This window comes from Idiotropiscis lumnitzeri, chromosome 16 (assembly GCF_059441095.1).
Source record: "Idiotropiscis lumnitzeri isolate Australia: NSW breed Sydney's pygmy pipehorse chromosome 16, RoL_Ilum_1.0, whole genome shotgun sequence".
Taxonomy (NCBI): domain Eukaryota; kingdom Metazoa; phylum Chordata; class Actinopteri; order Syngnathiformes; family Syngnathidae; genus Idiotropiscis; species Idiotropiscis lumnitzeri.
This window is the reverse complement of record NC_142406.1, coordinates 12,400,736-12,471,322: the sequence shown is the minus strand read 5'-3', so window position 1 is coordinate 12,471,322 and position 70,587 is coordinate 12,400,736. Positions and strand designations below refer to the sequence as shown.

Sequence of the window (70,587 nt, the reverse complement as noted above, 5' to 3'; positions counted from 1 at the left end):
TGGATTCAAGGATTACTGTTGTTGATGAAAACGTCTACGCACAAGTTTTGCGACTCAAAGACGATTGTGAAAAAAAAAAAAAAAAAAAAGGCAGCTCAGCTTCAGTACATTAACAATACATCTTAGCTTTTTGTGACGATAAACTCATTATTATAGATAGTTTTGATATAATTGCAGTGGGTATGAAAAGTCTACACACCCCTGTGGATTGAATTACAATCGTGCCTAATGAAGTGGCCAAAGAGTACGCTGCAAAATCGGCTCATAACAGAAATAAAAATTTGGGCAGGAAAAAAAAAAAAAAACGGGGAATCCTCAGGTTCGGAGAAGCGTTTCGAGGCGATGGATGGGCGAGCGAGGTGATGAACACGAGGTGAGGAGAGGAGAGGAAGCGCGGCAACAATTCGTCAGCTGACCAGTGACAGGCGGGAAAAGTGGATCACCTCACACGCAGTGCAACAAACTGCACCCAGCTTGTGCCATTCATAAAACACTCAGCGCCTCCTCTGATATATATTTTTTTTCTTTCTCGACCATCAGGCTGTTACCGTGACTGCTACAGCTGGAGGCCTTTGCACACCGGTTTTGACGATGAATCCACAAAATTATCGTCAAACTTTGATGTGGGTTCTCCACCCACGTCAGATGGCATCTTCGCCCATCTGTCTAAGATACCTGAGTCTGATTGGGGCTCGTTGGGAGGAATTCCCTCGTGGGAGATCATCAAAGTATGCACAAAATGGCTGCTTCAAACCAAATTGGCGGACTTCCTCTTCAGTTTCCGTCAATGTATTTCATGCTGAGGGTCGCGGTTGAGCTTAGGGCACCAGTGTGCTGAAATTATCTAATACCTATTTCGACAAAAAAAAAAATAATAATAATAATTTCAGATTTTTTTTTCCTATGCCAACCACAAATAAGACTCAATAAAATTAAACGCTCTTCCATTAAATGACGAAAAGTACATAATGACGAAATGGTGCAGTCCATCTCTCCAATGCAATCATACTTAACGTAAGAAGTCACATTGCGAAGCTTGCCCGCTCCTCCACGCTCTCGTAACAAGGAAAACAAACCAAAGGTGGAGCCGTTTTACCGGCATCGTTATTAAACCCGTAATCCAAGCTATCGGACGCATTGCTTGACGTAATGACACCTAATTACGTGGCCGGGCTTCTCCGAGGTCAGCTTGTTGCGCCGAGAACGCCTTTGTTTCATTGGCGCGCCACCATACAAAAGCTAATTATTAGTTCGAGAGTCTCTCATTAGAAATGTTCCGTATCAGAGCGCCACAGAGAGAGCAGCAACCAAATCTAATTACTGGCCTTTTTCTCACCCGCCGCCCTCCGCGACATCAATACTCCATTATAGTTGCTTGTCTCCGGGGCGAAGGCCAGCTCGGACTCGGACTCGCGCGGTGTGGAGATTTACATGTAAACCGACAGCCATGAGACGCGAAGCCATTAAATGATGCGTTCTGGAAAAATTCATTATGTGGAACTTTTGTCGCCCTTTGACCTGCTTTTTCCTATTGTCAATAATATACCATCACTTTTCTAAATTATGAGAATAATTGCAAAAATTTCACACAATTGAGTCTCGATTTTCCCTTATTTTTTTTTTTTTTTGCAGTTGTTCAAAAAGAAAGCAAGAGGTCACTCCGAGAGGACTCTTGCTGCCAAGTGCAAAGAGAAACTTCAATCTTTGCCAAGCACTTTTTTTTTTTTTTTTTTTTGTCGCCTGACGGAGAAGTCGCAAATGACAAGTCGAGGGCGAATACTGTGGGAGGCATCAGAAGTTGGGCTGGCATCTCGGCACCGCTCCCACTCACGACTCGAGTGGAGAGACGGCAGGTGGGCGTTTTCCCGGGAAGGGCGGCAAGACTCAGTGAGGCAGGTAGAAAAAAAAAAAAAAGAAAGAAATCAAGAGAATGAGGGGAAAGGTGCGAGTTATAAATTCAACGCGGGAGACGGCAGGCAAAAGAGGGAAGGTCTCGGCGTGGGATGGATTTATAACCTCCACTTCCATCAGCGAGTGTAATGACGCTGAAAGGCGGCGTCCCGCCGCTGGGGGCCCCGATGGAGGTGGGAGTTAAATTAAACAGCCCGTCAGCCATTGTTCGCCATCAAGAACCGCTTGTAAAAGGCGGGATGGGCCCGCCTTCTTTCGGTGTCGCAGTTCCGTATGAAAAGGCACCGACACGGAATGGCTGGTGCAAAGTCAACATGTCGATGACGCGCATCGCCTCGTAATGTTCACGGGAAATGAACTTTTTCGCATTTGTTTTTGCCACCCATTAAAATGCAAAGCGTCACACCCGGATAAATCTATTAGAAACGGTGCAAGTTAATCTTTGATGTTGGGCGCGATACACACAATACATTTGTTTCCCTAACCCCCAAAAAAAGTAATGCAAGCAAGGGTTTGTTGTTGCGGAACTCGATTATTTACTGTTGTTTTCAGAACCTTATTCACCGATAAGACCTTCGGGCTGGCTGCAAAATGGGCCCCGTGTGAATTATGCAAGCCGCCAGCCATTGAGATCAATAGCGGTGCTGTAAGTCCAGCCTGCTCTACATATCGAATCGCTTGGCCGTGTTGTTGGCGCCGCCATTCTTTGTGCTACAAGCAGCCATATATTAGATATGTGCATCTTAAACACCTCGCTCCACTTCAAGCCAGTGTTTATCGCTTTGGGAGCAAACAATCCGCTATGCCACGCTGGTTGACTTGCAAGTTGTCATGTTGAAATATTTCTTGCCGAGGGAAGTTAGTGTGAGGTTCAAGTTTTGGTTTTAACTCGACAAAGTTTGACTGAAGTTCATGACTTAGCAAATTGGAAGATGACAAAACAAGACATCGCATGAAACGCGACCACGTGATTATGAAACGCGCCGTTGCCTCGCAGTCGTCTTACCTGGTGTTGTTAGCCAATCGGATCCTTGTGTGCAGCCACTTTGCTCCTCCCTTCAAGCAACTGCAAAAAAAAATAAAAATAAGACTTTTAGTAAATATTTATATCTATTCTTATCACTCATGATGCACATGAAGGAAATATTCCGATGTCATGGCGCGGCGTGGCTCCTCTTTGTTTCCCCGGCACCGTTTTAGAACGTTGGATGGTTCAAACTTTGTCTCTTTTTCTTTTATATAGCCTTTTAAAATGTGCTCATGTGTGCTCGGCTTTTTATTTTATTTCATGGGCAGCCTCGGGGCAGGGCACCGCCGACGAGGTCGAGTGCGGTGACGCGGAAGACCTCCAAATTCGAGAGAGGAGCTTTCACCGACGGAATGGAATGAAGTGACTGCTGGTTTGCTTAAAAGGCGGCTTTTTTTTTTTTTTTTTTTACTTGAACGGTGAATCATGTGACTCGTGTGCGCACGTATGCCGACCCAAGAAAAAGTCTCGAATCCAAATGACAGTGACACTGGTAGAATTTTGTTTCACTCGTCTGCCCCGACAACTCTGACCGTCCCCATGCTTGCGTTACAAACATTTGTGCCTCGACTTGTGACTTGAATTCGAGAATGACTTTTCGCCATTGAAATAAAAACTAATTCGACTCGTTCCAGCCACTTTTAAGTGCTTTTAACAATAACAATCAAATGTGCTGTCATGAATTCGTAAAGTAGCTCCTTCTGGTGTGCACACCTTGGCCACCAGGGGGCGGTATACAACATGCACACAAAGAAGGCGCCACAATCGCTCAGGAAACAATTTGTCCTCAGACTTATTTTTTGGTGACTATAAATGTTCTATGATGGGCCTGGGGCGAAAAAGAGTTCAACACCCCATGTGTGAGAGCTATTTTTAGCTATGCTCTGTTTTCTACGTACAAGCAAGCTAGGAGAGAGCAACTTTTGCCACTAATTGCTTCCTCCTTGCCAGACGTCCGCACTGTCTGAGTGCTTTTGTTTCCTATTAGGTCCATGCGAGTCGAGGTGAGAGGTAGTAAAAGATGACAAGTGGTTGCTTGCGATGTTCGGCTTAAGTTGTGAAGATGGGCCGACGCACAGATGAGCGAGCAACCGAGAAGAGAAGGAGCTTCTTATTTGAAATGAGACCATCGTGGATTCCATTCTAATTTCCTTCTCTTCCCCTCCTTCCATTTTATCCCAGTTTGTGCCGAGTGAAGCCTAATGATGTCCCCGGTGACCAGCCGGCCGCCACTCGTGGCTGCGCAGTCGACGCCCAGCAGCTGGTCGCTTTGGCCAGCAGAGCCCGACTGACTTGAAGGGCACACGCGGGGCAGATTGCGGCGGAGGAAGCGACAATGCGGAATCTCTTCATCTACAATGCGGCTTCTCTACCTTTTGTTGCGGCTTTCTACTCTCGCTGCCGCCATCTCCAGAAGACGAGAGGCTCCGGGCGGCTTCTTTATCTGCTCTGCTGCAGATTTGTCGGAGGGAAGCGTCAGAGCTTTGGCGAGGCCGCCACGCCCCGTCAGTGCACGTCGTAAGACGACATCTGCGACAAAAAGACGGCAAATTCAACACCACCGTGTTCTATTCATTCAAACTCGAGTGTCAACGCGTGTCGCACAAAACACAATAATGTCGAATCTACATCCTGAATGTTGAGACAATTTCACAAATGTTATCCAATCTTAACCCTTCAGGAGTCAGACAAACTCGGAAACGGCAGACGATTCCATTTGAATTGTGTACACGCTGCTCTGAGAACAGGCCATGAATGCACTTGGGATGTTTATTGCTTGACTGTAAGATACAACTACAATGACAAAGAATATTAAAAAAAATAAAATAAAAACTCTCACTATCATGGAACTTATTTCGTTTCTATACATCGTGCTAAGATTTTAGATCAGGGGTGAGCAAACTTTTTGATTGGTGGGCCACAACGGGTTCTAAAATTTGACAGAGGTGCTGGACCAGGAGCCAATGGATGCAGTGTTTTGGTCATCTTTCCACATCAGAGAAGAAAAATACATTTAATTTTAAATGAAAATGAACAAAAGCTTTACAACAAAATATCTGTGTTTGACACACCACAGTATTTAGAAAATAAAACATTAACGAGGTTTTTTTTCTAGTTTGCCGGGCCGGATTAAAACGTTTAACGGACCGCAAGTGGCCCCCGGGCCATAGTTTGCCCACACCTGTTTTAGATCAATTGAGCAAGAATTGCCATGTCAAAAAAAAAAAAATATCCAAGTTTTCACACTTTAAGTAAACCCACCTGCAGTCAAACACACCATTCTAACGTCTTCTCTCTGCCGCACACACCTGGAAGCTCCATCGTCATGGTCATCCCGATGTACGTCTTCAACTCGAGTCGCCTTGATGAGAAGAAAAAAAAAAAAGAATCACACAGAGTCATGTCAGGTGAGCAGGAAGGTGGCTCCAGCATGGCGATGTTCTTCTTGGCCAGGAACTGTCAGATGCTCAAAAGCATTGTGAGCACTGAACAAAGTCGTAGGCTTTCTTTGTAGAAATGATTTGACGCTGTCAATTGATGATCATTTGTAGATCTAATTGGATCGCGAATGTGACAAGCACCTGATACAAATATGACACGAGTGCATCCTAATGAGTGCCGCGTACATCTGCGCGTGAGAGTATAAATAAAAAGTTCAACTAGCGTCCCAGTTACTGAGAATAACTCAAAAGAGCACAAGTGCTCTCACAGGAGCCACTTTCTTCTAAAAATTGCCAAGTCGTCAAGGTTGCGCGCTCCAGAGGGTCTCGTGGTAATGTTGTGATGTGCCTTTAAATGCTGATTAGTTCATTATCGGTGTTGGCATGCGAACGACGTCAAATGAACACCATTAGATTATGATGAGCGTTGCTGTCACAGGCGGCATGCTGGGCTGTATAGAAACATTTGTTTATGATTGCAAAAAAATAAAAAATAAACCTCAATGGAAATATTGGAAATTAATTGGTTATGTGGAATCATAAAAACTTTAATTGCATTGGCATGGGTTGAAGTAACTGCAATAAGAGTAAAACTAGTTTGCTTGAATACCAAAAAAATAAATAAAATAAAATACTGGAAAATGAAACAATTTTTGCCTACAAGCTCACTTGAGTTGCGTTCAAAGCTGTTATTTTTGACAAAAAACATCTAAGATTGGTCTCGAAATAGGCGTCTGAACGACAACGCTTCATGACAACTTGATGACGAAGTGACAGGAACTTTGATGGTGATCTTCAGGATCAAGGATTTGAGTACTTCCGAAGGAGCACGGAGTGAAAATGTAGATTGATACTTTAGAAAAAAAAAAAAATTGAATGACATGGATTGATTTTATTCTTGTAATATTCAGATTTTAATTCCTTAATTATTTTTTTCGATGACTTCAAAACCATGATTGTTGAAAATTTCATTCTTGCAATATGTCATCTTAACTTTTAGAAATAGATATCAAATATAAACAACTTCATTCTTGAGGAAAAAACAATTTGAATTTTAATGTAGTTTTATTCTTCTTTTTTACCATGGCTCGAATATTCCTTCGCAATAATCCCTTTTTATGCCCCGTTAAAGAGTTTTTTGTGTTGAAAGTGTACACTTGGATGACAATTCGGAATTTTCAAATGTTATTCAAAACACCGCCTGCAGAGTAAAAAAAATATAACTATTTTATGATGGTGAATTATTATTTTGGAAAAAAATATTCTTGATCACAATTGGGAATTTCCTTTCCAATTCCAAATAAATCAACAAATTTGTTTGACTGGTTGGCGTGGGAGGTTGCACCGATTTGCTCGTGGAGATTTGCAGAAACACGCAAACGCTAGCTTGTCACAACTCTTTTTAGCTCTCATCTGGAACGAGAACACGCCCTGGGCCGTGGTGGGAGAAGGGAAAAGAGGAGAAGGCCAGCGTCAAACAAAATGAAAGAGAAAAGCCAAAGGGGGGAGCGGGAAAAGGCCAAGTTAGGAGACAAGGTGGGGGATGGGTCGCAGAATCGGCCTGGATGGTCAATCACGTGAAAAACAACCACGGTCTCTCCGTGAAGTCCACCTCTACCTCGCAGGCTTCCATTTAACATGAAAATTGATTTCAACACAAGCATCTGCACGGGGACCCGGGGACAGGTGCCCGCAGTCAGCTGGGAGAGAGGCTAATGAGAGGTGAGGGACCTGAGCGGAGCTAACAAGGGAAGAAGAAGAAAAGCTGGAGTGAGACTGCTGAGCAAAAGTCCAAATGTATTTTTTTTTTTTTTCGCGAGAAACTAAATGAGGTTCTGTGTGGGCGTCGAGCTGTAGTCTGGGGGTCTCGCCGTGGTCAGGCGCACGCAGAAACAAAATTTGAGCACGCCAATTGTTTCAAAGTGAACTTTAAATCTTGGCTTTAACTGCTTATCTGGGAAGGAACCACATTTGGTAACCTTGGCAACAGTTCAAAATGAAGGCAAGAGGGTGGCCAGTTTAAGACTCTGGTAAAGTTTCTCAAAGTTAACCAAAACCAGTTATTGTTTCGGGGAAATACCAGTCTGGATTTAAGATATCGGCTGTTCGTGGAGGCTGCCGCCAAAAAGAAAGAGTTTGACCAAAATGTCATTGTTTTAAATTTAATGTTATCAAAAATACTACAAGCATCCATACTCAGTCGTACATGAACTGATATCGGACTGGAAAAAAGTGGAACTGAACATCCCTGGACGACAACATTGAATTTGACGTCCATTACTTTTGAATCTAGATTATCCTTCAAATTAAATATTAAACCTAAAGGAGACATTTAAAACTGAGACCGAAGGCTGCCAAATTTAAATTGGGTAACAGAGCTAAGAGCCTGTAAGCGCTGTAAATAAGCCGTAAAATCTTAAAATCAATTCTAAAAAAAAAAATAAAAAATCAATAGCGTTATGCTAAATTCGGATGATGTCATGCATTTGATTCAGTGACTTGCATCTTGACTATTTCTTGACAAATTTTCATTTTTCCTCACTTTGGTTCGAATTTGGTGCGAATAAATGATGAACCGAGACTTTATGCCTCCCACTTGCATTGTTGCCAAACACCGCACTGTACATCACCGTTCCATTGACTACCAAATGCAGAAGTCAATTAGCACCGAAACAAAAGAATGTGTCCAACATTCCATTTGTTGCCTCTGCGAGCGTGACGTTCCGACGTCACAATATAAAAATACATAATAAATTAGATTAACAAAGCTTTTCACTTATCCTCTTTTGTTTTCTGTCTATTTCTATCCGTCCCCATTTGGTTCTGAAAATCAGCATTGCTTATTTCGACAAATGTGTAACATTGGCCAGACCAAGAACTGAATATTTCTGCAGGTTTAATCCACCCAAACGAACAATTCAGCCTCCGCGAGCTAATATTGTTTACAGACACAGTTATAAGCAACAAAATTCATAAAATTACCAATTGTTCCGGTCAGAATTTTGACATTCACTTTCCGGATTTAGTCCGACGAATTCAAAACCAACGAAGTAAACAGGGGTCCAATCAGGTCGGTGTCAGACGGCTCCTGTCGCGCGCAATGCATTCTGGGACTTGTAGGGAGTTGCTCAGCACCCTATCGTTCGTCAATGCACTGATAAATAAAGTAAAGTAAATATGAACATTAAGTACATATTTGAGTGATTAAAAATGTCACATAACTTAAATTACCCTAGTCATCGTCAAAGACTTTGAAATAATTCAATGAATAAAAAGTTAATTAGGAGACCTGTGGAAAACAATGTGACTAAAGCAACAACATGACCTCCTCAGACTTGTTGTCATAGTGAAACAACATTTTTTTTTTTTTACCAAATCAGTGTTGCCTGGTTTAAAGTTATTATAGAATTGCTTTTGGAAATCAGGTGTGCATAGAGTGAAGCCGACATTTGCGAGAGAACGTGAAGTGTCATCACATCTGCACGTACACGCGTGCGTGTGCATGCTCGCGATGAGACGGAAAATGCCACACCTGTCGTGCTCCCCAAATAACATTTATCAACCGGTGAGCGAGATCCCGCGTATGTGCGCGCGTGTTCTTCGCCAGCTTGAAAGCTCATAAGAAATAGACCTTTCACAAATCCCGTTGATATTTAAAAGCGTCTCCTCGGGCCCGCAGCGCACTCCCAACATGAGCTCGTGGTGAATTCTCCCAATCCCTGCACGATGAGCAGCGGTCGATGCCATCGACAAGCCTCGTTGAAGCCAAGCTTTTCTTTGAAGCAGGCTTAAGACTACAGAGCGGAGATGAAGAAGAAGGGTTGCGGAAAAACTGCCATCCTCGTGCTTCTTTGTCTCTTCTTATTGCTGTCAAATATAATGAAATAGCGTCCTCTGGTCTCAACTTGGCTCTGCTGGCTGTGATTTGTCCCCCCCCCCCATTGAGATTCCAACATGAGGAGACATACTCTCACAAGAAAATGTGTTATGTCCAGGCTCTAGGTTTCCTTTTTATCAATTAAAGATGCTCGATTACCGACACTGTATTGGAAAGGGCCGATACCAGCCACTGATACTCAACGCTATAAAAAAATCTGACCGAGTGAATCCTCCTCGGCAATAGATGGCGCTATACTGCAGCAATTTGACATCAGCAAATCATCATCCGGATTAAAAGAGATATCATACAAAACAACTTGGTTTTGGTCCTCGTATCGGTGAGAATTCAAAGAGTATCGAACATCCCTAATATCAATTTTGAGGTCCAAGTTGTGGAACTGCTCTCTCAGTAAACTTTTGGAAATTTATGCATACGCGTATGAAACTAATGCTGTGGTGGGAATTTTGGTGCAACTCACTAAAATGGTCTGAATTTGTTCGTAAAACACTTCTGGTTTGCGGGGATATTCCATCAACCTTACTAAAGATAAACATGGACAAATTTAAGATTTACAGAAACAAAAGGCTTCTTTCAAGTGCTTACCACAAGTTTGGCTAAAAACATTAGCGAGCACTTCTCCTTTGCCGAGATTTCAGTTTCTCCTCGAGGATCACGTCCACTCGGATCGTAGGAGGGGAGTCAGCTGGGCTCACGTCGTCATGGCAACCACCTCTCCACGCTCCGCCAGTGTTGCAACAAACGGCGGGATGTGATGTTCCTCTGATGGTGTGAACCCGTCAGGAGGAGATGCCATCCAGCTGTCCACCAGATCCGCATCTCCACGCTATCGCGTTTAGCACGTCCACCCCCACGCGCCCGACAAAGACGAGCCGGGCCTGCTGTCTCTCGCCTCTCCCATTCGCTGTCATGTGGACATTAGAAGGGGCACGCAAGGAAGTGGACAGGCCGAAGGCTCGCGTGCACTTTTATCGATCGTTCAAACAAGCAACATTTACTTTATTCTCCTCCCTCGTGCCGGACACTTGATCGATTCAGAAAAGGAGACTGCTTGAATCGCTTAGCCTTCATTACATTAGAGAAGAAGCTGGGATCATTATTTCACGCATAATGGCTCAGACGTGGGGGTGGGGGAGGTATAATGTGCTGCCAGTAGACAATTCATCTTAAGGCTTGCTTTATATCCTGTGAGTCACAATAAAGCATACCGGAAGGCGGAGTTTGAACAACATTAGCTTGGAGAATATTTTTCAAAACAACACTTGGCACTAGTTCACATCAACATCTGAGTAAAAAATATGAGTACTAGTGACAGCAAAAAGGTTAATTGTGAGGATAACCATAGAAGCAGCAATGGTCCAATTGAAGATTTTTGGTAATAGCAACCATTGAATCATAAATAGTCCAGTTTCAATTTGTTCATGTCGTTTTCCCCAGACATTAAACGATTCAGAAATGGTCCTTTTGGACATTCAATGCAAAGTTTAGGTTTTTGTTCCTTCCTCTTGCAGGATTTGCTCAATCTCTCCTGATACTAAACAGGCTTTGAAACTTGTTTTTACCCCCAACAAGTCACCCCTCCCATTTAGTTTATCATACACGTATCGAGTTATGTATCAAATCATCTTTATTGGAGAGATTCACATTTCTCATCACTACGACTCTTGATGATAAAAAAACAAGGCAGTCAAATCCCAAGTGACAGATGAATTGAGGCTCTTTTCTTTTCTCACATGCATCTTTCCATGGCGCAGCATTAGCATACTTGGACGGCCGACAGAAAACGGCGGCGATTTGCCATTTGCAGTGGGATGCTACTTGACATGCGGGTACATGCAAAGTGAGACGGCCATTAGCATGTGCCGTTCTCCGCGGGGTGGGCAAATTTTTTTTTTTGGGGGGGACAGCTTGTATCAAAATCGCGTGGAATTCAGACTGCGAGGCCCGACAGGAACGCAAAACAATTTCACGGCTCAACTATGAGAGAGAACAGTGCTTCGTTTGACACTAAATCAAAGTGGAACAAATGCATTAAGACGGCGGAGAGCTTCTCACTCAGCAAAAATAATGAAATCAGCAAAAATAATGAAATCAGCGCTCGGATACAGACTCTTGAAAAGGACGGGCTTATTAGTCTCTAGTGATTCTGAGTCGAGCCTGCTGAGGTCTTTGTCCCCTCCACAGTACGAGCTTGGATCCTCTCCCCGAGCCACGTCGTCTTGCTCCAGTCTCCACTTGGCGGCCGCTTTACAAGCGCCTCCTGCGTCACTGCGGAAAACCAAAGAGATGAGACGTCAGGGAAAGGCGTCAAAGCACGTGTCGAAGTGCTGAAATGTGCGCTGATTTGATAGCACGAAAAATGGCGATAGGGAGAAAAAAAATCCATTTGAAGCAGCACTTGCGTTCCCCCCGACCAAGCGGCAGCTTTCTGACGTTCGCCGAGACCAATTCACGACAAACGGATCAGTTTACGCATTCAATCAGCTTGAAAGTCACAGGTCGCCTTTTTTTAATCCGGCATACTCTGCTCAGAGGGAAAATGTGACTGAAAAACAATTCAAATAGTATGTGGCTGTGTTGCCATCACATGGAAAAATGACAGTTCAAGTTCCACTGAGGGCAAACCATCCGAATTGTGCATTTCCAACTGGAAAGCACAGGAAAGACGCGATAGAGCACGCAGAGCAAACTCGTAATCTCACTAACATGGTAGTAAAAATCATAATGGCTGTAAATATTTGTATGACGACCGGTCCCGTCTTTGTGGGACATACAAGTGTAGTGTGTGTACTGAAATCTTTTGCACGGCAGTTAAGTTGATTAAAGTGTGACCGAGCAGTGCTTCTCTCCAAACGTTCATTTAACTTTTTCCTGTCCTCCAGGCAGACACTATATTGTGAGTAATTCCTCAGACAGCGCTCTTCCTCCACCCCCCCCCGCTACGACTGTTTCCATTCCGGGAATCGCCAGAGTCCCTTTAGCTGCCGTTTCCTCTCTGTCGTAGGGGAGCCTCGAGCAACGGCTGCTCATTAGTCACTTTTGCCGAGACCGCGGTGACACTAGTGAGTCGCGCCCCCCCACAGCCGGTACCGCCCTCGGCGAGCGACGGCACACGCCAATTCGCACGCTTGTCAAGCGACGAGGAAATCATCAGAAGCCGTCCGAGCTTTTAGACGCTGGGAACATTCGTCAGCACGCTGCTGCATCTACACCACAGGGAAAAGAGCCCAAACATTTCCAGTCGAATAATCTCACAATCATGAGGCAAACCTTGCAGATTTAATCAATTTTAGGTCAAACTTTTACCACCGTAAAACCTTTATTCACTGCAAAGGCAACCTTTAAACATTTTTACACGGCAATAAAATTTTTATTAAGAGGTCAAACCGATAAAAGCGTATCAAAACCCAAGAATGGATTTTTTTTTTCGTTAAATGCCACTTACGTTGTGAAAATAAGTCAAGCATTGTTGTAATGTAACAACGCAACAGTGATTTTGATGACGAGAAACCACGAGCACAGCAGCTAACCTCAACCTGAAGAGGAATGTAGAAGCTGCTGAATTAAATATTAATGAGGGAATTTCCACCCAATGACTTGTGGACAAACGCCTCGATGCCAAGCATCTTAATGATGGTCGTTTTGCATTCCGGGAGAACGGGACCATTCATGGTTGGGGTGTGCCTCAGACTTGGTGCATAGTTTTGTTTTTTCACGGCAACGTAAGCTGTGGCGAGGCGGAACGAAAATCAAAGACAAACAGAACAGTCCAGTTCTCGTTGTGCTTGCAGGGCAAGTTAAAAAAATGATGGAGGGTGAATTTAAAAGTCATCAATCATGAACATTCAGCAAAATTCTTTTTTAAATATTACAAATTTTTGAACTAATTCGTAAAATTAATTTAAAAAAATAAATAAAATGTCCTCACAAAATTGACGCACGCACAAAAAAGAAAAAAAAAAGATCTACCCAGGGTAGGTTTCCATAGTGCTCTTGAAGTACTCCCTTTGATCTCAAGTGTTGGTCGGTGAGGTTATGAAAGCACTGCCTGATTAGAGGAAGATGCCGGTAATACACTCGAGTGCCGTAGCATCATGGGGGTGGTTTGTTAATGGAAAGTGAGGCGATGGAAGACCAACCTGGGGGGTCACATGGCCTCCCTCCAGCAGTGTGGCTCTCCTGGCACTCTGCGAGAGGCCTAGCCGGGCCTGGAGGAAGTAAAGAGCCCAAATCAATACCCGGTGGACAGAACACATGGAGACACTTGTGAGATGGAGCTCATGCAACGTGTCTACAAGAGAACATCTGCACATGCAACTCCGTTATTGGTAACTTTGTACAAGGTGGAACATTTTTTTTAAAAGAAATATTACAAAAAAAAAAAAAAAAAGCTGTTGACTTAGATTTGGCTTTGTTCATTTTAGCAAGAGTTGCATTAACACTAGCCTGATAACTGGTTAGTACACAGAACAATTATTTTAGTACATAGAATACATTGATGTTGATTTTTTTTTTCTCTTAACTTTTTGAGTCTTTTTTTTTCGTCTTGGGTTACTACTTTTAAAGCAAGTTTATGTCAAAGGATAAAAAAAAAAAAGCACACTACCAAATTAAACATTTAGGGTTAGGTTACCTTTACAGTGGAGTTGTCTAGGTTAAAAGCCTCCTCTCCATTGCACTGCCATTAGTGTGTCATTCATGACAACGAGGCCTAGATCCTGAATGGTGGTTTGAATTCAGTTAATTTGCAGCGGCGATGAAAGCAATTGTCATTAGCGGTTAAAACGAGACCACAGGTAAGAGGATTGAAAAAGTCTTATACATACCCAGGCATTCAATGCTTTACAACTCTATACACATTAGGAAGCTATCCGGCTTATTTTAGCGGCCTTACCTCGGGGTCCTTTTTAAAAAGTATAGAAAGAGAGAGAGAGAATAAGTCGAGCTCGTTTGGTAATCCATCAAGACATCATTTAAGGAGGGTTAAAGTCTGGCACACGTCAAAAGCAAAACTCATTTAGGATTTAAAATGCGCTTTTGAAAACAAAAAAGGCCATTTCAGATTGGACTGGGACAGGAAAACAAATCAACGTTTCATAGAAAACCCACTAAGCTTTATTGACAAACTGCTGCAAAACATCTTTTGGACAGATTTAGTAACCTATTTAGGCAAGCGTACACATGTAGCATAATGCATTTTATGGAGAGGGTACAGAGTAAGTACAGTTAGGAGGTTTTAAAATATGTACAAGAGTTGGGATTGAGCTGCAGGATCCCTTCTCTGCGGAGAGAGACGACCCATGTGGAGATTTGTGTCCCAATCCTTCGTGTTCTTCTCTTTTTGGGGCATGCAGTTTATGCAGAATCAGATCACAATCAGGAAGACCTGAAGTGTTTGCGAGCATAACAGGAGGCCATTTGGTGCACAGAGCCTGTTAGAATGTCGTTGGGGTTTTTTTTTTTTGTTTGTTTACATGTAAGTCAAATGGAGGATATGAGGACAGGCCATCTCAACAGTGTCTTATTAGGGCTATATTTCAAAACTCGAAAAGGACAATGACAAATATTGCAGCCTACAGTCTAAATAAAGAATGTTTTAGAACTATTTAAATCAAAACATCACAAAGAATGAACTGATTTGCATTACCTTTAATCTTTACTTGATTTTAGATTTCTTTTGGTTTCTACATTACAGGTTTACAAAAAAAAAAGGTCTTTTTATTGGGCTATATTAACAGAATTTTGAAATGTAGCCTAAATGGGAATCTGCAACTGAACCTTGACAGATTCTTTATTTAAGAAGCACAATTAAAATGTATCCTTTAAGACAGGTGGAGAATGAGCCATTAGTTCAACTGGAAATTACTATTACAAAACATTTTTTTTGTTTAAAAGAAGAAAAAAAAACAATGCCAAAAAAAGCCAGAGGGAGAGGGGATGGTCGGAGAAAAATAATACAGGAAAATAACCAAACTAAAGGATTTTTTTTTTTTAGAAATTGCTTTGGTTATTGTGTATGGTATGTGTATTGGGGGATGTGATGTGTAGCCAAATCTTAAAAAAAAAAAAATAATAATAAAAAAAAAATTATCAGATTTTCTGTCCCCAATGTTGTAAAAAGTCCAATTAAGAGGGGGGAAAAAAAAAACGAAACAAAAAGGAACCAAAGCCAAAATGGACAATTACTTGTGTCGGGCTGCTTAAAGCGAGAGCTGCCGTTGTCGACAGGCGCTCGTCATGGCAACCCTGTAAGGGGGAGGGCGGGTCTGCTTCAGTACTGTTGGTACGGGTGCTGCCTGTAGGCTGTCTTGGCACCTCCTCTGGCTGCCGGCGCCGCTTTACCCGGAGCTGCCCGCTGGGTGCCGTTCCAGTCGTCCTGGGCTGGGGAGCACACGTGCACATTACACATTAACGCCACTACAATTGAGAAACTAGTGCAAGAGCATTTGACGACCACAAAATCTCACAGGATGGCCCCAAGTATTTATATATACACTGACCAAAGTTTTCATATGACTCTGCAGACTCTCCGTGGCCGTAGTCGTAATATTCTGCCTCTCTGATGGGCGTACATAATAGGGAAGAGGAAAGGGGGAGTAAAAAAAAAAAAGAAGAAGAAAATCAATCTCAACCCAACATCAAGTACCAGCTGAGTGAAACGTGCCAATTTGGTTTGCATGAGAGATCAAAGCTCGAGCCAAGCAGCCAAGTGGCAACCGGTTGGACTGCTGCAGAACGCTTCAAAACATTTCGAGGCAATGTGGCAGGTGAGAAGCGAGAAACGTGTGAGTCACTCACGCCTGTGGCTGGCTGTAATAGCTGTCGTATGACTGGTAGGTGGTGTCGGCGTAGCTTTCGTCGTAGGCCTGGAAGGGGGGGCAGGAAAAGAGAGAAGGGAAGAGCCTTGTTAATGCACTGGACCGAGCATCGCAATTCTTGACCACACAGTGCATCAACGTGACTTACATATTCCTGATAGCTCTCGGCGACTGCGGCAGGAGTGTGCTGGTGGGGCAGCATTCTCTGGGGGGGTCCGCTAGCAGACAGCCTGGCACCACGGGGCGCTGCCGCTCCCCTGGCAGCAGCGGCGGCGCCAGCAGGTCCTCCGCGGGCTGCCGGGGCGCCCCTTCCTGCTCCGCGAGCTCCCCGAGCTGCGCCACGAGGGGGCATGCCCCTTCCCCTGGGACAAGAGAACATGCTCAATGAGAAAAGTCCACCAACATCGCCCTTGCGACATTTCCGCTTCTTACCTGTGCGCTCCTGGGGGGCCGCCGCGTCCCCGAATAGGCATGCCGCCTCGTCCTCGGGCACCGAGCTCCTGGCCGCCGTTGAGGTATCCCATCTCCATGAACTGCTCTTGGCAGATGTCGTCCGTCACATCCTGCATGCAGCGCAGAAAACACAGCAGGGACTAAGCCTAAAGCTGACTTTATACATATTTTGATTGCATGAAATTTTATTGATCATTGCAAACAAATCAAAACCAGCCACGAAGAAATGTGAGCAAGCAGACGGAGCAACACAGAATAAAAAAAACAACAACAACTTCAAAATACAAAGCTTCCTTGGCATTGGAAACCGCCCTTCACTATATTCCTTGATTGAGCCTGTTGTGACGGCATGATACTTTAATTCATAAAAAAGTTGCAGCGGATTAGCGGTCCGCCTGCCCAGACAACACAAATCCCACAACATAACCCTGCGTTTTCCTTCGGGGAGCAATTTAGATCGCCCCTTTGTGACCCAATCAATTTTTTTCATACAGCAGACCTGCATCAGAATGCACGCAGTCTCAAGACTTCAAAAAAGACAGAACGCGCTTGAATATAAAAGAGCAGATGGCAACTTTCAATTACTTAGAGCGACTGGCTAAAAGCAGGAGTGATTTGACTGATCGCGAATGAATCTATGGCGACGTGTCGCGTCACTGCCGCGGCATCTCGCGGACCGGATGCGCGACAGCCATTAAGACTTGAGGTGTTAGATGAAATCCCACTTTAGAAATGATCAAAAATGCAGTAACAGGGTCGCCAAAAGGAGCCACAGACATTTAACAGAGAAGGCGAGGTCCTGCCTTTTTGGGGAGGATTTCCATTTATCCACACGCATCAAAAGCCCCAGCATGAACCCGAGGACAAGTGCGGCTAATCAAGTGAAGGCACAGAGGAACCACTAAAGTCAAAGGGGCCAAAATTTAATGATTCGGAGCTTAACTGCAATGTTCTGGGAAAATCCGCTTCAAAGGAACAAGCTAAACTTTTGTTTGTAGTTCGGCCCAAGGTCATCAGGTCCTTCACATTTATTTTTAATGCAATGCCACCACCGAACATATGAGCTTCAATTACACACACGAACACATTTATATTTCCACATAGATGCCAACAATGGCTAGCATGAATCGTGACCCACCCCCACGTCATGCGTCCCCAAAAGGTTGAGTGGCATTACTTGCATGCCACTTATAACATTGTACATTTTTTCAGATGACGATCTGCTGTAAAAACCACCCCGTGGCACGCATTAAATCATGACCAGAATCCAAATGACAGCGATAAAAACCTGACAAATTACGGCCATCTGGCATCTTTTATTTTACACATCCCAGCAGGAACACCATCACGACAGGTTTAGCTCTTTCCTCTTCACAATGCTGCGGCCCAATTCAAAATACGAGGCCTTCCACAAACCCCAGAGTGGAGCACTGTTAGCGAGCACGTAACATTTGTTCCAACCAGATGGACGTAAGGTTCAACAACATCAGCGGAAAACAAAGCCGGGGTGCCCATGCAGCACGGCGTGGACTTAAACTCACAGCTGTCTGGACGTTAAACATCTCTAGAGGAGAGAGAGAAATAGACAAACCTGAAGAAGAGTGTCGCGGGTTTTTCATGCACTAACAGAGTCTCCATTATGCACGCTGCCACCCTCCTAAGAAAAGAGCACCCTGACTGAACGAGGGCGCTTTGTTCAAGCTGCCAGGAAGCCAGCGGCGCTGCAGCTACTTTTTTAATCAACATTTGTCGAAAAAAAGGAGACATGGACATAATGCATTTTAAACAGCAAGTGGATTACATCCCAGTATTGTCATCATGTCAACCACAAGTCAAACTCCTAATGTTTGACGGACTGAGACGATGACTCGGCTGCAAGTTAAAAGTGAATTTCCGGAGCTAAGGTAGAAAACAACATGTCAATCTTGGTGCGAGGAGAGGAGAGAGAAAAAAAAAACATTTCTCTCCATGTGTGTCACATTTTTGACAACCATTCATCCCATCCAATTCAAGCATGAAAAGTTCAGAGACACAAAAGTCAACACCGAGTGGTTTTGATGAGCCGGCATTGCAGAAATAGAAACGTGAGCGATGACAATGATGCTGTAATAAATCCAAGCTGTGCACAACTCACAGGAAACAGGAACTTCTTGACTTCCTCCATGGCGTGGGCCATGCGCAGGTAGGCCTCGGGCAGCGGGGCGAACACCTCGACAAACACGTGCAGCTCCATGGTCAGGTGGGAGTACTTTGGCTCGCCGCCGTTCCTCAGCTCTTCCTCCTTCAACGTGGAAAAGGAGACATTCACGTTTTGGGCATTCTCAAGTCGCTTAATAACAACCCAAATTGGCGCACGGCCAGTTTAAAAAGTCTATTCTTAAAAAGGAGCAAATGTGCAGCACGGTGATGCCACCTTTGGGTGCAGCCATCTGGGCACAATTTGAGGCTTGCACATGTGCCAGACGTGCAATGGCTTCGGGAAACCCGGTCGACAAGTGTGACATTCCAGATGTGGATGGGCTACAGTTTTAAAAGGGTGCAAATTCCAGGAATGTTTCATCGGAACTTCCACAAGAAGTGTGAGAAATCCCTGATTTATTCACTTTGCAGCTGTGTTCATACCTTCGCTTTGTCTCTCATGGAGCCCTTGCCCAACACGGAGATCTTGGCCCCGGTTTCCTCCTGCAGACGTTTGATGGTGTTTCCTTGGGGTCCCAGGATCTTGCCCACGAAATTGAACTGGAGAAGCAAAAGTCAAGCAGAAAAACTTGAGACTGCTGCAGAGTGGGGAGATAAAAAGGCAAGTTTTCAGTCAAGGCAAAATAACTGGTCAGGGTCCTTGAGGCAGCAGCTATGAGCCCATGAAAGTTGTCAGACAGTCACCACCAAAACGTCAGACGGCGAGCGGGGGGCCCTGATGCACAAGTGTGGTCGGACAGCTGGGTATTCGGACTTTTGATGTGAAAATAGTAAAACTAGACTGGGATCAGCACGAGAGGTTCCGCTGGGCTTTTACAATTAACATGCAAATGAAGGAGTAGCTGGCATGATTCTCTTAGTGCACACATAAAACCCGCCCATCTATTTCCCTCACAGCCACACGAGTTAAAACAACATAGCCGCGAGTCTGGGAGGCTTGTCGTAAATTACATTTATACGGCGGGGACGTTTGCACATTTAGTGAGTCCAAACAGAAGGAGGGGATGCAAAACAGCAGGGCAGAATGAAAATCAGAGCAGCCATGTTAGCATTTCGATCGCTTCAAGGCTATTCTATAACACTACATCGATATAAACTGTAATTACGCCACTGAGTTTTAAGATGAAGATTAAGACAAGTAATTTGAGACCCCGCGTAACCCTGCGGCTTTATGTAATTGAACCTCGACTGCAGCGGGATAAATTGAATCTCAACGGGGGCATGAGGAAGAGAGGGAAAAAAAGAAGCTTGCCTTGGGGTACTGTTTCACAGGTATGAGGATCCGTTCCTTGAGTTTGACAAACTTGTTTGTGAAAAGATCCAGGTAAGTCTCTGACTCCTTAGACTCGCCCTTCTCGATCCTCTCGATTTCTGCAAGGAGAGGGATTGGTTCAGCCTATGTAATCACGTAATGGTATTAGAATCAAAAGGCACATGAAGTCGAACAACCATGTAAACATTGATTAAAAGAGCGAAACATTATGAATGAAATATACAAGCGGAAAGAGTGTTGAAATTGCATCAGTGATATCAGCAAAGGCTTTAGCGCAAACTAAACTGTGTTATAGTAGCCGGTAGATCACGTGACATAGAGCAACAAGATGAAAGCTGTCCAGGTGAAGAACTGCCATCTCCTTCACATGAAACTAGAAATGACTTTGGATGCATTGCTCCAATTCAAGAGAAATACAGAAAACAGCTTGAAAGTTTTAGTTATACTGAGCAAGTAATCGTGATGCAATTTTGCACCAATCACTACACAAAATTTAAATTATGAAACAGTAAAAGAGGGCAGTTTCGAGGTCATGCATGCTGTTAAAGAATCTAGATTTTTTTTAACCACTCAGGGGGCAGTGTGCTGAGCACTATGCAGAGTTTGGGAACCAAGGGTCTAAACTGCATTAACGAGCAAAAAAAAAAGAAGTGCGGGAATTAAACTACCTTCTCACTTTCAGTCAGAATCCTGCATGTACACAAACTATCTTATGTGGACCACTGGAATGTACGCCACTGTCACAATTCTGCACAGTCACCACTTCATTTGTGTCGAGCTGAAAACTGAAAGTGTTTTATTACGCATGATGATGCGTGAATGTGCAAGGGGGAATTTAATGAGAACCAGTCCATGTGGTGACAAGTATAAGAAAAAGGAAGAAACACTTGTGAAACACTAGCGGCAGATCATTTAGCACATTAAATGAGAGGATCAACTGCTAAATATATTTAATTTCTTTTAAAAAAAAATTATAATAAAACCCATTTTTTTAAGTTTGTGAGTTGTTCTTTTCTTGGGGGGACTTGCATCCCTTGTTCATAAAATCAAGGAGCGCCCCTGATTAGAAGGCGCGTTTTTTATATTTATCATCTTACTATTGTCAGACAATATTACTGTAGGAATAACGTGACTACTGTGCCTTTGTAGGTTACTAATAAACAAGGGTGCGCTGTGGTTGCGTACAAATTTGTCTCCGCCGTACGAACGGAACTCCGTCGTAAATCGAGCACCTCATGTGCAAAGCACGTAATAATGCATTAAAAACGTGTGTGATATTGCATTTTAAAACTTAAAACGTTTCATACTGCAGCAAGAGTTGTGCCTCTTCTCACCACAAACTGTTGTTTCAAAACGGTCATAAAAGCGTGCTAAGTTTGCTTAGGATCAGACAAAGAAAGTCGATGGCGGTTGTGCGAATATAGAGAGGGGGGCTCCCTCGTGGCCGAAGACCACCAAGTGCTTTCAATCCTCGGATATTGCAAAATATTTGAGGGCTAATAAAATTAATTCAGAGATAATAGGAGAAAATACAGGGGCGGACGACGTTTGTTTAAAGGCGAAAAATACGACGACGGCGGCGCTTTGACCCTCGCTCCATGAAGAAGTGAAACGTTAAAAAAAAAGTATAAAGTGCAGCTTTAATAGCCACCACTCGTAATATAAAAAAAAGACTTTGACAAACAGTGATTGTTGCAGGATTTAATCGAATTACGCAAGTCGAACCGAACGCTTCCGGTTGGAGCCATAATGGAGTCCCGCTCGTCGCCACATGGCGTTAGACGACGTAGAGACTAGTCGTCGGTCGCCTTTCCCTCTCGACAAACTTCCACCCAACGCACAAAACACCGAACAAAAAAGGCACGCTAATTCGCTTTACCTGCTTCTAAAAGTTTCATGGCGTGTGTGAAAGACGAATCCAGGCTGTCCTTCTCTGCCAGCAGCTGAGGGAGATATTTGTTGTCGCCGTTCTCCATTTTGAGTTACAACAGAAGGGAGAGAGGGTGGCTCACTTCGGGTGGAGTTAAAAGCTTATAGCGGCCCCCAAAAAAAATCCAACCAAGGAGGTGCAAAAAGTAGTCCTTCTGTAACTCGGAATTGACGCGTATAGAATTTTCCTTTGAGTAAATATTTTACGCTGGTTTCTCGAAATCGGACGTGTCCGCGACTTTATTGTTGGCGTGGTTGGTCCCAATCACGATGCGCTTAGTCCGCCGACTGGGTTGAAATGAAAGAAGAAGAAGAAGATCCGGGAGAGAGGCTGCCAAAGCCGGAAGTGACGTCATGGTTACGTAAATTGCTAGAGCAACGCCCCCTGATAAAAGATTACATGCTTAATTTTTTTGCGTCAAAATTACTTTAGTACTACAAACAGTCATGGAAAAAAGTATTCACATTTTGTCCGTGCGTACAAGTATAAATATTAGTAAAAGTTAAAAAGTAGACTCAGAGATGTACTTAGTAGAATTGACAGTTTAGGCATCAACATAAAAAAAAACAACAGTTAATTTGTTTTATAAACTATTTTGTCGTTTTTAAGATTAACAGGCAGTCTGGCATCATGCATTTAGCAGCATCAATCTTATACTAAGGCATCTGGAAAAAAAACTCAATAAATGTTTAAAATTCAAACTTCATTTAATTTGATTTTAGCATGACAGTATTCTAATTATAGCAACAGGGTTGCAATTATCAGGTTTGCTAATCAAATATGTTACAGTTTTTGCTCAATGGTTCATGCTGACTGTGTTAGTTATGCGACATAAAATAAAAATGGAAACAATTCTTTTTTAGATAATAGTATCTGGGTTACATTGGTGAGACTGACAAACTCCATTGAAGCTGATCAAATTGAAAGGTATGTCATGATTTTTGAATAATTACTACTATTTAAAAAATATGTATGTAAAATGCTTAAAACAATTACAAGGAATACTGAAACATAATAATCCCCAAAAGCTAATTTAAAACTAGTTTTATCTGTTCAGTAATTATCTTATTTTGACAAATTAGGGAGTAGAAATGGTCCAACTGATTGGTTTTCAAACCCAGGCATTAAAATTAAAAAGAAAAACAAACAAGTAAAGTACTCATACCTGAAAAATCGACTTAAGATAAAAGCAAGCTTGCCTTGCCTAATGTTCTCCTGGAAACATTCCTGAATTTTCCAAGCTTTGAAAACGCAGCTCTTTACTGCCCCTCAGTGGCAGTGCTGAACATTGCCACAAGAACAGCTCAAATTAGTTCCATCTGAGGAAACCCTTTTCTTCTCCACTAATATCGATCCCACACACTTAGTGCAGAAGTGAAAAGAATGAGAGGAGGAGGAGGAGTGGGGGGCGTCAGGAGCAGACCTTTCGGGGATTGATTCCTCTGGTCTGGATGCTTGTAATGAACCTGTCATGCCATTGAGTGGAGCACACGAGAGGGTCAGACGGTTAGACTTGACCTAATGCATACCAAGCGAGTCCAGGTCAGTGCTTGTAGAGTAGCAGCAGTGAGCAAACCATAAAAAAAAAAAAAAAAAAAAAACAGCAGGCCATTTGTCAGTACGCCGCCTGAGAGAGAACCATTACAATTAACCGCAAGGTGCATCCAGGCGTGCATCTGCTCGGAACAAATGAGCTTCAAAATGTGTTTGCGGCGAGCACTTACGGCAGGTTGGAGACCAGCTCGTGCTATCTGTGATCTATCTATGACCATTACGCCGTTATTAGGATTGGGGCTCGCGAAAGGCCGTCCTGACTCATCTTGTCATTGACAGAATGCTTCTTCGCCTGTGAGCGGAATTTCGATGGGCTCATAAATGGAAGAGTTACCTCCTCGTGGCAGGTGGATGAGTTCCAAACCGTTAGTTGTGTGCCCGTCCCTGCAACGAAAAGCGCCAAAGTTCGGGGTTAACAGATGCAAGATGGAAGATGGTAAACAGGCAAAAGCGGCTGTTCATCCACATCAGCGCCAGTCAAGCGCGAAAGAGGTCACAAAATGGCAACGGTGCAGAATTAACCTTTGACGACTCCCAACTTGCCTTTGGAGCACAATTTCACGTTTAGCCGACGGCGGCACTAGTTAGTAACTCAAGTGAATGCCTCGAAAACACTCAACAAAAAATGCCCACGAATGAAACACTTGATTATTCTGACGAGACCTGATCTAAACCCTATTGAACATGCAGACTAAAGAGAGCCTCCCTTCAAACCTGAGGCAGTTACGCAACCTATCCAAACATCCATTGCTCAGGGTTCGCAAGTGTCAATAAATAATCTTTCCTCCGACCAAGTAAAGAATTACAAGCGTCCGCCATTCGCGTGTGTGTGCATGCGTTTTTGCGTGTGCAGCATCATAACATTTATGTCAAGTAAATTATTGAGGGGCTGCATCGGCTCTTCCCCCTCGAAAGATATTCGCAAGTGATTTATCATGCGCAGTCACATTCATTGAACCCAGATGAAAAGCCAATAAGACGTTTATAGATCCATATATATTACATATTATATATATCCCAGTAGCTCGTTAGCTTTTTATAGTCGTGCTCACCTTGGGGAAACGGCTCACGAGGCAGTTTGCATTTGACCACAACAGTAAGCAACGTGGAAAGAGGTTATAGTTTTTTTTCCGACGTATTTTCACCATGGTGGCATTATCGGATCATTTCGAGACACTGCGAAGCATTAAAGTGTTTTGCACCATTTCAGGCTTCTGGAATTTTTGAGGGGGGTGTGGCTAAAACATCGCCCCCACCAATAATTCCAACAGGAAACGCGTATCATTACCCTTCATCGTGAAAGCTTTTCTACGCCCATCAAATATGCTATTTCTCACCTCTTTGCTCCGTAGCATGTCCACAGCAATCCATAATTCCATTTTCCTGTTCATTTAAGAACAATAGCGCTGACTCAGCTTTTCAGCAGCGACTCGGCATCACATTGTCCTTGATTCTCAACCGTGTAATGTTCTCTTTATCTTTACGGCACAGTGTGGCAAGGATAAAGCTGTGAAACTAATATGTCTCACATATGCTGTGCGCTTGGAAGGGGAGTTTCTTTTCCCATATTATGCAGTGATAATAAAAATAAGAACTTCATTTGAACGTGCGGCGGGATACTTGGTGGTAAGAGTACATTTCTGGTTTGCAAAAGTAAACCTACTTACAAAAAAAGGCCATCAATCAAAATCCCTGAGGACTTTTTTTTTTTTTTTTTTGTCTTTCCACCTATCAGGATAGCCACCTCTTCTCCCCTGTCGTTGAGGATAATCAGACTGCATGTCAGGTCTTGTCTCCTACACCCGTCCAGGTTACAGGGTCCTTCTCCGAGTGTCTGCTCCGATTTGTCCACCTTGGCCCTTTGAGTCAAAGTATGCATACGTCCACAAAGCCCTGTGGAAACAAGCTTGATGAGAAAAAAAAATCACACAAAGACAAGTTGAGGCCTCTTGAATGGAAGTGCACCTGAATCCTGACGCTTGCCCTGATGAGGTGTGACGTCGGCCTTGAGTGGCTGAAAGTCTGCATTGCAAATGGAGTCGCCTCCAAACTCAAAGAAACACCTTCGAGAGAAACCAGCCAGTTGTTCTTCTCCGTTGCCGCTTGCGAGCTGGAAAGTGTGCGAGATATTTCCTTCGTTGACATTGACACGCAACATTTCGTTTAGGAACGATACATAACGAGTCTTGGTCCGTAAGAATGATCTCCCAGAGTTGTCTCAACAGGGTTAGGATCAGGTGAAAATATATACAGATCTTTTTTGTTTTGTTTTGCAGCGTTTGATGGCACGTTGAGAATTATTTTACTGCTGAAGCCACAGTTGTTCTTTTAATATCACAGCAGGACATGGTTAGTGAGCAACTCAAAACAGTTTCCCCCGTGGCATACTCCTTCTCTTCTTCAGCCGTCTGAAACTCAGCAGTCACCTCTAAACTGACTGCAATTTTGTCCAATTTAATTGCAATGAGCTAATTCACTCCAGTTCTCACCTCGGCTGCAGCTCTGATTATGATGATGAGCGGAGGAGTTAATAAGCTTATTAATTACCTGTGTAGGAGACAAACCGGCTCCCACGGTGACCCCCCCACCCACCACCACCACCTTGTCCCCCCGCCCCCTCCCTCCCCACACACTAACACAGCACTGCCATCCTTGCCCGACTGTCTCCAAGGTCGCTCTGCTTTTAACAGTGCTGGCTTTGCTACACGAATCTCAAAAGTCACCCGGTAATGAGCTTAATTAGAATAATTCAAGGTCGGGCAGGAGGACGACGACGTGTCGAGAGAGGAGCATAAAAAAGAACCAAGAACAAAATAAAAAGGAAACCATATTGCGCTGAGAGAGGCTTTAATGAGATGATGCGGCACGTCATGGTTAATGACTGCACATAAACGGGATATCTCGTCTGAATTTCAACACGGCTTTTTGGAATTTGAATACATGAGTGGAATCTGAAGGAAAGTATAGCGCAGACCTCCACAAAAGTGTAAAAATCACATTTAAAAGACCCATGATGTGCATCCCCCCCCTTCAGTCTACAGCCTGCAACCGCAGGCTTTGTTTTAGTGCGTTTGTGAGTTGATAGAAAACCCAAACCCCATCCCAAAAAGGTTATTTCTCTTCTAGTCTCTTCCTTTCAAGGGTAAACGCATTGTGAGGTCTTTTTTTAAACCCTGCAGAAAGTAGAATTTCCTCCCATTATGTCGCCAGTGTGAAGGGAAACTTAAAAGCCCCGCCCACTTTTCAGCTCCATCCGTGCGCACTCTCCTCTCTTCATTGTATCAAAAAGACACGCTCAGTGAAAGGGGGAAGTCGATCAGACGGGACAGGCCAGTTTGTGGTTTGGTAGGAAATAAACAAGTGAAATAAAACGGGCAAAATCAGCAAAAAAAAAAAAGCCTCTTAATCAAAACGGCGGCTGGCAAAGCAGTGGAGCAATAAGCGGCGACAAATTGAATCGCATACTTTTCATGCCACGTGTCATCAGGCTTCTTAAAAAAGAGAGAGCGAAGGGGGGGGAGAAAAAAAAGTTACCGAGGCTGTGAGATGTTCTGTCAGCAGAAAAGGTGACAGGTCATGAATTCTGTTTTCGACTGCAAAAGGAGGGAAAAGAAAAAATACACCATTCAAGAGAGGATGAACGATTGCGTGTCTTAAAAAATGATGCAGTGTTGTATATTATATGAGAAATATTTGTTAAAAAAGGACTTTTATGAAAAACGCTTGGACGTGGATGCACGGACCGATCCCATCAGTTATTAATGACACCGTCGCCGCAAGATCGTATTTAATAAGCACAAGGAACTTGTTTAAAACAGACGGTAGGTGTGGCGCAATATATATTTTTCATATTTCCGATTATGTTTTTTTTAAAGCTTTTATATAATACATTTTTGTTTCAGTTTACAATCCGTCCTCTCGTCTATTCTCACAATTGGATTTGCAGATGAACTAAAGTGAGAAGTACACAAATTCACAACCTTGTAAAGTGTTGATGCCAGCGTACGGTACTTGTGTGTGTGTGTTTGTGGTTATGCATGTAATAGAATATAAATTTGAGTCAGGCCTTGAGGGAGTGTAAATGATTATTCGTCCTCACTTGGCATGCCGCTTTAAATCACGCCCCCCGGGGCGCGGGGGGGCTGTTGAACCGCAACCCAACCGTCTAATCAGATCGAAACGTAACTTTTTAACGATGACGCAGCGTGTTTGGGCTGAAGAACGTGTCGCATGGGCGTAGGAAAACCACAGTTGATGTGCTGGAAGTTGCTCGAGGCCAGTTGGTGTTGAACCTTTGACGATTCTAAACTAAATAGCCCAGAGGAGCAGCTATAAATAGACTTCTGGCTCGAGCTTTAAGGGAGAGCTGGGCTACAGTGGTCCCTGGAACCAAAAGTGCTCTGCACTCGATTTGGACCAGGTCGCTGTTGACTGCGAGGCAAATGAAAGAACCACTTACCCACCACGCAACCAATTGAAAAACTCATTAGACCAGGGGTGGGCAAACATTTTGATTGGCGGGCCACAATGGGTTCTAAAATTTGACAGAGGGGCTGGACCAGGAGCAGATGGATGGAGTGTTTTGATCACCTCACCTCATCGGAGAAAATAAATACATTTAATTTTAAATGAATACAAATGCTGATAAAAACGAATTGAAATAAAACATTAAGAAGGTTTATTCATTTAATTTTTTTCAAATCTGGCAGGCCGGATTAAAGCATTTAACGGGCCGCATGTGGCCCCCCGGGCCGTAGGTTACCCACGCCTGCATTAGCCGGCCCTTCGAAGAAAAACTGAATTAGGCAACGGCTGGTTTAGGCCTGGCAACCTGCCTCACTGAAATTTGCGGCGGGTCAGGCACAAAGAAAAGCGGTTCGCTCACCATGACACAAAAACAAAATGAAGACTCTAACTGAAGTCGTCTAAATTATGTTGAACATTAAAAGTGTTATCTGAGCGGCTGTTGTTCCTCCTAAAGCTTTAAATCGTGACTGACAACCTCAGTTGACTTGAAACCCGACTTAGGGTGCTTAGCCTTTAAAGCGCGCGTGCTTGTGCATAATCACGCCTTGTGTTCGTATTCAAAAGATAATTTGATGGCTAATGAACGGATTACAACATTTGGAGGCGATTCAGACATGAGCCTTGAGGCCAATTTTTTCTTTTTTTTTCATTACGAGATCAATGTGTCCATATGAGCAATAAAAGTATTGTGACTTTCCGAAATGCCAAATTAGGCCTTATGGCACTCGGGCACGATGCTCACTGCTCAACCGCGGATTAATTTAACAAGCGGGCAGACTGGTGATCACTTTCTGGGGAGGAATTTTGGAAATGGGTGCGTGTCGTGAATTAGGGGAAATTAGTAAGCTTGAACAACTAACCCGCAGGCAATGTTTCATGCCATGAACAGTGACAGATTGGCTCAGAGCGTCAACGTACATGCAAGCTGACAAAATGCTTGAAGAAATGAGTACAAAGGAAGTCACAAGAAATCCTGTTCAACCAGAATTCGAAGGACTCACAGCATCCCACTTCTAAGTTACTTTCGCACCACACTACTGCCATCTGCTGCTGAGATCAGGCAGAAACTGACGTCTATTGTGGAGTGCACAAGAAAAAAAAAAATAAAGTACATCGTCTGATTTATAGTGACGTCATAAATGCAAATGAATCCCAAACACATTTGTCTGGATTCGGCTGAGCTGTATGACTTCAAAAATAAATTCTAACTGGCTCGCTATAATAAATCGAATTAGCTCTGCAGCAGTGCCATAGTAATCTAATAAAAATAAGAATTAAATGTGTCAAATAATGCAATATAAATGCATCACTTTTGTATTTGCTCTCAATTTCCAGGAGCTGACCTCAAATATTTTCCATGGACACAAAAATTAAAGTCCTATTAAATCTGTGAGGGCGCACTTTTTATTTGCTGAATAGGACATTTGTCCACACAATAAAGTATTACATCTTCATATTCAGTTTGTGAAAATGCGAGCCAAAAGTGATATAATAATAATTACAACGAATAATATTAATGTCACTGTTAACCATAAAGAAACTTCCGATTGCTCTGATGTCACCCCCTTTGGGAGCACGATACCCCGAGACTTCTCTCGTATGATGAATCGAGCGTCAACAGACAACAAACACGACATCGCACGGCCATCGTTAACAATACTTTTATTGTTGCTTGCTGTCAGATAAAAGCAGATAGCAAGGAGCATAATAATAACAATAATCATAATCATCATTTTTGGAGGGTTTCCTTTTGGAGGACGGAGCAAATCCCCCCCCCCCCCCCCCCCCCCACGTGACATGAATGCTACAAGACACTGTATCGTGAACAGTCACAACAATGGCTGCCATTGGCTTCAACACAAGAATTCCTTTTGAAAGAATGTTGGCTAGTGTTGTTCTGAACATCACCTGGACCACCTTTGGCATCGGGAGGCAACGCGATTTAAGAAACATGGGCTGTAGTTCCGCAAATAGTGGCGACTCAGATGCGGGTGAGGCGGTCAGACATCGCACTAATCATGTGGGGGGGGGGGTGTTTACGTGCCTTGGTCCGTGCTGCTGTTTTGGCTCGCAATGGGGCTTCAAATTGGCTCAACAACATTAGCTTCTGTGAACTGAGGTAATTACAGGTGTTTATTTGACATGGACGGCCGCTATTTCAGGAAATACGGTAACGCATTGCAGGATTTCCTTCAGCTGTCCGAATGTTTACAATTACTATGGTGAACAAACGCGTTCCGTAGGGAACTCTGACGTCCGTGTGCGAACAATGGCGTCTGTGATCTGAGGTAATAACTGTTACGCCCCATTTATTTTTCCGAATGGGAAAACAAGGGCATCCATACGAGGCAATTTGGATGGACGGCCACTATTTGAGGAAATGCGGTGAAGTAAGCCCAAAATTTCTTTCTCAAGCTGAGAGCCGGTTCACCTTGGTAGATGCTGCTGTTTTGGTTAGCAAAAGAGTTCATGTCCGTGTACGATCTGAGGTATTTACAGTTACGACCCGTTTTTTTTTTTTTTTTTTTCCCTGGTGCGGAAAAGGCAGACATTTGTTTGAGGGAGGCGTTTGGATTCATCTTAAAGCGGACGACGCAGAGGGACGGCCACTATTTGAGGAAATACGGTATATCACAAGCACATTTGTCCATTTGATGAACATTTCTTGAGCGACTCCGGCACAGTTGAAGTCTTCTAGTCATGTTTCAAGTTACACAACTCTACAGTATATTTTTTTTGCTAATGTCGTTAGTTTGAAGAAAAGCACCCACAAACGCAATACTCCTCCAGGTTATTATGTACACAAGCGTTATTATTACTATTAGAGTGAGATCCACTTTTGAAGTGCAGTACGTGAGCAAAAGCTTTTAGCTTATTCCAATAAGGAGGGAAGAAGACGGCGTGGTGATTTTCAATCACATTGACGTTTGTTTTGGTGGAGAGAAGCTTTACAGGCTTGGAAAATGAGGTTAGATGAGGGGGGAGGGAAAAAAAAAAAGCAACAAGAGCAGCATCGAGTGGAACAAAGACATGATGGATAGTCCTCGCTTTGTTCTACTAATAAAAAAAAAATGTATAAATAGAACATCCTGTTTGGAGTGAGCGTGTATATGATGAAGAAAATCTCTTGAAGCTTACACACACAAACACACACGCACATCTGGTGCACTTCTTCACTGTCTTAATCCGCAATTGTTGGATTTCCTGAGATTCCAGGTGTCCCTCAGGGCTTTGCAAATTCCAACATTGGCCGAATGATTTGATCAATCGACTCTTTGAGGTCGGGCGTCAGCACCGGAGAAAAGAAAAAAAAAAAAAAAACGAAAGAAAAACACGCACACATACATCCGTGCAGACGAGATCGTTGAAAGCGTCTCTCTGACCTGACCTGCAGGCACTTCACCACTCAGCATAAAAAAAAAAAAAAAAATGAGGTTGGAAATTTAAAAAAAAAAAATAAAATAGTTAAAATGGGTGAGGTATCCTTCAGGTAATTCTAAGGAATTTAGGCTTGTTAATACCACCTTGGAATGCACTACATATCGATATAAGTTTATGTATATATTTATATATGTACTGTATATTGCTGTTAACATAAGCAGGATAACTTTCGATAAATATGGCAGCCTCTTTTCCATCAGCGGCACCTTGAGTGAGCGTCAATCCCCCAAAGAGGAGGCAGACCTTTTTTTTTTTTTTTTTTTGAAAGTATTTAGATTAAAACTCAAATCGACATCACCAGCTTTTTGGTCACTCTTCATCCACAGTTTCCCTTTTTGGATCCTTCTCTTTCTGTTCCGCCACGTCTACGGCGGGGCTGGCGAGGGCCTCGGGGATGGCCCTCACGGAGGGGTCTTGTTGCTCCACCATTCTCTGGGTGGATGCCTCTTCCTGACAACGTGCAAGCGCCAACAACCGTCAAATTCAACATTTCACGTCACTTCAATCCGCCATTTTTGGTAAGCGACGTACCTGCTCTGAGAAACGTTGAGTGACCTGATCGGAGAACTCTTGCATCTCGCCCTCTTCGCCGTTGGAGTGGCAGCTCGGACTCGGGACCTCGATGCCGTGGCTTTCCAAAATGGCAGCTTCTATACATACATAAAAGGAATATAAGACATTTACACGGGCTTCTCCCTGGTGCCCATATCGAGCGCGCACCGATATTGGCTCGCCGCTTCATCTCCTTGCGGCGGTTGGCGAACCAGTTGTACACCTTTAAGGCCGTCACACGCTCAAATTCAGACAGCTTGCACCCTGAACACAAAAGAGAGTAAGAAACGGTTGTTACAATAGCATTAATATCAGGGGTGTGCAAACATTTTGATTGGCGGGCCACAGTGGGTTCGAAAATTTGACAGAGGAGCCGGACCAGGAGCAGATGGATGGAGTGTTTTGGTCACCTCACCTCATCGGAGGAAAAAAAAAAATTATTCATTTAATTATTTTCAAATTCGGCGGGCCGGATTAAAACGTCTAACGGGCCGCATGTGGCCCCCGGGCCGTAGTTTGCCCACCCCTGTGCTAGATGAATCACGACATGGAATGTTGCGAGAAATGTCTTTTGCCACCTGGTTTCTGGATGACCGAGTTGCAGGCGTTGGCGATCTCCTCCCGCTTTGCCTCATCGGGGTACTGGTTCTCCACGAAGAAGCTGGAAAGAACCGTGGAAATGTTAAAAATCGTGCTGCTCCTCGTTCTCGAAGGTATTGAAGAAAAACATTAGGCGGCACAAAAAAAAAAGAACTCGCGTTATTGGAACAGATCTTATAGTTGTCACACACGCACGCACACATCTGTCCTTGGATCTAAAACGGCTCCTTGGGATCAGCACTGCAGAGCCCCCCGTGTGGTCTTATTACCGTGAGTGCCCCTCGTACTTAATGCACACGTCTAATGGACAAATCAATTGTGCACAGTGGGTGGGAATGTTGGGGAGCAATTCTATTTTGTCAGCATCCTTCAGACCGGCCGAGAAAGAAGAAGTTAATTCCAGAGAAGCCGGTAATAAAAAACTGCTTCATAAAGTCAGCGCAAACAGGACAACGCACATAACCCTGAATGTGCATGCCGTGTTATTTGCTACTTGGAAAATAAGAAAAGATTTGTTCAAGGGTTTTTTTGCAGTAAAACCTAAGAATAATCACAACATATGCTGATTGCTGCGAGGAATGACCAAATAATTTGGTTGAGCGCACGTGAGCCAAAGAAGGCTGTTCCCAAAAATACAAGACTACAAAATCCCCCCCCCCACCGCGTCACATGGTGCCTCTCACCTCTCCATGATGGACTGGCACTCCTTCCTCCAGGTGAAACGGCTTCCTCGACGCAGCCTCAGCGGCGCCCCAACGATCGCCGGCCTGTCGGTCATGATGCCCGTCCGCCAGTCAGGTTCCTCCTTCACCATGGAGCGCATGGATAAAGTCGCACCTGCAGTAGAGAGGAGCCAGTGACGCCGTTGTCATAATGCGAGAGATGCTGAGGTTCGTTTTGAAATTGGGGTTAGACTCTGGCAAGTCCAGAGTTCTCCAATTAGCAATTCTGATTTCACGTACAGGTGTGTCTCACATATACACATATTGTAATATTCAACAATCTTTTGCTGCTACGCTTTTGACGATTAAATATGAAAACTAACAAAAACCCATTATACTAAAAAAAAAAAAAAACATTTTTTTTTTACCACAGTATTTAGAAAATAAAACATTAACATGGTTTATTCATTAAATTCTTTTTAAGTTCGGCGGGCCGGATTAAAACGTCTAAGAGGCCGCATGTGGCCCCCGGGCCGTAGTTTGCCCACCCCTGTGCTAGATGCAAGACCGGTTTTGGTGATGAGAGTGGAGTGGGGAGGGTCCAGGGTTACCTGGCTGGGCTGCGGTGGCGGCGGCGGCGGCAGTGTACCACGGCAACAAGTGCATCAGCAGCTCTCTCTGCCTGCTCCACACGGGGTTGGAGTTGGGGTTGAGGTTGGTGTTGGGGTTGGGGAGGCAGCCGCTCGCCCCCGCCGCCGCCAGCCCGTCTCTGTCCCCTCCCCTGGCCCTGGGGCTCACGCTGTGCTGGCTTTCGCTCCACCTCAGCCCTTCAGTCAGGGTAAGATTGCAGACGTCAGTTTGGAGAAATGGAATTTGTATTGTGCCGTGTTGCGCAATCAGCCAATGAGAATTCGCTGCTGCTTTTTCCTTTTTGCCGTGTCAGCCGAGTGAATAGAAGCGAAGCGCTGTGGCCGTGTTGGATCGGAACCACTGCGGTGGATCATTGTTGCTATTGTTAGTATCGGCTTGCGTAGGAGGGAAAACCAGCACCAGAGCGGCTCCAGCATGAGAACTACAGCAAAGCTTCAAGGGTGAAGCGGGGAAAGATTTCAAAGTAAAGATGAAGGCGGGAAGAAGCAACGCGCGTGTCAAGTCAACTATTTTTGGGCATGACAAGCCAAATCAAAGCTACGCGCGTCATCTTCCGCATGCAGGAGGAAGTCGTTTGTTAGAAAGCGTTCCTTTGAATCCAAGTTGGACCGCAAGCTTCTGTCTTTAGCAAACCCTCACCTGGGTTATTTCTCTCCAGCAGGTACCAGCGGTAGAAAGCTCTGCGTTTGGAGTCGCTCATTTCCAGTCCTTGCTGCAGCAACCACTGCGAGATATAACTCTGACTAATGCCTGAGGAAAGAAGGCAAAGAACATCGCACAATCAAAAATTAACACGATGACATTTCTTTGTATTATTTGCTTACCTGTAACTTGTCCCACGATTGCCTGCGAGATCCTTCGGTTGTTGAGGAATGTTTTTATCTCCTCTTTTACCAGGTTGCTATCCCTCCTGTGAAAGTTAAAAACAAAATATATGTCACTGCAGAGGAACTTTAACACAGTGGTGGCTTGCTTAACTTATTCAGTGAAAAGTCTTTTTTTTTTTTAGCTATCCCAGTACACCTGACCTGAATTAACGTGACTACACTCGTGGAGGAACAGCCAGCAGCTCTGGGGAGCTCAAGTGCCATTACCTGATGTTATAATAATCTGTCTTTGTCTGTTCCTTCATCCTTTTCTATCCATCCTCACCCAGTGCTAATTCATGCTTGACCTTCCTCACCTCATGTATTCCTCCACCTTCTCCTCCAGGTCCCACTCCTCCTCTCCGACCATGTCGTAGCTGAACGAGCGCTGCACGGCCACGCTGGTGGGGTACAGGGGAGGAGGTGAGGCCTCGAAGCTGTTGCTCGGGGACAGCGCCGCGCCGTCCAGCCCGGAGGTCTGCGTGGTGGCCGAGGCGAGGGAGAGAGAGGAGGTGGACGACGACGAGGACTGCGCCGGGGCGGAGGCGGTGGCGAGTGTGTTGTTGCTGTTGTTGTTGTTGTTACTGGAAGGGGCCGGGTGGGGGTCACAGTGAGGCGGGCGGTGGTCCGGGTCGAGCCTCTCCAGAGACTCCAAGGCGTGGACGATCTGTGGTTTGGTCATGCCGGAGAGGCGCAGACGCTGCAGGAGGTCGATCTGCTCGATGGTGTAGCGCGGCTCCACCCTGCAGCACTCCATTCTGACATCTGCACAATAGTTAAATAGACACCACAACATTAGGTACACCTGCATGGTTGTCTAAAAGCTTTTCCAGCCAATCACAGAGCACACATTGACAATTTAGAGTCGATCATGAACATAGCATGCATTTGGGGATGTGGGATGTGGTTGGAATACCTGGAAAAAAATTACACAAGCACGGGGAGAACAAGAATCTCCATACAGGAAGAGAGAGTAGAGATTCAAACCCAGATCCCTCAGAACTTTGAGGCAGACGTTCCAACCTAATTTTTTTCACCACTCATTGATTTAAAATGACCAAACTAATGCATTGCAATTTTGTGTAAAAAAATTATTTTTTATTCATAGTTTCAGAAGAAAATAAAATCTGCATTGACACATTTTATAGACTTGCAAAAATGAGATAAGCTTGTTGTCTAACTATTAAGACGTCCAGGAATGCCACTGTTTTTTTTTTTTTTCAATTAAGTCTCAAGTTAAAACTTCCTTAACAAATGTCAATGAAGACAACTCAGCGCATTGAATTCAGTATTTTTGCATGTCTATAGAGTGATTATAATTTGCATTTGACTCGAACCTCCAGCCCAGCGCTAGCTTACCTGATGGAGGGGGCGACGCGGAGAGGCGCCCCGGGAGTGGCTCCGCGCTTCGGGTCGCAGCGGGGACACACCACTGTCTCATGGCTCCGCTCGGCAAAAACTTCCGCTCGGCGTGGACCTCCTGCACGGAGCAGACGTGCCGCAGTGTGTCGCGGTGGTTAAGCGGCTATTAGCATGCTGGCAGACCGACAGCTTGAGGATGACTTGCCGGAAGGCTAAATCGGCTAAGCTAACTCAGTCTAGGTCCCTAGAGCCTGCTCGGAAACAATCGGTAAAGTTACACCTTATTGTCCATATGAAATGCGGAAGTCATATTAGTTTGGTTTCAAAATAAGAGAGAAACCCTTTTCAAATGCAAGGTAGCGATGATAAATGTGATTATAATTTGAAAAGCACAGGAAGCAATGTTGCCGCGGTTGTCCAATTCAATGCTTTTGACTGTCTCGTCTCGGTTAACTTATTTAAACTTCCACAATAGATGCTGCAAAATGTATTATAGCAATACATCTAATAAGTGTAACTACATAGCAACAAACATGATGTCCATGCAGATAACGAGCGGCAACGGACGCTGTTACCGGCGGGTTAGCCGCGCAGCTAGCACAGTTAGCTCGTCGCTAACTAGCACCGGGGTGGTCCCACGGCGGACGGCGTCTCGCTTACCTCTCGGCGGCCGTGGACGGACAGCTGCCGCCGGCTGGCTGGACGTTAACCAATGCGATCTGGACAACCAGACAACAAAAAGTGTCTCTATTCCCCAAAGTCCCCCGGCCCCTGAGCTTTTTTTTTCTTTTTTTTTACAGCCGAGTAAAAAACACCCACCGCTGGGTCATGTTGTCTTTGGGCTATGCAGCAATACTGTATGCAAATACTGTACAAGGAGTCTCGATTTATGACCCCCCTTCACCCGACACCACCGCCGTCAAGAACGTCTGGATTATTATGACTTCCGGTTGTCCTGTATACTCAGCAATGTAGACCCACTTTGCACACATGCAAAAAAAAAACCTCAAACAAACACACTTTTAGGCAAAACATAGAAAAAGTGAGCACATCTGTACTCCGTTGACATTTCCTTATGTGCGCCTGACCCAAAGCGATTCCATTGGGAACTTATTTAATGTGACAAAATGAGTATTTATGACGATCATACTGGATATAGCTGGACTGTGTCTTGCAAGACGTCAAAAATCTCATCGGGGATGCCATTGAGAGTGAGAAGTTTACCATTATTAATTTTTTGGGTTGTAGTACTCACATTTCGCCACGTGGTCGCGCTAAAGGCGCGATTTTGTGAGGTTTATTTTATAATAATAATGCCTTTATTAGTCCCACAATGGGGAAATTCGAGATTCAAACCCAGGCCTCCTGGGGAGACTGGGTCCTGAACGCGGCGCCTTAGACCACTCGGCCATCCTGGCAGCCACGAGATTCGAACCCAGGCCTCCTGGGGAGACTGGGTCCGGAACGCGGCGCCTTAGACCACTCGGCCATCCTATTTGCGATATACAAAGCCACAATAGTGAAATGATTGAAAATGGGCGAAAAAATACATTTAAAAAAACAATTTTCAATTCGATTGCTGAAAGAAGTCTAATTTTCATTTTAATTTCAAGTATTTTCCCATCTAGTGGTGTTAAATCAGTTTAGTGAGGTGGCTTGTTGTATTATGTATATATTCATTTTTATATAGAGATACGTATTAGACATCATTATTTGTTTAAAATGATTTAAAAAAAAAAACAATAATAAAAATAATTTTAAAAAACGTGTTAAAATAATAAAAGCAGAGTGGGCCTGATGCCAATCAAATCTAGTTCTTTATTTTATTTATTGAATCAGCTCTGGTGTAAGTAGTTTGACCAGAAAATATACTTTGACACTGACATTTCATTTACATTACATTAATATTGTAATTTTTATAATTAACTCGTATTTCTGCAGATTGTTGATTTTTTTTTTAAGTAAACAGGAAGCACCTTTCGAAACCACTAGAAAACAGGCGTGGCCTCAACAAGCTCACCTGTGCTCACCTGCGACTTAATTAATCACAGACAATGACGAATTACCATAGTAGCTTTCAAAATAAAACTATAGACTCTCCATAGACTCCATAAACTACTTTAAAAGCATTTGTTAGTCCTTTCCCAAATTTGTAGTAACATTTAAACTGTAACCAAACATGTTTGTGCTCCCCCAAAAAAATGTCAATACATTTCTAAACAAACTTTCCATATTTTATTTTGAAGATCAGGTCTGTCGACATGCTTGAGCTGTCTAACTGGCTGTGTGTGTGACTTGTTTAGTTAGAAATGAGGAGAGAGGACGTTCGCTCCTTCTTTTAATGCTTTTAAACCTCAAAGTCAACGTAAACTAATGGTGACCTGATCGAGATGGCCAGAACAGGTAACTGACCTCACATGGTTCTGATCCGTTTTAAATATATCCAAAGTTCATCAAATATTGTGACAGGGTGTGGTAGTCGTATGTCCAGAGGGGATGAAGTTTATGGGAACAACTAAACTCTATAAATAACGCCATTCAGTACTTAGTGAGAGTTAACGTAACGTAATGTTGTAAATAATACAGAGCAAACTGGTTTCTGGCTCTTTTTTATAAGCAATTAAGTCGGTTTGTCTGTCAATGCTGGAATGTGGGCGAGAAAAATATGAATCTGACAAAAATGAAAAAAAAAAAATTCAGAATGAGACTTAATTATTTTATTACTTTATGTTCATTTCAGGTGTGCAATGGATGGACTAATCACAACGCCCTTTGCCAAGAATGAGCATGTTTTGTTGCTTGATGATTAATAACATGGCTTCCCAAATTTTATTCTTGATAACAACCTGATATAAATTGACCCATGTCGGATTGGTGGTTTAATTTGGTTAAATGTAATATTTTCCTGTACTTTTTCCATGTTTTTGCAAGGGACATTCCGTCAGTACAAACTGACATTGTGATCATTAATGATTAATGCGAGCAACATTTCTGCACGCTTGACCTGGCTCGCGTGTCTCCGATCGATACAACAGCGGGTCGTTGAACCGGGGGGGTTGTGCGCCTGATGTAACGTGATCTTAAAACATGGCAGGGGTGTGTTGCGCCAGCCTGGAGCAGCCCGCCGCCCTGATGAAGATGGGCCTCAGCTTGGTGCTCGTGGGCCACGTCAACTTCTTGCTGGGAGCGCTGGTGCACGGCGTGGTGCTGCGCCACATCAACCTCCACAAGCAGGCTCGCGCTATGGAGTACGCCATCTCCAATGTGGTGGCGCTTGCGTCTGGACTGGTGGTGAGTGTTTTTGATATTACGCCACGATTAGGGAATGAGCCCTGTTGCCAATAGTAGAAATTTTTTTTTTTAAAAAAAGTTTGTAATTACCTTCTAGTAGAAAATGTAAATGTATCAGGTTGCTGGAGGCGACTCCAATGTTTCATCATGTTACAAATGGATTATTGCAACAGTTTCATTCTTTTTCTCTTCATGTTACTAAAACATAACTGCTGAGAGATCTGAACCTTATTTTTTTGTGACTGCAGGGAATTGTTGTTGGCATTCTGGCTATTGTCCTGTCTAAAAACAAGCGACGCCGAGGCCTGGTGAGCACTATCACTCTCTCGCTATTTTGTTAAGTCTCAACGGGGGAAAATATGTGGACTGCGAAGTATGTTTATGTTGATGCTGCTCTGATTTCCAGTTCATGTGTTTTGTCTAACAACACCAGAGTTTTCTTGACATGGAGAACAAATGTTGTTTGGCAAGCGTATTCACTCTAATATTGTCTGCTTGAGGATTTCAAAAGCCCTGCAGCTAAATAGCTTCAAATAATTTCTTCTAAAGAGTATTTTTTTTCAACCCAGCACATTTCGTAATAATAAAAAAATAGACATTTTTTAAAATTATTTTATTATATTAGAACCTTTCCCCACCTGTCAGCCGTTGGCCTGCTCACGCAAGGTTGCATTTACCAGTGAATGAAACTCACCTTTTAAGAAACCACTCCCTGTTTGTCTTTTGTGAGCGCGCGCTTGCAGTGCCATCGGCTGCTTGGCATCTCTTTTGTTAATCATGCAGCCGTTATGGAGCATGGATATCATTGCTAATTGGGTTTCCTGATGAATAAAAATGTGTGCGTGATCGCTATCAGATGTTAACCCACCGCGCACGGACATAAAAAATAAAACGGTCGAACCTCGACAAACCGTCGTCACTGGTTGACTTTAGTTATTATTCCAACAGCCTTTTGTTTATTTTTGTCATTTAGTCATAATACATTTGAAATATAATGCCCTTTTATATTTCAAAGTGTGTGTATCGTGAACACAGACATGGTCCCTCTTCAGCGTCAGCCTCGTTTCGTCACTCATGGCGTCGGCGTCCGCCATCGGCCTCCTGGTGTCCGTGGTGAGGGCCATCATCTACGGTGGGCGGAGCCTGCTGACACACTGCCGCTTCCCCGACGCCATCGGCTACTCCAGCGTCACCAACGAGTGTCCTTTCGATCCAACGCGCATCTATGTGAGTGAGTTGGCGCGCGATGTGACGAAACGGAAAATTTGCTACTTTGATAGCTGAATAACTCATTAGCCATCTAGCTAATCCCATTAAAGGGGAAGTCAAGTCAATTTTTTTTCTTTGCAATATTTTCTCAATGCCCCCACTATTCTAAGCACAACAATTCATATTGTGATTGAGGAATATGAATTAATCAGAAAATTCCAAGATGAGCATTTCGGCACTGTGATGTCATTATTAGTCAACAGCGAGTGGCAAAATGGCCGACCCCTGAGATAAATAAAAATAGGTGGATTTTTCTGCTTAATTCATCTTCCGCAAATGCAATATTAATCAAAATATCTTGTTTAGAAGAGTGGGATTGCATTGTCAACAAATTGTTTGACTTGACTTCACCTTTAACTAGCTGTCTTACTAAAATAGGAAAGTGTAATATTAAAAAAAAAAAAAAAATCAAAGTAGCTTTTAACTTTGCTATATTCCAGACGTGTTCTGCTCTAGATGTTTTATTCATACAAGTAAATAGACTGGCAGAGTAGGTGTGGAGGTTGCGCATCGCATCAACAGCCTGACTTAAGTGGATGCACTCAAGCCTTAGATTGAACGTCACGCGGTGCAGCTGCTAGCTACATCTAACAGTTGGATGTTTCCCCCCGCCCTCCCCATCCCATTAGAGCACCACTCTGATCCTTTGGGTGCCTCTCATCGTGACTTGTGTGGTCCAGCTGATCTTTTCCGCCCGCTGCCTTTCCGTGTGCGTCTTCTTCCTGGGTTTGCCCTGCTGGCCGCACAGGAAGCGGTCCAGAGAAGCCCGAGCGGCGATCAAAGCCGTGAGGCCGCTGAAGGAACTGGTTGAATCTCGTGTCAACAAAGCAAAGCATCACAAAGGAACTCCCCCTCCGCTTCCTCTCAAGCGCTACGCCGAAGCCCCGAGGAGTTACAGTGAACCCAGAAGACCGGTGTCACAACCGGTCAGGCTGCAGCGCCACCAGCCTCCCCCACCGTTCTACAGGAGCCTCCCCCCCGCCGAGAGGCGGCCTCCTCCTCTTCGACAGCAGCCTCGCCGGGAAAGGTCACGGAGCCCTGATGCTGCGCGAGGAAGTCGGCAGCAAACGCCGGAACAGCGCCACCTACTGGAGCGAGGCGCTCTGGAACGATCCAGTTTCTGGATTTAGGCCGAAGGACGGAGACTGGTTTTTTTATTTCAAATTCAACCTGTACATATTCAACATTTCTTTAGGTATACTTGCACAATCTTTTACCATCCAATACAAATAATCTTTTTTTTTGGAACCATTAATTTCCAACAACTCGACCCTCATAAATCTGCAATATTTTGACTCTCCCTTGTAGACTCAATTAAAGTTGTCCCTGAAAAACAATCAAAACGGAACATTTTTATTGGCTTTTTGGACTCTTCTCAATAGACTTGTACCAAATGTTGTGGTCCGTAAGTGTCAGTATTAGGGATGTATCGTTTCAAGTATGACGCATTCATTGGATTGGAAAAAAATGTACCTCGTGAGGGTGTGTCTTCACCACCGTTGTGTGTTTGTGTGTGTTGCTATTATTTTATTTATTACCTTTTCAAAATAAACATTTGAGTCACCAGCTGTTGAATGTGTTTACTTTTCGCAGAAAGTGTTCATTGTAATGGTGCGCGCATGGTAATATTTGCCGACAGTCACCTGACAGGAAGGACTGGTTACACGCACACGCCCAACACTTGTTTTTTATGGAATTACAACAAACGTTATTTTCTTCTCAGAGTGTCATGCTTTTGTCATTTAATGGTTTATTTTGCTTTGCAAAGTGTATTATCTCAAAATAATTTAATTGGTTCGCAATATTTCCTTGTCAAAATGAAAACCCAACAATTAACTTAACAATTTATAATTTCTTTAAAGGAAGTCCGTTTTGTGTGAGTCTGTCGACTCGTTTTGAAAAAAAAAAAAAACCAAGCATGACGTAATCGTTTATGTCCTAATTTTATTTAGAACCAGAAATGACAGAAGAGTCCACACGTGCAGTTTTGAAACAAGTATATCTATATTGGTAATTCAGGTCCAATAGAACAAATCCTCCCATGACTGTTATTTTTTTTCTTTTTTTTTTCTCATGCAACAGAAAAGTTAGGAAGGGTGCGTTTGCAGTGCAATGGTTCGATCAGATGGAAGAAAAATGTCATCCAACACAAGCTAGCAAGTTCATGTTAGGCAGTGACACAAGAAATCAGTGTTGTTCCTTATGCTACCAGCAGGAGGCAGTGACGCTACAGGTTCCCCCCAAAAGTTAAAAAAAAAACAACAAAAATGTGCAACAACAAAAAAAAACGTGCTGAAAAGGAAACTTAAGAGCAATTCAAAACTCACCTGGCACTGCTTGGCCATGCCACACACAAAAAAAAAATAGTTTGACTTGGGCAGTATACCAAAAAGAAAACAATCGCGTGCAATAAGCTAAAATGAAAGTGAAATGATGTTTAGTTTAATCCATAACGGATGGAATGTGTTTTTTTTTGTGGTCTTTCATGCTTGTAAATTGTAAAATTAGTTATCTCAAGCATTGTGTTTTTATATTTTGATAGAATGAAAGCGCACTGAATGCTAAAGTGAGGAACTTAATATATTTTCTTAATAGTTTTGATTGTATTCGCTCTACCGCAGTCAAACAAAAAAACAAATAAGAAAAAAAATCATTTAATAGAAAAAAGGAGTATTAGGGCAACACTGAAAAACATCAAACGTTTTAAGATGATATAAAAGAACAACTCTACATTCTATAAACATAGTTTTAATATTACGAGAAAATCGTCGGAATGTTAAGTGGACTGCAAGTCATTTTCTGATATAATTGCATGAATAAAATGGTGTTAAAAGAATAAAGACATAATGTGATGAAAATACTCTTATTGTTCCGAGAATATAGTCAGAAATTTACAAGACTAAAAGTCATAATTTTTTTTATAAGATTACATTCATACTATTATAAGAAAAAAAATATGTTGGGTGAACAAACTTCGGAATCTTATTTTCAATGATGAGTTGTGAAGTTGCAAGAATAAATAAATCCTCATTGTGAAAACTTTTTTTTTAAGTTGTAAAGTTTCAAAAGTAAAGAATGAAGTGCAAATAAAATTTGCAATTATGAGAATATGAAGTCGGAATGTTCGGAAAAAAAATAGTCAGGTGTAGGAATACATTCAGAGTATTATTATGCATGACGTCATGGAGTTGAGCAATGAGATGTAATTTTCTGAAAAAAGTCCAAGAATCGTCATAAATTGACATGAAAAAAATTTTTTTCTTTCTTTTTGTTGTAAATTGACAAATATTTTCATATAACTGACTTTTCACGTTTTTTTAATTTCTTTCTTTGATAAAGATAATTTTTTCCACATAAAATTACAACTATATGACATTTTTTTTTCAGTGTGGCCTTAATACTAAGTGAAAGAATCATGGAATTTCTATCCTATGCCTTAGCTTAGCATTTTAACAACGATATCAAATCCAACGGCTCCAATTCTAGCAAAACACGTCTGAAGAGCCAGCATGTAAACACAGCCACTACTTTGGACTTCTCAATAAAATACTGCACTAATCTTGTAAAACGTATCCCTTCCTCTAACTGCCCGCTAAGCAGACTAATCCAGAAGGTGATTAAAGCGTTCCGAGTGATGAACGAGCCCTTAGTGAGTGACCTGCGAGTCAAAACAAGTAATTTATTACGATTATTTTTTTCTTTTCTGCGGGTTGCAATGCCGAGTTGCAAAAGAATACCGCCGTGCATAACGTCGTTTTTTATTATTATTTTTTTTTTTAGGGGGGTCATTTTTTCCAGGTTCATGCAGGGCTGATGCGTCACAATACTGTTAAAATGAAACTCAAGCATTCCATACGTAGCAACGTGCATACACACAATCAGACTTGATACTTTGCAAACACAAAAAAAAATGTGCTACTGCTTGTTTTTCTTTAATATCAAATGCATGATGGGTATTCCAAGTCAACCAACCTTAACATTGCGTTTTGTCATTTTTAACACAAGGACAATAAAATTATGTACAAATAAAATGACGTGAAAGCATTATGTACAAAACACAAACAAATAAAAATGGAATGACGATGACAGCAACAGCCATGTTGGTTCTTTGCACCACAAAATAAATAATACCTTAAATCCTCAAATAGCTCTCGATGGTTGAATCCTGTTGCTAACCAAAACAGCAGCATATAAGCAGTCTCTAAAATGAATTCACGTGTGAAGGCTTACGAATCCCATGTGCAGTATTAAAGATGATCGCAGGCATTCTTAAAGTATGGTACTTGGGCTCCCTCTAGTGGCATGTGCAAGAATGACTGAATTAAATGTTGACGCTGCGCATGTTATAATGGTTTAAACTTTTCTTTTTTTTTAATCGAATACAACAAATTTGTAAAAACATGAGTTGCATGTTGTGCGCATCCATGTCCAATCTTTTGCCATAAAAGTTTTTAAAAAAATGACAAATTACGCATTATGTGTTTATATACTGTAAATAACGGGCTGCCCTCATCGACGTGCAGTTAAGTAAACAACTGCCGATCACTTTGCCCCGACCACCATTTGAGGAAATATAGTAATAATATAATATAATATTCTCCTAATAGCATCCTAAATGTACTTCAAATTCAATAAATTAAATGCAAAAAAAAAAAATCAAACCAACATCGCCCCACCAAGTTACACTATGAGGCTACGCTACATAATACTTTGCAAATGGGCTTCATTTTATGATACACATGAGACATGATATATATATATATATATATATATATATATATATATATATATATATATATATATATGTGTGTGTGTGTGTATGAATAGATATATACATGATATACACGTGTGCTGTGGACGAGACACTGCTCAAGTTCCAGCGCGAGAGAGCCATTTAGGAACATGAGCCGCTCTCATCGATACGTATGGTGCGTGTCCTTTGATAGAAGCCGACATGTACAAAAATAAACGATAAGATAACAGTGATACGTTCTTATATTCCCTCCCTTTGCATACACGAACATTTAAAAAAAAAAAAAAAAAGGTTGATATGAGAGAACCGTCATGCATTTATTCTCGATGACTGTTGTCATAGCAACAAAGAGGGTAAGTGAAGGGAGGGGGCGCCAAGCGGGCTTCCTGGAGTGGGGGAGATGGAGGGGTGGCGGTGTTCAGAACTGGGAGGCTGAGCTGGGGTCACACTGGAGTAGCCGGACGATGGAGGGGTCGCTTTTGGCACCTTTGATGAACTCCTCCAGGGACAACTTACCTGCGTTGGGCATGGAAAACGAGGACGTTGGCTTTAGTTGGAGCGCTGTATTTTATTTTTCCTAATAGCATTTTTTTTTTTATTTTGTAGACAGAGAAGGCTTTCCTGCTAAGCTCAAAACACTTCAACAAATGACCTTTCGGGCCCTCCTGATTTTCTTACGATTATCTGAGCCTTTAGCTAGAGCGGGTCACATATTCTCTATGTTAAACACCTCACCGTCATTATTGAGATCCATCTGTCTGAAGATCTTATCCGTCCTCTTCTCGGGCGTGGACTCGTCCTCTGGCATCTTCATTACAGAGGATACCATCTTGTAAATAGCCTGGGGGGGGCACAGTCAAGGGAAAGATGAAGGTTTGAGTGACAGAAAAAGACGAATAGAAAGCCATCTGCTGATAACGGGGAGTCATCGGGGTGTAGCTTATTGATCCGATCCATCTTTGGGTCCTCTCGTATGACCGCCGCGCTCCCTCTGGTGGCATCAAATTAACCTCAGCGAGGTAGCCCGCGGCGCACATCTACAATTAGCTTACAGAGCCATTAAGATGGCTCCCGTGGGAGTGCAGTGCGTAAAGCAAGACAGTAGATCACTGGGACACCTCGAGAGGGGAAGGACGTTCGTGCAAATGAGACCCGAAGAAGCATCTCGGCTCCAAAAGCGAGACGGACTACAGTGGATGACTTCATTTCAGGTCATTTATGCCTCTTGAAAGGACTAGTCAATGTACTACTTGATACTCTTTGCTACTACATTCTAAAAAAAAATATTTCTTTGCTTAATTCTGGGGGTCATCAATCCTGTTCCTCGAGGGACGGTGTCCTGCCTGTTTTCCATCCATCGATTCAATTGATGAGATAATTAGAAAGGTTTGCAGAAGCTGGAGAACGATCCTGATCATTTGAATCAGGCATGTTGCAGCAGCGAGAGATGGAAAAGAGACAGGACACTGGTTCTCGAGGAACAGGATTGATGACCCCGAGCTTAATTGAAGATTAAGTTGTCCAAAAGTGTGAATTTGTCAATACCAGGGGTGCCCAAGTCCAGTCCTTGAGAGGAACCTGTTTTAAATATGTCAGTCCTCCAACACACCTGATTCAAGGGGATTAGGATCGTTATCAGGCTTCTCGCTGACCGGATTTGACCATCCCGGGTTGTAAAATGACAGGATCAAATTATTCGGCAGTGGTGATGTGACTAACTTTTAATATATTTTCAAATTTTTTTTTTTGCTCGTTTGAGGCTTACGTCGTGGTTCATGTAGTCGTGGAAGATGCGGTAAGAGAACAGGATTGAACTGTTTTGGGATACTGCAGTGGGAGCAGATGGTTCGAAGATTTTTTAGAAACAGCGATCAGACTTTTTTTGTGGTAGCAGGTTGTCGAGTGACACATCAGGAGTAGCGCACGACAAATCCATTGTCTCATGTCACGATGTGCCAACTCCACGAGTCGGGAGATAATCCCGTCATTGCGCACACTCAGGGATAAATCGGGTTCAATTGAATTTTCTAATCCACCACTTCACACACACTCACGCTATTAATGAGGAGTTATTTTAATCAGTGGCACCTCTACATTTACTTTCCTTCAGTGAATTAAAAATATTGAATTTGGAATATTTTTTTAAAAGAAATATAAATTAGTATTAGCAGAAATTGACAGCACTAAACTATAAATTTGCCAAATTAAATAAAATTCTGTAAAAAGCTACTTAAATACAAAATGAAATGTATGTACAATATATAAAGTGGAATAAAACACAATTTTTATTTAAAAAAATCCAATCATTCCTATTAAAATGATAATAATCATAAAGAAATTCTACTTAAAATCTGAAATTTTATTTAAAAAAATACATCAACTTTCGATTAATAAATGAGATAATCGGTAAACTAATTGATTCCAGAGTGTCGTGTCGCAGTTCCAGTATATTCGTTCGTATATGTCACCTGAACAATCTCCAGCATCTCCTCACGACTGATGTAGCCGTTGCCGTCCAGGTCGTACATGCTGAAGGCCCACTTGAGTTTCTGCTCCAGCTTGCCCCTCGACGTCACGCTCAGGGCGATGATGAACTCCCGGAAGTCGATTGTGCCGTCGCCGTTGGTGTCGAACGTTCGGAAGACGTGCTCGGCGAACTTGGACGCGTCGCCGTACGGGAAGAAGTTGGCGTAAATCTTCTTGAACTCCTCCACGTTCAACGTTCCGCTCGGACAGTCCTTCAGGAAACCCTTTGGGGGACGAAAGCAAAGAGCAAGCTTTTCCCACCACGCTGAAATCTTCGAAAAAACTACAAGATCTTAAGATAAAGAATGACGATAAGATGTGGTCCAACCAAACACTTGATTGACTAATTCTATAATACTTAAAAAAAAAAAAACATTTGAGTCTATTTAAAGCCACTCGTAACTCATGAGCGAGCATCATCTGCGGGAGGTGATCTGATGTCAGCGGGGCTGAGGTCAAAGGTAAGCGAGGTGGCGGCTTTATCAGTGACAGCTGTTCCTCGCCCATCTGTGAGCACATTCGCTAATGTATGCAGGTCAAATCCACGCAGAAGGCATAAAATAAAAAGCGTCACGTATGCGCATAAGAGTCATTCGGTCGGGTCAGCATGCCATCACTTCTTAATCCAGTCTGGCCAGTGGATTAACACGTTGGGAGGGGATGGCGCTCGGCCGGCTGTCAGGTCGCGTACGAGTGCCGCCAAGGAGACTCAGATTCAGGTTTGGAAAGTAGTGATCCAAGTCATTAAATTTACAGGAGACGAACGCGTGTCAACAGCGGCGTTGATAATTTCTTAAATGTTGGAAATTCACAAGATCATCTTCCGCCCCCCATTCCAAGTCTGTATACTATTTGACTTTTACATTCATTTTTATGCGGTTAAGGTCCGCATGAATTGGGGTCAAGTCACATTCCGCTGATGGAACACTATGATTCATCCGTTCAGATTTGTCTTTTTTTTTTTTTTTTTGCTTTTCAAGAATATTTGCAATTTTCCGACATTTTCCATTGAATAATCAAATTAGGATTGTTCAACTCTGATTTTCCACTCTAGTAATATTCTGCATTTAGTCCCCGACATGGATTTAACCAATTGAGGCTGATCCTATTATGTAAGCGACATTTATTTATTTTCCCCGTCGAGGCTTTGAGTGAGGAGTTACCTTGTACCACTCCTGCAGCTCGTGGTCGGAGAACTCCGTGTTCTCCCTCAGGTCCTGCAGCATCTCTGGCCGCAGCTTGCTGTTCTGTTTGCCCATGGCGGCGGCTCGGGCAAGGAGGTGCGGGGCCTTTTTTGGCGGGGGGGAGGCGGGGGGGTTGGGGGGGGTTGGGTGACAGTGACTACAGCACCGCTCGGGTTACTTTTCACACCTGTCAATCACACACAGGAACGTAAACCGGGTCAGCAACAGTTCATCTTATGAGTTCGGAGCAGTTAATTCGTTAGCACTTGGGCAAGACTTCATGAGCTGCGATTACAACTGTGAGCTCTTGCTTGCCAAATAATGAGCCGCCATTACTCGCTACTGTTTTCTCCCTTTTGTTAGCATAGTGTCATTATTCCATCCTTATGTCACACATATTTAAAGTAATTTTCCAAATCGCCCATCCGCAAAAGGATTGAGATTAGGAATTCTAATTCCCCTAAATAACATAAATATATAGTTGCAGTAGTTACAACAAAAAAATGGTGCCAAATCCGCATATAATATAAAAGTAGTGCTTTGGTGCCATCTTGGTGGCAAGGGGCTGCATTAAAGTTAGGGGAGGAGCTTCGATTAGGTCAAAGCCCTGTTAGGTAGAAAATAGTGCTTTGGCGCCATTATGTCGAATCTACAGGCAATTTTTAAACATTTTTTAAATAGTGACCTGTAATGATTTCTAGATTCACTCTTGCGTAATAAATGGTCAGAGGTGTACAAACGTCAGCGTGACTTTGACAAAGACTTTTTTTCTGGTACTAAAAGCAGATTCCACCTAATCCGCTCCGATGTTATAAAACACAGTCAACGGCAGCATCACATTTGCAAAACATTAAATAAATAATCCCGAGGCTTGTTGACGTCACACGCGCACACGCAAAACTGCCGATCACATTGACGCTGGCCAGCTGTGTTTGTGTGTCAAGTCAGCTGTGCGCTGTGATGTGTGCGCGTTCCTAATCTTCCTGACCCACAAAGCTCACATTTCCACGCATGTAACAAAACTAAAAACCTTAAAAATCCACTCGCATGGCTGTTAATATCGCACATCATCGTAGAATTTGGACTCATCCACAGGCGTGTCTCAAGTGCCGAATTTTCTCGAATAGCTGCTGTCCCGCTAATTAACGTGTGCCCCAATTATTTCCTGTCCTCATAAGGGTTGCAGGTCAGCTGGAGCAGAGCCCAGCTTTTTCTCATCGCCGATATTCACATTCACAATCACACCTATTTCTATGATCAATATAACTTTAAAAAAATAAATAAATAAAGCGCCACACGTATTTTCATTTATGCATACAACAGGTGCACTTTCTGCATCATGACAGTCGCCCGTGAACGCACTTATTAAGCGTGCCGGGTTGGTGCAGGCCTTAACCCACACACCTTGAACGCCTCTTCAGCTGGCTAATAAAATGATGTAGTGTGCATATTAAGTCACTCACGGCGCGAGACGTTGGCGTCGAGACTTGACATTGATGCTTGTAGGCATTTATCAAAGCACCGAGGGGAGTGCACCCAGGCATCACTTATGATTTATTGCCCCCTACCCCCCTCCACCCTGGAGCTTAACTGTTCCAATATGCACTGTATGTTTTACCGGGCTGAGAAGAAATATAAATATCCTTGGGACTACCTTTGGACTCTGAATTAATATGACGATATTTCTAAGGAACATTTATACGGCGCACCACGCGCGGTTGGAAGAGGACCAGACGTCCGCTTGCCTTAATTGTTAACAACAAAGCGTCCTCATTAAAAGTTCCCAGTTAAAACACAAAGCACTCAAAGCTACCTTTCCACTTAATTGCCCCGCGTGAAAAGTGAAAAGAGCAATAACCGCAACTTCATCATGCGCAACATAATCGTGAATGATGAATGTAAAAAGCAGATCGATTGGACCTGCAGCGTGAAAGCACAATGCATTATATATTTAGTTATGGCTGCAACGATATACTGTTCAATAACGGGCCCTTTAATTGTTCTATTACATGAACATGGAGCGACACTTAGTTTTGTTTTGATCCTCCCTCGCATTTGTCTGTCTGGCTCTATATATATATATATATATATATATATGTATATATATATGTATATATATATATATATATATATATGTATATATATATGTATATATATATATATATATATATATATATATATATATATATATATATATATATATATATATATATATTAGTGCTGTCAAGTGATTCATTTTTTTTAACTAATTAATCACAAAAAAATCCATGATTAATTGCAATTAATCTCATTTGTCAACTACTATTTTTTGCGAAGCTCGTAAAAGAAATATTTACTTGAATAAGTATGCAAATTATTTTTGAAGTAAACCGAACTGAGTTAAAATATTTAACTGAGTTAAAAAATTTTTTGGGATTAATCACCTGAGTTAACGCTTTAATTTTGACAGCCCTAATATATATATATATATATATATATATATATATATATATTATTATTATTTTTTTTTAGTGAGCATAGTTTAGCAGCTTGGTCCTTCAGACTCCCGCATGGCGGCTCAAGGAGGTGTTTGACTGTGACAAAAAGCCTTCAAGTGCCAAATCACACAAAACGTGACAGAACGTGACAGACGGCCCTCGGTTATATCTCGCAAACACCCGCTGACATCTCCGCACCACTCACTTTTTTTTTTTGTTCTTTTTTTTTTTTTTACTTCTGACAAGCTCACCGTATGCTGTCGCTCCCGCTATCTCATCGCGTTTCTTCCCTCACCATCCTCAGTCACGCTAATCCCAGAGCCCACTTCCAATCCTGCGTTCTGCCTCTTAATCGTTCATCTCTCCATCCTGAGTCGCAAAGCTCTAATCTGACTCTCCGCTCCAAGTGCTTGCTTACTTGTCGCTAGTTCCTGCTGAGGCCTCGTTGCAAATTGACACACACATGCAAAGACTCAAACATCTGCTCCAGAGCGTTCTAAGCTGGGCAACGACATTCGCACGTGTGACATGTTTTTTTTCTGCGCAACGGGTGAAACAGGAAAACATGCTCGCTAATGATGTCATCGAGAATCCATTGATGGAGATCATTTTTCATGTACTCAAAATATGTACCCGGTTTAATTTTGATCCGGGTCAAGATTATCCTTATAATAACCGTCCATATGATATATGAAATCTTTTCAAAATGCGTTATTAGTAGTGTTGTTCCGATAGCACTTTTTGGGTCCCGATACCGATACCGCTAACTGGCCGTGCAGTATCGGCCGATACCGATCCTGTACCGATACTTCTGAAAAATCAAAATCAAAGCACAATTTTTCTTGTAATTCTAAAGAATTGCACTTTCACTTGGATGTCCTGACTACACTAATTATTAGCTTGTCTGACCTTCAAAAAATAGATGATTAATAATCAGTGACATCATTTGCAGGAAAAAAAGTGTAATTTTATGATTTTAAACTTCCGAGTTAGTTTATGGATAAAAGTATTTACCATTGCACGACTCGTTCGGTTTTTAGTGAGACCCGTGTGATTCTTTTTAAATTTCAGTGAGCGTGAATTATACAATTATAATTGTGGACCCTAATAGGAACTTTGTGGTCCTATGTGGCCCCCATCTTAGTAGCACAAATGAAAACTCATGGCCCCCGCTATCATTTAAGCATAAAAGAGTTCTGGTTCCATTGTGTTATATTTCCTCATAAAAGTCCACCTCAAAGTGCATTAGCGAACACTTCAAGCCACTTCAAAATGACAAAATTACTTATTTATTCCTCCGACTGGGAGAACTCGAAGCAAGTTGAGTCGTGTCCTCTCACATGAAGTCGAAATGATTTCTGTGGGCAGCGGTGAGAAATAGCAGATATTAAAGCATATCGACTGGCGCTAGGAGTTTTATTATGCCGCGCGATACTGTGTGATGGCCCCAAACGTCAGCTCCAATAGACCGAGTCGGGGCGGCGGTGAGCAAATTGAGATGGAGAGTGGAGGAACCGGGGTGGTGGTGGGGGGGGGGAGATAAATGTGAACTTGATGAAGAAAAGCACAAAAAGATAAGTGCAAACTGAAGGAGCTTTTTAGTGAGATGTGCTCGAAAGAGGAGAAAATATCAGAGCGCCTGAGCTGGTGCCACGTGAAAAGCAACACCGACAGACATCATTGATCCCGCGCTTTCTCTCGCAGGGCCACCTGAGACGACAACACCTTTCATCCGTATTTTTTTTTTCCCCTCCCCACGTTCAATTTCACATCATTTCTCCTGCACTCTTTTTCACCCTCCTGTCGCCTCCGCCCGGCATTGTCCGCCTGCTGATGACTATAATTATACGCGCCGCACAGCCACTTTGAGCCACGTCGTGCCGTGTGATGGCGGCCATCACCAGAAGCGATGTCAATATTGCAACAACCATCAAAAATGGACTGCAGCCTCCCTTAACGATGATTTCACCACCAGACACATAGTTGCGATTTCCCGCAAGGAATGTTACGACGAAAATTATAGTTGGGTCAGAAGTAGTGCTGGCTATCGATTCAAATTTCAAAAATCGATTTGATTCGATACGAAGGCCCTGATTCGATTTCACGCAGTACCAATTCTATTTTCATATGGAAGTCATTTTAGGGTGACACGTGAAGTCGTGTAAATTCATGAGGAAAAAAAATCTTTATTAAAAGAATCGATGTATGGTTTTATTCATCGATATCAGGCTATGAAAAGGAAAATCAATTCAAAAGATAATCCTGTTTATGATCTGCCAGCCCTCAAGTCTCCGATGTGGTCGTGATAACGTTGCCTAAAGGTCTTAATGTCTGTAATTCACGTCCACTGTGACCTAAAAAGGCAGCGGGATGAGATCAGAACACGCGGTTGGCGTGATTGAAGAAAAAAGCGACGTTAATGGAATGGTTAAAAATAAGAATGAGGACTGGTCCTGAGCGTGGAGCACTCTCATCTCTCCTTTCGCGTCCCGATAATAACTCCATCAAAGAGGGGAGGGCTTCATTACACGCGTACTCACGCACCTTATGCCACTGAAAAGGTCTCGACGCTAGGCTGCTTTCTTTGTATTTGAGGTTGGCGGCAGAAAAGAAGGTGACTGTAATGGCGCCACATTGAAGTGCGAAAGGAAGGCTTGAAAAGTAGGCAGGAAGCAGATTAGACACGGAAATGATGAATATGACTCACTCGGGCCAAAGCCGTATAGCATACCAGCGCTCATATAAGGTACGTATCATATAGAGCGAACCCTCATTTATCGCAGGGATTCATTACAGCTCCACCAGTCATAGATGAAAATCAGCATTATCGTGAAACAATCCCAAAAATTGTGAGCATATTTGAACTACTTTCTTATCGACCATGTCAAAAAAATATTCACCAGAAGCCAAAACCTGACTGCAATCCTATGAGAAACAGGAGAAAGTCTTCGAACTTTGGACAGAGGAGGAAAACCAGGGCACAAGTGGACTCTCTTTTGTGAACTCGGACCTCCATCTGGGAGAAGGTTGACCTCATTTCCAACGCTCCGTCGACAAGTAGCGAAGTCTATTACCTGCCTGGAGCATCATCGAGCGGCGCACAACAAAAACTCGTCTCGGGAACAGTTCTCTCTCATCTTGACTGCTGTGACATTGGCTCTCCTGACCGCACTCATTTCAGTCGTTATACGTTTGTGTTTGCTTTCGAACACGACACACTTCGGAAAGCCTCTGAATCAGCGGACAATGCCTCCTTGGAGAAGGAGAGAGAGAAGGATGGACGGGTGGGACCCAGATGGTAGATGGATAAACAGAATCATGGCTTGATGGAAAGAGGGAGGAAGAGACAGATTGTGGCATGGATGGACAGCGCAATGCGTTGACAGATAATGGAGGAAGGGAGAGACGGAGAGAAAGACAGATGGTCGATTGATGAATAGATAAGTGGGTGGATGGACAGTGGATACGGGGACAAATGGACAGACGGAGGGAGCGACGGTCGCAAGGAGAGAGGGAAGCACGGACGAGTCGATGGGTTGGGCAGAATCAAAGGGAAAGGTAGAGGGTTGATGGTAGGACGATAGATTGATTATTTAATCCCAGAAATTCGCACAAGAGGAAACCCTTCAATCCCAGCGTTTTTCTGGATTTTGACTGATTTTGCGAGGCCTACAGAATATTGTCCTCTAATACTATAAAAACACGAAGCTAAACCGCAAAAAAAAAAAAAGACTAAAACGTATAAATACGTCTTTGGGAGGCAGCGACTATGTTTTTGAAAAGGTATATGTGTGTTTTAATAGAAGGATGGATGGATGAATAGACAGACAGACACATACTACGATGCTTCACTCAGATCTCTATTTATAAAATGCAAAACTTTGCACACCTTGTGCAGAAATCCGGGAACGACAACATGGAGGATCTTGTCGCGTAATCCCGTGGATGCGTTCCAGATTATGGAGAGATTATGACAACAGCTCTCGCCAATGATGAACATGCAAAAACTCGAGTTACCTGCTACACATGAGGTAGCACGTGGGTCATTTAGTCAGTTATGGTTCACACGCGGACTTTTGTTTTAGGACGCCTTAAATCTTTTAGCCAAATGCGAGCATTTCTTACACGTGGCAACTCAACCAAAAGATTTAAAGACAATGACCTCAGTTTTCCTTTTGGAAAATTTCTTGTAAACCACCCAAGGGTAACATATACAGACTGAACAGAAGTTGTCCTAGGACAGACCCTTGAGGGACCCCGCATGCCATTGCCATTCAATCAGATCAGAAACCAATCACCAGAAAAAAACTCCTTTCCTCCAAGTAGGACCTGCACCATTTCAGGACTGTTCCATTTAATGCTCCCCAAGTTACCAGTCTGTTCAACCGCATGTTCCAGTCACGATCCCTTCGACCAACTTCTACTTGAACAAACATGGAGCAGCAACGCATACAAACAGAGCATCCAACAATACTCACAGTATATATCCCCTCTGCTGTTTGGGAACCACGACAATCAGATTCTGAGAACTGTGAGGCACACCATGCTAACGACTAGGCTACCTCGTATTGTGTGCATGTAATCGTGACCTCTCGTCCAAAATGGCCCCCCACACAGCCTCCTCCTACTGCTGCAGAGGCGACCGCGAACGTAGATTTATTTCTATCCTTAGTTGCAATCGATGCGCCGACACACAACACCTCAACATCTTCCCTTTTTCCTCCCGTTTAGCTTCCCCACTCCATCCGTCTTGCATCCCCTCGAAACCTTCTTAAATGTCACTGGCGTGTTTTTTTTTCTTTTCTGTAGCGCCACTTGATCTCCGCTAAATGCTTTTGGGCCCCCGCTCGCCGCCAAGTTGCATTCATCCCCCGCTGGTAGCGCTGTTCTAGATCTTTCTGCCAGCGCGCACTGGAAGCAGCCAGCGACACGGAGTTCGGCCCACTGGCCTTTGTCCCGGTTACTAAACAACCACGGGCGGCAGGATGCCAACCTGGCTGTGGATACTGGAGAAGGCAATCAATCGTTCACCCTTGTGCTGCTGACAAATTAGCGCGCATGTTTAATGAGATCGCCATGTATGCCCACTCACTGCACCGACTAACTTATGCTGTCGGTCTTAAACTCAAGGACCGGGGGCCTTATGCGGCCTTTAACGGGTGTGGCACGTTCCTTTCTGCCCTTATGCAATAAGACGTGTAAATACTGCTTTCGGAGGCAGGGACTAAATTTCTGAAAATGTGTACATGTATTTTATGGATTAAATGAGTTAAAAGAAAATAACTGATTTATAAAAAAAATATTTTTGCTTAATGCTAATGACTGGTGGCTTTTGAGGCAACAATTGTCTCCAAATGCAGTCCCACCAGTGCTGCAGAAGCCCCCCCAAAAAGGGTACACACTATTGGACCATGTGCTGCACACCATGCGGCGAGGACACACCAACAAACACGCTCACACACACACACATTCCCAGATGGAGATGGCAATTATTATCGCAGCAGCCTTTTGGAGCTGGAGGCAATCGCTCACATATTCAGCACACGGATGACTGCGATGTATCATAAAGTTTTGGAAGTACACAAAAAGTTTCGGCTGAAATTTCAGCTTGTATTTAAAACGCACTGTAACCGTGACAGACCTTTAACATTTAGAATGCATATGTCCAATTATTCAGTGTTTCAACTTTTTTACTTTTTGCACTTGCTGTTCTTTTCTAATAAGCTGAATGCAAAAACTTCACAACAGGTCCTTGAATTGACCGATAAATGTCCTTTATTATTATTTTTGCTTTTTCTAGTGTTTCTTGTAGCTTTCTTTTGGCATTTTTCTTGATTAATTGGCATTAGGTAAGATTGATTCTTCTTAAAGTCAACAATTACTTCTCAACCTCAGTTTTTTTTTGGGGGGGGTGACAAACGAAAAATGGTTCTTGTTTTATTTTGAAATACTTCCTTTCGCGTCAAACTTACGCTTTACTTCCTGTTTTCACACGCACGATTGCCCCCCACACCTGTCGCTTGTCACTCGCTAGTCGTAACCGCTGTTTGCACCTGTAGCAATGCTAATATCTTACTTTGAGTGTAAGATATTTTATTTTATTATATTATTTTCTTTGTCAGATATGTCATGTCGCTTCGTTTTGACTTGTCCACATCTATGTTTCTGTTTTGGGACACCGGTCAGGTAAGCAGTTCACGTTTATACATCCACAACATGAACGTCTAAAACGACCAAATGTCAAATATCAAAATAGCCAGATAATATTGTCTTTCATGAATCGTGTTACATTAAGCTTCAGAACAAGAGTAAAATTAATAGAAAACAAATGACAGTAAAAAAGTAAAATAATAAAAATAATAAAGTACAAAAAATAAATAACATTTTACTGCTTAAACCATGCTAGCTATCTTGTGCTGCAGTTTACATAATATCATGGACTCTTTAGATAATAACTTCATTTAAATATTAATGCATTTAGCAGTAATCTTTTTTGTTTCCCGGTGACACGACATGAATATTTCATAATTCAAAGACTCATAGTGGGGGGGGGGGGTGTCACATTTTTTGTTTTTAATTGGCTTGGCAACAGTCACGTTTTCCGGCCCTGGAGTAATTATGGAGTAAGATCTGTGCCAATTAAAAGAGGTTGGGGGGAACGGAAATGGTGGGAAAATCATACGAGGTCTTGGGGTTGAGTGGTTCTGGAGTTTAATCTTGACTCTGCGTGCTCTGATTTATTAATACATGAGAAAAAAATGTGTATGTGTCATTTACGTCTCTACATAATTTTATGACAGTTAAACATTGCTTGTGTACATGTGTGATTCATGACCACATTTTTGTTTGCGCCTAGAATGCAAGAAAAAAAAAATCACATAATATTAATGTACTTTGATAAAATTCAGAAATTAGAACAACTTGGAAGCCAACCCGCTTCACGGAACAGATTGTGTATGACTGTATTGTGCAGCTTCTGGAAGGCAGCAGCAGGCAGTCGGGAAAAGTATACACCCTTCACGGGAGATTATGTGGGAAGCTGAAGAGGCCCGCCGCAGTGCATTGTGGGGGATTCTTGCTCCTGTTTAAGACGGAGGCAGAGAAAGATCAGAGGAACTCCTCGGCTCGCTCGCACTCGCTCAGATGTTGCGCCCGTTTGTTCGCTCATGCTGCCTCCTTCAGTACCTGAAGGCTTGCCTGTGAAGTTCGAGTGTCACGTCTTGGCTGCTTGGCAACTATTTTTTTTTTTTCACCGTGATGCTGCTGAAAGTGAGACAAAACATTTTGCAGCCACGACATCAGGTGCACTGTCACCTGATACGTTACAGATTTATTTACGCAATTATTTGTCATGACTTTTGAATGTCAAAATTTAGAGGTGTGTGCCTTCGGTGTAGTACCACTTTCCACCACTAAGTGCTCGGCAGCACAGAGCTCTCCTTGCCAAATAAGCAGCAAGAAGAGGCAGAGAAGGCCCTCAACTAAACTCAATTATCTAAATATTATAACATACTTGCTTATTTCTCGTTTGCCCTTTTATGGCATTTTGCAATATATTTTGGCATTAAGCGTGCAGACTTTTGTTTATTACCGGGGAAAAACAATTTTGACCAGATATCAAAAATATAAACCCCTCCTCTAATCTGCACCTCCTTTTATCTCCCTCTCTCTTTCTCAGCAGGTACCGTCCGCGCTTCCCGCCGTGCCACCTCTTCCCCTTGCACATGCACAAGCGACAACGCCGAGACACCTCGGGAAGGAACAGCTTGTGGCCCTCTGATCACTCACATCCTGGTTAGCTGCACCCACGCATGCATACTCTCTTGTGTTTACGAGCGACAGCCAGACAGCCGATCCCTACGGCGTGAGAATTACGGTGTGTAAAAACAGGATGGCATTGTGAGACTGCAGTGTTGTCAGATGGGTGCACAGAATGATTCTTAAATTTTAACTGATGGATTTTTTTTATTTATTTTTTTTAATGTGCAGGAGGTCACGTGACAAAGTGTGTTGTTGCTCCTCTTATCACGTATGGCGTACGCAAGATGTCCGAATCCACCCACTCGACAATCGTAAGTCTGTTTTCCAATTGTGAATATTAAAAAGGGTTAATAGTATTTTGGTTAATAGGACCATTTGCTGAGCAGATTGCGTATGAAAAATATAAAAAAGACCCCACACCACAGGATAATCAGTCAGGATAATCTTTCAGAGACTTCACATTGTCCTGACGATATGGACTTTGATCATAAGAGAGGAAAAAAAATGTTCTTTTTTATTTCCCTGTGCAGCTCTATGTGTACAAACTAATGAGATCCAACTCAAGAGCCGCATCCAAAATTACAGAAGAGTAGCTCATTTATCACCCGAGCCTCGACGGAAGAATGCTTCTCGCTTGCAGACCCATCAGGAGAAGAAAAGGTTGCAGTACGATTGCTCCATCACCGGCACAAATGAGTCTGCAGTCATTACACAAGCTTGTAAATGCATCCAAGCCGGCTGACGCCACATCCATTTGATTTTTTTTTCCCCCTCCTTTTGATTGGCCCACTATAACCCCGAGAGCGCCATGAGATGCTGCATGGTGGCGAAAAAAAAAAAAATTTAGAAAGGGAACTGTCACGACTGTCGGGACATTTTTCCACCTGAAACATTTTCTGCTGTCACTCCTTTTTTGTGGATGCAGCCATATGTAAGAGTGCCTAAAAACATCACGGCTTTATCATAATATTCACAGGTCGACGAATGAATTACATTATAAATATCAGAATAGTAAAGATTTTCTTTGATTTTTTTTTTGTCCACTTTATTAATGTCACATTCCATCTATCCTCGCATTAAATAATTTTCTTGTATTTTTTAACCTACATCGCAACTTGATCTTAAAATATTTTTTTTTACTTTATTTGGATACAATTTAAGACTGAAAAAAAATGGACTCGTTTGTTTTACGTAATTAATTTAACTGCACCTTTATTATATTTTTTTTCACCCTAATGGAGACATCCAAGTCTTTAAAGACTAGACAGAAGCGCATTCCAAGTCCGTTTGCACTTCACTTTAAAGCGGCCGACGTTTGAACATGCATGTTTAACTTCGACTCACGGCTCATCTTTATCTTCCCTTCTGGAAATAGCCGGAACTGATTGGAACAACAACAATCTTCTCTAAATGGGTCTGGGATGATGTTAAACTACTATTTTATTTATGCTGGGAGCTTTTTCAAAAGGAGAGGACAAAAAAAAAAAAAAAAAAAAGGACATGGGCGAAGATAAAAGGCAAAAAATGGAGCAGTGACCATGCAAAGAAGAAGAAGAAAAGTGTCGCTTCCCTTGTGGGTGCGCACAACGGATCGATGGTAGAAGAGCAATCGTTGGACGTGGAATGGAAAAGAGAAGGAGGCCACTTTGAGATAGGATCTAAATAGAAGAGCGTGTGCCGTTTTACTTGAGTCGGCTCTTTTATGCCAAGGAACGCATGCATACGCGCACACGCTCGCCTTTTCTTTCTGTCGATGCACGTCAATGTTTTTGCAGTAAATGGCTGCCCTTTTCCCCTCGAATGGCTGCAGGAACTGAACGTCCAAATGACTTGTCAGTTCTTTTCAAACCACTTTTGTATTTGTATGTTGTTGTCGCGGAGGCTTTCGGCGGATTTATCGCTTGCAAGTGCTCGCGTTATGATCCAAATGCTTGTTCTTGATTTGGTATTCGAGCGAAGGTACGTAGAGGAGTCACCTACTAATCCTGGCCGGCGCCTTTTTGATTGGATTCCCTCGACTTTAAGCAGCAAGATAGCCCTGAAGTTTTATCATTGTAATCAAAGAGTAAGGCCTGATGGGGTTGGAATAGAAAGTAGGCCTGGTGCGTGACTCAGAATTCTGATCCCAATCTCGGCCGAACCGTATTTTCTTATAAACTCATGCAAATGTATTCATTGCAAATTATTTTTATTTTTTGTGAGTAATTGGACTCTAATGGACAATCAACAGTGTTGTAAGCAACACTGTTGATTGTCAAATGCCACAAAGCAATTACAAATTAACTCTTAATTGGTGTTAAATGTAAGAACATAAAGAAGAACATTACACATGAAAACAAGGATCATTTCAAACTGTAGTGGTCCGATGTAGGAACCCTGAGGTACCCCTGAAAGTTGACCTCCATTCTCAGAGTAAATGTTATGCAGAATCTTACCCTGAATATTTTCCTCTTTTTGCTTGGACAAAATATAGTCTGTATAAAGTCAATTTTACTCTGCAACATTTACTGTGCAGGAACCCTGAGGTACCCCAACTGGATCCGACTGCAGCAGACTACTGTCTGGACTAAAGGTGAGTTGTCGGACATCAATGACGAGGCTGTAATAACTGCACACGCGTGCAAAGTCTTCAGTTTAGCCTCGCACATCCAGCAGGGCATTTGCTTCCTCAGCCTTATCGCAGACTTTGTCGAGACGTCCCGGCCCCTCCCCGAAGTCGGATCAGAGGAGATTATAAGGCCGAAAGCATGCACGGGGGCAACTTGAAGACCCCCTGCATCAACCCGGTACTGACCACACCCCGCTACCTCCTCCCCCTTCCTCTGTGCAGATACAAACCGTCACATGGGGGAGGAATTACTCTTTTAAATCCTCTCTGATTCGCACTAGTCTCATGATGAAACATTCTGGCTTTTGACAAACCTCCCCTCGGGCCAATTGCTTTGTTTTTTTTGTTTTTTTTTATCCAACCGCACTCAGCGTGAAGAATTGTGGGTAAAAGTAGTTCAGTTTACCGATGACGCTGCAGTGATGTCACCAGCTTTGTGGCTTGCTCAAACGTCGTGATATGTTGCCGATCCAAGATGAAATGTTCAACAAATCCATTTCAGCAGGCAAATTGCCATTTTCGCCAAAGTTCCTCAGTGCTGTTGATCCGCCTCCTGACACATTTTTAGTCGAATAACACAAATGTCGTGCATGCCGATGTGTGTGTATATCATCAGCTTCGATTAATTTTTCCCAACCAAACCAAAAAGTCACAAAAAGTGTACGTGCGTGGTGAATGTGACAACAACTCGCATGACCGTCATTTTTGGCTCCTGCTGGTTTTGCGACTCCTCTCTCCCGCAAAGTGGCTTGCGTTGTCCTCCGAGATAATTCCATTGGCCTTCCACATCCATCATGCTGTTGGAAGACTTACAAGCAGCAGGCCACTGCTGCGGGGGTGGGCGTGGGGGTTGATGGAAGTCAAGCCCCTGAAACCTAAACCAAGGCTTTCTCCTGCTGTTTCTATGCTCATAAAGCAACACCGACATTCCTTACAGAGACAAACCTTAATTCAAAGTGACTTTCCCGCTTGTGTATTCTCTGCATACGTGCTGACGTGTGGGTGTGGGAGGAGGCGGGGTTGGGGGGGGGTGGAGACACCCAGCAGCATCAAGGTCGACATGAGCAACAAGTTGTCTGTTCGTGTGAACAAAAAATAGCCATGAAAGAGAATCCCAAGTCTCTACTCCTACAGAGTCTCACTTCAATTCACCTTGGCTGCGGGGTTGAACCTGAAACGTCGCCATTCATAAACAAAAACATAAAAGGAGAGCATAATAGTGGTAGTTTTTTTTTTTTTTTGACCGACTGAGGAGCGCTCCAGTACACACTTACCGTCTTATGTAACAACTAGATTAGCACATGCAAGCTAAACGCTGCCTCTGCCCCAAAACCATATCCGCAGCATAATTCAGACTGTGCCACTTTCCAAGCACGCCGCCGAGCACATGTTCTTGGCACATGAGTCCCACTTAGGCGCAAAAGTTAACCATATCAGCCAATATACAGTCCAATTATTATCAAGTGTCCGTTTTTTTAGGTGGCAGTCTCACCAACTTCAACTTATCAAAGCGTCCCATGATGACCTTATAACTCCAGTTTTTTCATTTTCGCATGTGAGAATTTTGTTTCATACACCAGTCATTGAATCAATCCTGTGTTCTTCCATCAGAATCTGGTATGGTGCCACCACAAAAAAAAAGGACGAAAACCAACTTGCAGTGGACAGTTAGGACTGCTGGAATAAATGATTTGGTACCCCCTGCTACCCACTTTTGAGGACTTGCACAGTGCCGCAACCAAGACAAAGGCAAGACAAAATTCTCTCGGACCCTCAACATCCGGGTCACCACCTCTTCCAGGTCCTTCCATAAGGTAGGCACCATTAAAACACACTGAAACGAATCTGATAGTTCTGTGCCATCGATTCCCTAAAGGCCTGTCGTTATTTTTGTTTTAACAAACCCACTGCCAACAATCTTATATCATGAATGTGACGTTTTAAGCATTTCGTGAGGGTAAAGGTCAATTTTCTGCAAACTCTTTCTGCATGGAGCTCAACATCCAGTGACTAATTAAAAGTTTTTGGTCAATTTAAAAGAAAACCCTTAACCACTGAGGACAGTTGCCTCCTCTCAGTTTTCCGCTCGTGTTAGCTCATCCTCGTTATCCCGAGACGAGCTGGCATCGAGAGCATCTAAGTGACAGGTGATAATTAGCATCCTCACACTGGCGGTCCCGCGGCCTCTGTTGACTTAATTTGCCAGCGCAGCCAATCGGCAAGCGGGAGGTGAGAGAGACAGAAGGAGAGCTTTGTGGATGATCTGATGAAAAAGTGACTGTCAGGTGCGACCTTACTCCAACGGCACCCCATAGTGACATATCATAAATTAACCCCTGCAAGGATTAGATGGAAAAATTAAATAATAAATTCCAGTAGTGCCGGTATGATTTGTATTGGATGTAATGCTGCACCTCAAAAGTCGCAAATAATAGATTAAAGTGATCCTCTTTGTGGTGTCCATGTGCACTCAGCTATAAGATCATTCATAAAAAATGAAGGCCCCTCTTCCTATTGGCCAAACCAACAAAAGGTCTCTTTCCCCACACATGCATGCGTGCGTGTGAATGTTTCAGCTCCAATTGGCCGCAGAAATAAGTCAGTGGACAATTACAACCATCCTCCAGAGAAAAATTGAAGGCATGCGTTGCACTCACTTACCCGACGTAAGGCGCTTTTATGATGGGAAGGACGTCCTCGGCGCTCCGATTAGCCGGGCCGGAGTGCAAGGACAACCGGGGAGAGAAGCAAGGATGCTGGGCGCCTTCCTCGCGGTGCTCCGGGGATTAAAAAAAAAACAAAACAAAAAAAAAAAACGAGCGATCGCGACCCGCTTTCACACGCGACTTCTGCGGCTGCTCAGCGCGCGCATCCGCGGTCGCTCCGAATGTCTCGATGCCTCCGATGGATGAATGGATGGATGGATGAATGCCCCCACTGAACACCGCCAGTCTTACACGAGCCGATTCCCGCAGAGCATGTTGCGCGTGATCTGCTCCAGAGGAGTCTGCGTACAGAAGAAGGACGGCGTGTTTTTTCAATGGTGTGCGCCGAAGGGGAGGATTTAAAGTGTGTGTGGTGTGAGGGGGGGGGTGCTGGACGGGATTACTTGGTAGGGCTTTAATTAGGTAGCCCTGCGCCGATTGGCAAAGACGTGGCGCACAGCCCCGCCCACTTTCTCCCCCTACTCTCTCTCTCTCTCTCTCTCTCTCACTCTCGCTCCCGCTCTCTCTCTCTCTCTCTTTCTCTCCCCCTCCTCCTCCCTCCCTCCCAGTTACAAAAAAGGTGTATGTAGTGTGTCACCACAAAGGAACAAGGCGCATATTGTCAGCTAAAGACCCATAGGCATGTAATGTTTCTTTTCTTTATTTTATCATTTTTGTTTTGTTTTAACCACACCATAGATGTGCACTAAAACTTTGTGGCTAGGAAATATTCATTTATGGCGACAAAAGAGCAGTTATACTCTGAAAAATCATCAAACTACATGAAATTATAGGTTGGATGTTTTTTTTTTCAGTTCAGCAAATATTGTCTTACCTTGCTAAGAGTTTTGGCTGTTTTAAAAAATAAATAATTAAAAATGTATGGAAATTCCATGAATCTATACCACACGCTTAAAACAGCAAAATTTACATTTTATTTCTACAAGAAAAATGGCCAAATACCGCATAAAAATTGAGTAGTAACGCTATTACATTGGGAAGTGCAACTATAGATAGTTGCTTTTTCACTTCTTGAAGTTTAGAAGTCGTCACAAATTAAAAGCTTCTTCGTACAAGCTGACGCTGTGCTTCGCCAGATGTCATCGCCATATTTTGTCACACCTCGTCGCACTCAAGGAAGTCGTGTGTTTATTTTTTCATTAAATCAAAGGTTGGCGATGACTCATGGCCGTCGGTCTCTTCGGACAGTCTCGCTGTAGAGATGTCGGGGCACCATCAGGAAAATTAAAGACAAGCAACCGTGGGATGGATTTTTAATGAGGGACTCTACTTCAGAAATGGCCGGCCTCTATATGTTTTCCCTCTGAGTGTAATAATCATGTAATGAGCTCGCAGTTATTTAGGCAGCACATTCATTGGTCTCGCAGCATGAAATAAGAATCAAAAGAAATTAAAATCTTATCCACATAAGAAAAAAAATGTCCGTAAGATTGCTGATGAATGTTGCATGTTTGTCACTGTCTAATTTTCAAAAACATTTTGATCCCGTGCAAATTAGTTCACTTTATTTCATTTCCTTTGGGGAAAATTTGTGTGTTCCAATTTGACGATGCCGCTTTATTGCATTACGCAAACCACCACAGTATATTTGTTGTTAGCGAGCACCAAGATGGTAAAAGGCGCACACCTGCCGCGAATACAAAGTCGGGTATTCTGCATGGATCAAAGGGAATGATTTATTGGTAGCGGTTATTGATGAGGCATTTTGATGGAGACAGCGCTAGCAATCACAGCTCAGCACTGGAAAGGTGGAAAGGCGGGGTGTGGTGATCAAATGCAGAGGTGAAATGCAGCAGGGGAATGGCAATTTTCACAGGGCATGACATATACAGGCTGACTAAAAGGGGTCCAAGAATTGAACCTTGAGGGACACCAAATGTCATGGACTTTCCATTGGGTTGATTCTAACGGTCACAAAATAACTTTCTTCCTCCAACTAGAACCCGAACCCTTTTAGGACTGTTCCATTTAGACTTACTTAACTTTCCGACCTTTTCAAAAGTATACTTTTGTCCTTTGCCATTGTCTTGTAACAATTATGCTGATTTTAACTTTGTGGCAGTGCTCGATCCCCATGCCGCATGTATAGAAAATGGGTGGATGGGATGTTGGACAGTGCAGCATCCTGGTCCAAATTTTAGCATGTCTGCCGCACAGTTCTGAGGTTCAGGCTTACAATCTCGGCTCAGGATTTCCATTGTGGAGTTAACATGTTCTCCTCGTGGTGAAAGTTTTTCTCTGCGTACTCCCGCCCCCTTTTCAAAAACGTGCATGTACAGATCATGAAAGACGAGTTGTCCACAAATAGACATAAAAATGTGTCCCTATGTGCCCTGTGATTGGCTGCTGATCAGTTGAGGTTGTTGTTTTCCTGGGCCCACCCTCACACTTCTCCTTGCCTCACCTTTGTGTTGTCCCTCGGCGAGCAAGACCAGGACAAATATCCAACTCAGCGTTTGCTTATTTCATTAGTCGCCCAGGACTCTCCGTCTCTCTGTCCTGTGAATGAGGACACTGATGTGATTGAATTACCCCACCATCCGCCATCCCCACCAACTCTCTCTCTCTCTCTCTCTCTCTCTCTCTCTGTCTCTCGCTCCTTTTTGTTCTGTTGGCACTTTCCCTCCTCTGCTGTTGCTGCATTTTTTGGCACTCTTGCATAACCGTTGGCGTCGCATCGCCTGTTCCTCATGGCAGTGTGGTCACTGGTGGTGACGGGGATGGGGACGGCGGCCCAGAGACCTGACCTTTCGTTTGTTTTCTAGAAAGGCTCAGTTTGCCAAGTTTGACTCCCATCAGTGGAGCATCACGGGACCTGTTAGGGACGGTTTCAACATCAGGGAGTTCTACAAGCGCAAATCAGCCAAAACAACAAAAGTTCTTGTGGCTTTTTGGAACTATGTTGAAGCGATTTGAAGAGCCTCATTTCGACCCAATGAGTGCCTTGCTACCATTTTGTGACATCCAAAAGTAATTATTAATCTCTTTAATAGGGCATCAAATACTCGCGGTCTTTCACGATTCACGGTCGGTCTCAGTCCATCACGCTAATGTTCGCTGTTATGCTGGCCGGCTCTCACCTGGTGGCAACTTAGCCAATCTACATAAAAAGCACATAAATACATTCTCCATTAACTTCGATTCATTTGCATTCCTCAGGCGCCTCTTTGAACGTGACCTTTCCAAGGTGTTCCGGGGGCACCGCATGAATAGTTATTTATTAAAATCATTCGTCATGTCGTCTTATTACGCAAGGTGGATGGACTAAATGAAACAAATGGTAGTCGAAACTGCGCCGGCGGCTGAGCCCTCTGTATCAATTACAGGCCCGACTATCAATTAAGATCATGTGCGGAGTATTTATTCACGTCTGGCTGGCAACTGTACGGTTTATGGTCATCAAGCGGTTTGTTTTACAATCCTAAATAGAAAAGAAATTCCGATCGATCTCGGCAAATTGTGCCAAAAGACTCTAGATGAGATTTGCCGTCACATATGCAAGTCAGCAACTCCTCAATCTCCTTTTAAAGGCTCTTCTATTGACTCGCCTAATCAAGTTAATCAGAATGAGGCGTATGTCACGTCAGGCAATGTCACAAAAACATGAGGCGATCGATTCAATGCACTAGAACCAGTGTAATACGACTATTGCGACATCGAGCTATCTGGTCAGATAATCGTTTTTATAATGTCAAAGAATTTATAGCTGGAAGGGGTCCAAAATCAACCCCCCCGTTGTTTACCATCTTTTTATGAGGCCCATTTTAATTACCGCCTTTAGCTAGCACTCAAGCTAGCTATGCCTTCACCCCAAAAATTCCTATACCCAGGTTGCTACAATTTACAGAACAGCTTAGCGTCATTATTTCAATTCCCAGGTGAGGTCATTAGGTGAGGTAGAAAAGCCTGACGCCGACCCACCGGCTGCGAAGACCCCCACAATCCTGTTAGCTTGCTAGCGTTAGCCTTAACAATCAATCCAATAAATTACCATGATCGTTTCACAATAAATAGCAGGAAACGTACACAATGACACCGTTGGTAATGTTAACGTTCGTTGATGACGCCAAATAACAGGGAATGTAAATTGCAATTTTCTGGCAACAAAAAGAAACTGCCAGGTCTAAAAAGTGGAGGCGAGAAAGCATCAACAAGAGAAGGTAAACAATAATACACCACAAAGCGGCCCCGTTGTTGCGCTCGAGTGAGCGCTTGCCAACACAATAGTAATAATTACGAGGTGCATGTTGCTCACAGCGCCGGTTCAAGAGCCGGAGGCCCACCAGTTGTGTGAAATTGTATTTTCTCTATCCTCCTCTTTTGCTTTTCCTCCATTTTCTCATCTCACAGACATCCTCAGTCAACTTTTATTACCAATGCAGTGCTCACTTCCCGCTGAGCTGTCGCGAGTCCCCACGGAGCTGCATTCAAATGCCATTCAAAACCCGAGCCTGCATCCACAAAATAGGCATTTCCAAATGTGTTGCTAGGGAACTGCTTGGATTCCTCCCAAGTTATTGAGATTGAAAAACACGGGAAATGGAAGCGGATCATTTCATTTCGCTTATGGAATTACAATCCATTCAGCAACATGATGTGACACTAACTGTTCTCTCATGACAGGTGAAATCATTTCCGTATTTGGCGCTCTCCTCGTTTAGATCCAAGCTGCATGGTGTGGAAAAGCCATGAATAGAGCACAACGTGTAATTGAATAGTTATCTCTTTAAAAAGAAAATACATAAGGCATCACCGGTGCCCTGAATTTCACCTGCGCTGGATGGCAGCTAGCTAACTTTGTGCAACGCAGACCAGACATGCTGCTGCTTCTGTTTTAAAGGTCAAAGTCCTCCTCGAACAAATGCGCAAAAAAAATTAGATTACCGTAGTTCAAAATGTTTTGTTATACAAGTCACAAAGACAACAAAGTGCAGATCACTTGCAGTCAGACGTGAATCAAAACTGCTTTGCGTTAATTTCCATGGAGTTAAAGAAAAACTAGTACTTTGTTTGAAATCCACAACTCACAAAACGTCTTTCCCGGTTTAACTGCTCAGGACGTTCCCACTCCCGGCCAGACGGACTTGAGGCGGTTGCTTTTAAAGCACTAGCGAACAGTCGCTAAAGCGTCTCTGTAACGCTTCCCTTTAATCAGCTTTGGCTGCGAGGAGAGGATGTTCTCACCTGTACGATCAACACAGGATTAATAAAAGACAGCAATGGATGACGAGGGGCATAATGATGGATGACTGCACCTAACGAGCTCCTCTACGGCATGGATAATGAACCCTCGACTACGATTTAATAGGAACTTATTCTTCCTTGATCGATTTGAAACGCCTTATATGCCGACAGTAGCAACAATCGCATCGCTTGTGAAATTCAAGGTCTGGGAGCCGGCGTGGAAGAGCTTCGGCCTTTCTTCTTGTGAAGAGTAGAAGTATCGTCTTTGTTGCCGACATGGTCGTGTCATCTTTCATATTAATGCCTCTAGAGAAAGCCGCAAAGACGACCGGGAGAGCGAGCGTGTCGTGATGAAAGTCTGTCCTTATAAGAAGGCTTCTCCCTTCCCGTCAACTGCCTTTGACAATGCTCATCTATTTTCTTTTTCTTTTTTTTAAACCTTCCATTTTTTTTTAAAGACGGGCTATAAACGAACCGTGCAACTGCACAGTGCTCCAAAAGGAATCTGTGTGAAGAAGTCTGTTTTAAACAAAGATATCATATTTCTGCAAATAGTGGCCAAGGGCATTTATTTACAGATCGAGGACGGCCTTATTTTTGGAATACATTCATGTCAATTAAAAAATAAGAATAAAACTGGACT

At 43.1% G+C, this 70,587-nt stretch overlaps 4 protein-coding genes and 1 long non-coding RNA gene across 10 annotated transcripts; 2 read left to right on the top strand and 3 right to left on the bottom strand.

Annotated features, from left to right (window-relative positions):
- Positions 1–13,416: 13,416 nt before the first annotated feature.
- Positions 13,417–22,267, bottom strand: khdrbs1b (KH domain containing, RNA binding, signal transduction associated 1b). Of its 2 annotated transcripts, XR_015846965.1 has the most exons (10): positions 21,900–22,267; positions 20,000–20,118; positions 19,171–19,287; positions 18,683–18,829; positions 16,528–16,658; positions 16,244–16,457; positions 16,076–16,143; positions 15,778–15,836; positions 15,464–15,658; positions 13,417–13,485 (listed from the first exon to the last, which is right to left on the bottom strand). XR_015846965.1 is itself a non-coding variant. In XM_088319184.1 (9 exons), exons 1-9 carry the CDS (start codon positions 21,994–21,996, stop codon positions 15,549–15,551), a joined length of 1,062 nt encoding a protein of 353 aa, XP_088175310.1. In that variant the 5' UTR covers positions 21,997–22,267; the 3' UTR covers positions 14,370–15,548. The 2 variants fall into 2 exon arrangements, 1 of the variants encoding a protein (XP_088175310.1); XM_088319184.1 differs by lacking the exon at positions 13,417–13,485 and having other exon boundaries at positions 14,370–15,658.
- A 7,409-nt stretch (positions 22,268–29,676) lies between these two features.
- On the bottom strand, positions 29,677–37,179 carry LOC148321481 (homeobox-containing protein 1). Of its 4 annotated transcripts, none has more exons than XM_088318091.1 (11): positions 36,826–37,179; positions 36,163–36,283; positions 35,121–35,568; positions 34,762–34,847; positions 34,577–34,687; positions 33,898–34,113; positions 33,308–33,461; positions 32,603–32,685; positions 32,193–32,288; positions 32,004–32,119; positions 29,677–31,922 (listed from the first exon to the last, which is right to left on the bottom strand). In XM_088318091.1, the coding sequence occupies exons 2-11, from the start codon at positions 36,242–36,244 to the stop codon at positions 31,782–31,784; spliced, it is 1,533 nt and encodes a 510-aa protein (XP_088174217.1). In that variant the 5' UTR covers positions 36,245–36,283; positions 36,826–37,179; the 3' UTR covers positions 29,677–31,781. The 4 variants fall into 4 exon arrangements, with proteins under 4 accessions (XP_088174217.1, XP_088174216.1, XP_088174219.1 ...); XM_088318090.1 differs by having other exon boundaries at positions 32,004–32,122; positions 36,826–37,171; XM_088318093.1 differs by lacking the exon at positions 33,898–34,113 and having other exon boundaries at positions 36,826–37,178.
- Positions 36,179–42,291, top strand: LOC148321480 (transmembrane protein 54-like). 2 transcript variants are annotated; one of them, XM_088318096.1, is made up of 5 exons: positions 36,179–36,433; positions 39,260–39,456; positions 39,705–39,764; positions 40,492–40,683; positions 41,355–42,291. In XM_088318096.1, the coding sequence occupies exons 2-5, from the start codon at positions 39,298–39,300 to the stop codon at positions 41,853–41,855; spliced, it is 912 nt and encodes a 303-aa protein (XP_088174222.1). In that variant the 5' UTR covers positions 36,179–36,433; positions 39,260–39,297; the 3' UTR covers positions 41,856–42,291. The 2 variants fall into 2 exon arrangements, with proteins under 2 accessions (XP_088174222.1, XP_088174220.1); XM_088318094.1 differs by lacking the exon at positions 36,179–36,433 and adding an exon at positions 38,209–38,568.
- Positions 42,292–42,649: 358 nt separating this feature from the next.
- On the bottom strand, positions 42,650–65,119 carry hpca (hippocalcin). The gene is made up of 5 exons (XM_088318097.1): positions 64,696–65,119; positions 49,168–49,375; positions 47,947–48,228; positions 46,214–46,319; positions 42,650–45,994 (listed from the first exon to the last, which is right to left on the bottom strand). Exons 2-5 carry the CDS (start codon positions 49,261–49,263, stop codon positions 45,897–45,899), a joined length of 582 nt encoding a protein of 193 aa, XP_088174223.1. The 5' UTR covers positions 49,264–49,375; positions 64,696–65,119; the 3' UTR covers positions 42,650–45,896.
- LOC148321479 (uncharacterized) lies at positions 59,654–63,773 on the top strand. The gene is made up of 3 exons (XR_015839457.1): positions 59,654–59,737; positions 61,942–61,998; positions 63,646–63,773. It is a non-coding gene; the product is annotated as an uncharacterized LOC148321479 (long non-coding RNA).
- Positions 65,120–70,587: the final 5,468 nt, after the last annotated feature.

Coding starts and splice junctions, on each gene's coding strand:
- khdrbs1b (XM_088319184.1), bottom strand. CDS start 21,996: ATGGAGAACGGCGACAACAAATATCTCCCTCAGCTGCTGGCAGAGAAG. Junction 15,837..16,075: donor TATTACAGCCAGCCACAGGC/GTGAGTGACTCA, acceptor TACGCCCATCAG/AGAGGCAGAATATTACGACT. Junction 15,659..15,777: donor AGAGTCATATGAAAACTTTG/GTCAGTGTATAT, acceptor TGTGCTCCCCAG/CCCAGGACGACTGGAACGGC.
- LOC148321481 (XM_088318090.1), bottom strand. CDS start 36,244: ATGAGACAGTGGTGTGTCCCCGCTGCGACCCGAAGCGCGGAGCCACTC. Junction 34,688..34,761: donor AATCGTGGGACAAGTTACAG/GTAAGCAAATAA, acceptor TTCTTTCCTCAG/GCATTAGTCAGAGTTATATC. Junction 32,686..33,307: donor TGCCAGTCCATCATGGAGAG/GTGAGAGGCACC, acceptor GGTTCTTTCCAG/CTTCTTCGTGGAGAACCAGT.
- LOC148321480 (XM_088318094.1), top strand. Junction 39,457..39,704: donor CGCTTGCGTCTGGACTGGTG/GTGAGTGTTTTT, acceptor TTGTGACTGCAG/GGAATTGTTGTTGGCATTCT. Junction 40,684..41,354: donor TCGATCCAACGCGCATCTAT/GTGAGTGAGTTG, acceptor CCATCCCATTAG/AGCACCACTCTGATCCTTTG.
- hpca (XM_088318097.1), bottom strand. CDS start 49,263: ATGGGCAAACAGAACAGCAAGCTGCGGCCAGAGATGCTGCAGGACCTG. Junction 48,229..49,167: donor AGCTGCAGGAGTGGTACAAG/GTAACTCCTCAC, acceptor CGTCCCCCAAAG/GGTTTCCTGAAGGACTGTCC. Junction 46,320..47,946: donor AGATGCTGGAGATTGTTCAG/GTGACATATACG, acceptor TGCCCCCCCCAG/GCTATTTACAAGATGGTATC.